General features: G+C 38.6%; 1 non-coding gene across 1 annotated transcript; it reads left to right on the forward strand.

The window, feature by feature from the left end:
• Positions 1-25070: 25070 nt before the first annotated feature.
• Positions 25071-25178, forward strand: LOC130953631 (small nucleolar RNA R71). Its single transcript, XR_009075793.1, has one exon. It is a non-coding gene; the product is annotated as a small nucleolar RNA R71 (small nucleolar RNA).
• The last annotated feature ends 46911 nt before the right edge of the window (positions 25179-72089 follow it).

The following is a 72089-nucleotide window of genomic DNA, read 5'->3' on the forward strand; positions in this document are numbered from 1 at the left end:
CGTCTCTAGTAGCCCATATTCAAGTGGGAAAGTAAAGGATAAGGATAGGAATTTTACCCACTTGAACGTTGTGTTGGACGGTAATGGTCTTGGGAGAGATATTTCTAATGAATTTGCAAGCTCCACTCCCTTGTGCTCTTCTCTGACAACTTCCACCTCTTTGCAAGCTTCTTCAATTTCATCCTCTTCCTTGATGAGCGGATAATTTGTACGCTTTTTGGCATTGTTTTTAGTATGTTTTTAGTATCTTTTAGTTAGTTTTTAGTATATTTTTATTAGTTTTTAGTTAAAATTCACTTTTCTGGACTTTACTATGAGTTTGTGTGTTTTTCTGTGATCTCAGGTATTTTCTGGCTGAAATTGAAGGTTCTGAGCAAAAATCTGATCCAGAGACTGAAAAGGACTGCAGTTGCTGTTGGATTCTGACCTCCCTGCACTCGAAGTGGATTTTCTGGAGCTACAGAAGCCCAATTGGCGCGCTCTCAACGGAATTGGAAAGTAGACATCCTGGGCTTTCCAGCAATATATGATAGTCCATACTTTGCCCAAGATTTGATGGCCCAAACCGGCGTAGCAATTCGGCCTCAGAAATTCCAGCGTTAAACGCCTGGCATAAAACTTGGAGTTAAACGCCCAAATTGGCATGAAAGCTGGCGTTTAACTCCAGAAAACGTCTACACATAAAAGCTTCAATGCTCAGCCCAAGCACCACCAAGTGGGCCCGGAAGTGGATTTTTCTGTCATTTACTCATTTCTATACACCTTAGGATACTAGCTTTTACTATTAATAGGATCTTTTGACATTGTATCAGTACCTTATGACCTCATGACATTTTTTACACGTTTCTTGTGTACTTTCCACAGCATGAGTCTCTAAACCCCATGGTTGGGGGTGAGGAGCTCTGCTGTGTCTTGATGGATTAATGCAATTACTACTGTTTCTTATTCAATCATGCTTCTTCCATTCTAAGATATCACTTGTTCTTAACCCGGATGAATGTGATGATCCGTGACACTCATCATCATTCTCAACTATGAACATGTGCCTGACAACCATCTCTGTTCTACCTTAGATTGAGTAGATGTCTCTTGGATTCCTTAACAAGAATCTTCGTGGTTAAGCTAGAACTGATGGCGGCATTCAAGAGAGTCCGGAAGGTCTAAACCTTGTCTGTGGTATTCTGAGTAGGACTCAATGATTGAATGACTGTGACGTGCTTCAAACTCCTGAGGGCGGGGCGTTAGTGACAAACGCCAAAAGAATCACTGGATTCTATTCCGGCTGATTGAGAACCGACAGATGATTAGCCTATGCTGTGACAGAGCATCAGGGACGTATTTTCACTGAGAGGATGGGAGGTAGCCACTGACAACGGTGAAACCCTACATACAGCTTGCCATGGAAGGAGCCTTGCGTGTTTGATGAAGATGACAGTAGGAAAGCAGAGATTCGGAAGATGGAGCATCTCCAAAGCCTCAGCCTATTCTCCATTACTGCAAAACAAGTACCTTTTTCATGTTCTTTTGCTTTTCACAATCAATCCTGATAATTTCTGATATCCTGACTAAGATTTACAAGATAACCATAGCTTGCTTCAAGCCGACAATCTCCGTGGGATCGACCCTTGCTCACGCAAGGTATTACTTGGACGACCCAGTGCACTTGCTGGTTAGTTGTGCGGGATTGCAAAAGTGTGATTGCAATTTCGTGCACCAAGTTTTTGGCGCCGTTGCCGGGGATTGTTCGAGTTTGGACAACTGAAGGCTTATCTTGTTGCTTAGATTAGGACTGTTTTATTTTTGTTGGTTTAGAGTCTTTTAGTTGAGTCTAGTTTCATATTTTAAGTTTGGTGTCAATTGCATGCTTTTGTTTTTCTTTTAATTTTCGATTTTGCATGTTCTTAGTCCCTTTTTGATTCATAAAAGTTCTAAGTTTGGTGTCCGCTTTGTGTTTTTCCTTTCAAAATTTTCGAAAAAAAAGTAGTATTTGATTTTCTAAAATTTTAAGTTTGGTGTCTTTTTGTGTTTTTCTCTTTCCTCTTTTCAAAAATCAAATCTTTTTCATAAAAATTTTTCAATCATATCTTTTTAATTGCTGTTTTCAAAATCTTTTTAATTAACTAATTGATTCAGTTCTCAATTTGCTTTGACCTTATTTTCTTCTTTGATTTTCGAATTTTTATTTTTTTTCCTTTTGTTTTATTTTATTTTTATTTTTATTTTTTTTTCGGATAATTCAAAAAAAAAAAACAAAAACAAAAACAAAATTTATCTCTTTGCAATCATTATCATTTCCCTTTTGTCCATTATGGACTCAAGTGGAATTAATCAGTCCAAGAGGACTCTGGGGTCATATGCTAACCCCATTACAGCTGCATATGGGAGTAGCATCTGTATACCTCCCATCAAAGCAAGCAGCTTTGAGCTAAATCCTCAACTCATTATCATAGTGCAGCAAAATTGCCAGTATTCCGGTCTTCCACAGGAAGAACCTACTGAGTTTCTGGCACAGTTCTTACAAATTGCTGACACAGTACATGATAAAGAGGTAGATCAGGATGTCTACAGACTATTACTATTTCCATTTGCTGTAAAAGATCAAGCTAAAAGGTGGTTAAATAACCAACCTACAGCAAGCATAAAGACATGGAAACAGTTATCAGAGAAATTCCTGAATCATTTTTACCCTCCAAAGAGGATGACACAGCTAAGGCTGGACATCCAAGGCTTTAAACAAGAGGATAATGAATCCCTTTATAATGCCTGGGAGAGGTATAGAGGTATGCTTAGAAAATGCCCCTCTGAAATGTTTTCAGAGTGGGTACAGTTAGACATCTTCTACTATGGGCTCACAGAAAAAGCTCAGATGTCTTTAGACCACTCAGCTGGTGGATCTATACACATGAGGAAGACAATTGAAGAAGCTCAAGAGCTTATAGACACTGTTGCTAGAAACCAATACTTATATTCTAGCAATGAGTTCGTTCCAAAGGAGGAGGTCATGGCCTTAGTCACTGATCCTAATCCTCAAGAACAGATGAATGAGCTTAACCAACAATTACTCCTGATGACTGAACAGTTAGCAGAATTTAAAGAAATGCTCCATGATACTAAAGTTGCTAACAAGAACATAGAACTGCAGTTGAATCAAGCAAAACAGCAAATGTCTAAACAGATAACAGAAGGATGTCAAGCAGTTCAACTAAGGAGTGGGAAAACACTGAACACCACTGCTCAAAGGAGCAAGAAGCCAAACAAAGAACAATTGACAGAGGATAACCAAACCACTGTTCAAAATCCCTCTGAGGACAATAAGAGCCCAGAGAGGAATATTATTGGCGTTCAAACGCCAGAAAGGGAAGGAAAGTTGGCGTTAAACGCCCATTCCTTGCCCAGTTCTGGCGTTCAAACGCCAGAAAAGGGAGAGAAGTTGGCGTTTAACGCCCAATCTTCACCCATTCCTGGCGTTCAAACGCCAAGGGAGGATCAGACACCTAAGAGTGCTGATCATAATCCCTCTAACAATGCTTCTTCAACCACTTCTGTAAGGAATAAACCTGCAGCATTTAAGGTTGAAGAATATCAAGCCAAGATGCCTTATCCTCAGAAACTCCGCAAGGCGGAACAGGATAAGCAATTTGCCCGCTTTGCAGACTATCTAAGAACTCTTGAAATAAAGATTCCTTTTGCAGAGGCACTTGAGCAAATACCTTCTTATGCTAAGTTCATGAAAGAGATCTTAAGTCATAAGAAGGATTGGAGAGAAACTGAAAAAGTGTTTCTCACTGAAGAATGCAGTGCAGTCATACTAAAAAGCTTACCAGAAAAGCTTCAAGATCCTGGAAGCTTTATGATACCCTGCACATTAGAAGGTGCCTGCACCAAGACAGCTCTATGTGATCTTGGAGCAAGCATCAATCTAATACCTGCATCCACTATCAGGAAGCTTGGGTTGGCTGGAGAAGTCAAACCAACCAGGATATGCCTCCAACTTGCTGATGGCTCCATTAAACACCCATCAGGCATAATAGAGGATATGATTGTCAAGGTTGGACCCTTTGCTTTCCTAACTGACTTTGTGGTGCTGGAAATGGAGGAGCACAAGAGTGCAACTCTTATTCTAGGAAGACCTTTCCTAGCAACTGGACGAACTCTCATTGATGTACAAAGAGGGGAAGTAACCCTCAGAGTCAATGAGGATGAGTTCAAGTTGAATGCTGTAAAAGCTATGCAGCATCCAGACACACCAGATGACTGCATGGGCGCTGACATTATTGACTCTCTGGTAGAAGAGATCAATATGGCTGAAAGCCTAGAATCAGAGCTTGAGGACATCTTCAGAGATGCTCAACCTGATCAAGAAGAACTAGAGGAAGTAAAGGAATTTTCGAAAATTCCTCAGGAAGAGGATAAACCTCCCAAACCTGAACTCAAACCTCTACCACCATCTCTGAAATATGCATTTCTAGGAGAGGGTGACACTTTTCCAGTGATTATAAGCTCTGCTTTAAATCCACAGGAAGAAGAGGCACTGATTCAAGTGCTAAGGACACACAAGACAGCTCTTGGGTGGTCCATAAGTGATCTTAAGGGCATTAGCCCAGCAAGATGCATGCACAAGATCCTGTTGGAGGATAATGCCAAACCAGTGGTCCAACCACAGAGGAGGCTAAATCCAGCCATGAAGGAAGTGGTGCAGAAAGAGGTCACTAAATTACTAGAGGCTGGGATTATTTATCCTATTTCTGATAGCCCCTGGGTGAGCCCTGTCCAAGTTGTTCCCAAAAAGGGAGGCATGACAGTGGTTCATAATGAAAAAAATGAACTGGTTCCTACAAGGACAGTCACAGGGTGGCGTATGTGTATTGACTACAGAAGGCTCAATACAGCCACCAGAAAGGATCATTTTCCTTTACCATTCATAGACCAAATGCTAGAAAGACTAGCTGGTCATGACTATTACTGTTTCTTGGATGGCTATTCAGGCTACAACCAAATTGCAGTAGATCCCCAGGACCAAGAGAAAACAGCATTTACCTGCCCTTCTGGCGTGTTTGCCTATAGGAGAATGCCTTTTGGTCTGTGCAATGCACCTGCAACCTTTCAGAGGTGCATGCTCTCTATCTTCTCAGACATGGTAGAGAAATTTCTGGAAGTCTTCATGGATGACTTTTCAGTATATGGAGACTCATTCAGCTCCTGTCTTAACCACCTATCACTTGTCCTGAAAAGATGCCAAGAGACTAACCTGGTTTTAAACTGGGAGAAATGTCACTTTATGGTGACTGAAGGAATTGTCCTTGGGCACAAAATTTCAAGCAGGGGAATAGAGGTGGATAAGGCAAAGGTAGAGGTAATTGAAAAATTACCACCTGCCAATGTTAAGGCAATCAGAAGCTTTCTTGGGCATGCAGGATTCTACAGAAGGTTTATAAAGGATTTTTCAAAAATTGCCAAACCTCTAAGTAATCTGCTAGCTGCTGACACTCCATTTATTTTTGATAATGAGTGCCTGCAGGCATTTGAGACCCTGAAAGCTAAGCTGGTCACAGCACCAGTTATCTCTGCACCAGATTGGACATTGCCATTTGAATTAATGTGTGATGCCAGTGATCATGCCATTGGTGCAGTGTTGGGACAGAGGCATAACAAGCTTTTGCACGTCATTTATTATGCCAGCCGTGTTCTAAATGACGCACAAAAGAACTACACAACCACAGAGAAAGAGTTACTTGCAGTGGTTTATGCCATTGACAAGTTTAGATCCTACCTAGTGGGATCAAAGGTGATTATGTACACTGACCATGCTGCTCTTAAGTACTTACTCACAAAGCAGGATTCAAAACCCAGGCTTATCAGATGGGTGTTGCTTCTGCAAGAGTTTGATATAGAAATAAGAGACAGAAAAGGGACAGAAAACCAAGTGGCTGATCATCTGTCCCGAATAGAACCAGTAGCTGGGGCGTCCCTCCCTTCTACTGAGATCTCTGAGACCTTCCCAGATGAGCAACTCTTTGCCATTCAGGAAGCTCCATGGTTTGCAGATATGGCAAACTATAAAGCTGTGAGGTTCATACCCAAGGAGTACAGCAATGTGCAAAGAAAGAAATTAATTTCAGATGCCAAGTACTACCTCTGGGATGAACCATATCTCTTTAAGAGATGTGCTGACGGAGTGATCCGCAGGTGTGTACCCAGAGAAGAAGCACAAAGGATCCTATGGCACTGCCATGGATCACAATATGGAGGACATTTTGGAAGTGAGCGAACAGCCACTAAAGTCCTCCAGTGTGGCTTCTACTGGCCTACTCTCTATAAAGATTCCTGAGAGTTTGTGCGCAACTGTGACAGTTGCCAAAGAGCTGGTAACCTGCCTCACGGATATGCCATGCCTCAACAAGGGATATTAGAGATAGAATTGTTTGATGTATGGGGAATTGACTTCATGGGGCCATTCCCACCATCATACTCAAACACTTACATTCTGGTGGCAGTGGACTATGTGTCTAAGTGGGTAGAAGCAATTGCTACACCCACTAATGATACCAAGACCGTGCTAAAATTCCTCCAGAAAAACATTTTCAGCAGATTTGGTGTTCCCAGAGTACTAATTAGTGATGGGGGCTCTCATTTCTGCAACAAACAGCTATACTCTGCTATGGTTAGATATGGAATCAGCCATAAAGTGGCAACTCCGTATCATCCACAGACAAATGGGCAAGCTGAAGTCTCTAACAGAGAGCTAAAAAGAATCCTAGAACGGACTGTGATAGCCCGAAGAAAGGATTGGGCAAAGAGCTTGGATGATGCTCTGTGGGCATACAGAACAGCATTCAAGACTCCTATAGGAACCTCTCCATACCAACTGGTGTATGGGAAGGCCTGTCATTTGCCTGTGGAACTGGAACATAAAGCCTACTGGGCAACCAGATTCCTAAACATGGATGCTCAATTAGCTGGTGAAAAGAGATTGCTCCAGTTAAATGAGCTGGAGGAGTTCAGACTCAATGCCTTTGAAAATGCAAAAATTTATAAGGAAAAGGCAAAGAAGTGGCATGACAAGAAATTGTCAACCAGAGTCTTTGAGCCAGGACAAAAAGTTCTGCTCTTCAACTCCAGGCTCAAATTGTTTCCAGGAAAACTCAAATTCCGGTGGAGGGGTCCGTATGTAATCACAGGAGTATCACCATATGGATATGTTGAGCTTCAAGATACTGATTCTGACAAAAAGTTCATTGTTAATGGACAGAGAATCAAGCATTATCTTGAAGGCAATTTTGAGCAGGAATGCTCAAGATTGAGACTTGAGTGATTCTTAGCAGAAGTCCAGCTAAAGACAGTAAAGAAGCGCTTGCTGGGAGGCAACCCAGTCATTAGGAAGGTATATGATTAGTTCTTACAGAGGCAAGTATCAAAAATGAAGGAATTCACAGAGTTACAGAAGGATTCAGCTCAAAAAGCAGAGAAAATGAGCTTACTGGCGAAAAAACGCCAGTAAGAGGCATTTTGGGCGTTAAACGCCAGAATGGGTACCATTCTGGGCGTTTAACGCCAGGAATGGTGCCATTTTGGGCGTTAAACGCCAGAATGGGCACCATTCTGGGCGTTTAACGCCAGGTGTGCAGCATCCTGGGCGTTCTGAAAAAAACGCCCAGTGACAAAGGATTTCTGGCGTTTAACGCCAGCCAGGGCACCTGGCTGGGCGTTAAACGCCCAAAAGGGGTAGCAAATGGGCGTTAAACGCCAGAATGGGTGCCATTCTGGGCGTTTAACGCCAGAAAGGTGGGGGGACCACATTTTTGTTTTCAACTCAAATTTTTTCAAACTTTCCTTTTCTCACCCATACTTTTCTACAAAATCACACTTCAATCATTCATCATTCACTTTCAAATCTTCAAAAATCAAAACCATTCTTCAAATTTATTTCAAATCAATTACAAATATTGTTCAAAAATTTCACCCTTTTCTCAATTTCTTTCCATATCTTCTCAAATCTCCTTTCAAATTTCTCTCTTCTTTTTCGAAAACTCCCCTCCCCACCTTATAAATACACGTTTGGCTCCCTCATTCCACCACACCATTCGAATTTCCTCTTCCTCCCCCTCTATTCTCTCTTTTCTTTTGCTTGAGGACAAGCAAACCTCTAAGTTTGGTGTGCTTTTCCGTGATCACTAAGCCAAGATTCATCAAGATCATGGCTCCTAAGGGAAAACAAACCAATTTAAGAGGAAAGAAAGAGACTAATCCAAAGAATCTTTGGAATCAAGAGAAGTTCTTAACCAAAGAACATGAAGACCATTATCACAAAATAATGGGTCTGAGGTCAGTGATCCCGGAAGTAAAATTTGATCTGAAAGAAGATGAATATCCGGGGATCCAAGAGCAAATTCGAAACAGAGGATGGGAAGTTCTAACCAATCCTGAGACAAAGGTTGGAAGGAACATGGTTCAGGAATTCTACTCAAATCTGTGGCTGACAGATAAGCAGAGAATGACTGGAACCGCTTACCATACCTATAGAACCATGGTCAGAGGGAAAGTTATGTACTTCCATCTGGACAAAATAAGAGAAATCTTCAAGTTGCCTCAACTGCAAGATGATCCTGACTCCTTCAATAGGAGGATGGTGAGAGTAGATAAAGGGTTGGATCAAGTTCTAGAGGACATATGCCTCCCTGGAACTAAGTGGATAACCAATTCTAAGGGTGTCCCAAACCAACTCAAGAGGGGAGACCTCAAACCAATTGCAAGAGGTTGGCTAGACTTTATTGGGCGTTCCATATTGCCCACTAGCAACCGTTCTGAGGTCACCATCAAGAGAGCAGTGATGATTCATTGCATTATGCTTGGAAAAGAAGTGGAGGTTCATCATATGATTGCCTGTGAGATCTACACAATTGCAAATAGGAATTCCACTGTAACCAAATTGGCTTACCCAAGCTTGATCTCCTTGCTCTGTAAAGAGGCTGGGGTGAAGATGGAAGCAGATGAATTCATACCCATTGAACATCCAATCACCAAGAAGTCAATGGAAGGAGCAAGAGAAGCAGGGGCATGAAATTCAAGAGATGAAACGCCAAAAGCTCTCCTCCCAAGCTGAGGGAGCATCTACTTCTCAAAATCAAGGTTGTTGAGTTCTAACTCTGTGAAAACCTCTATCATTAGGAGCCTATTGTTTTCGTTTTTTTTTTATTTTGTTTCATCTTATATTTATTTTCTGAGTCTTGTTCTTAATTCATAATTAATAAAATTAAAGTTTATGCCTTAAAGCTATGAATGTCCTATGAATCCATCACCTCTCTTAAAAGAAAAATGCTTTAATCACAAAAGAACAAGAAGTACAGGATTTCGAAATTAATCTCTGAACTTAGTTGAATTAGTTTGATGTGGTGACAATACTTTTTGTTTTCTGAATGAATGCTTGAACAGTGCACATGTCTTTTGAATTTGTTATTCATGAATGTTAAAGCTGTTGGCTCTTGAAAGAATGATGGAAAAAGAGACATGTTATTGAGGATCTGAAAAATCATAAAAATGATTCTTGAAGCAAGAAAAAGCAGTGAATACAAAAAAAAAAAGAAAAAATTTTCGAAAAAAAAAGAGAAGAAAGGAAAAAGAAAAAAAAAAGAAAGAAATAAAAGTTGTGATCCAAAGCAAAAAGAGTGTGCTTAAGAACCCTGGACACCTCTAGTTGGGGACTCTAGCAAAGCTGAGTCACAATCTGAAAAGGTTCACCCAATTATGTGTCTGTGGCATGTATGTATCCGGTGGTAATACTGGAAGACAGAGTGCTTTGGGCCACAGCCAAGACTCATAAAGTAGCTGTGTTCAAGAATCATCATACTTAACCAGGAGAATTAACAACACTATCTGGATTCTGAGTTCCTAAAGAAGCCAATCATTCTGAATTTCAGAGGATAGAGTGAGATGCCAAAACTGTTCGGAGGCAAAAAGCTACTAGTCCCGCTCATCTAATTGGAACTATGTTCCTTTGATATTTTGGAGTCTATAGTATATTCTCTTCTTTTTATCCTATTTTGATTTTCAGTTGCTTGGGGACAAGCAACAATTTAAGTTTGGTGTTGTGATGAGCGGATAATTTGTACGCTTTTTGGCATTGTTTTTAGTATGTTTTTAGTATCTTTTAGTTAGTTTTTAGTATATTTTTATTAGTTTTTAGTTAAAATTCACTTTTCTGGACTTTACTATGAGTTTGTGTGTTTTTCTGTGATCTCAGGTATTTTCTGGCTGAAATTGAAGGTTCTGAGCAAAAATCTGATCCAGAGACTGAAAAGGACTGCAGTTGCTGTTGGATTCTGACCTCCCTGCACTCGAAGTGGATTTTCTGGAGCTACAGAAGCCCAATTGGCGCGCTCTCAACGGAATTGGAAAGTAGACATCCTGGGCTTTCCAGCAATATATGATAGTCCATACTTTGCCCAAGATTTGATGGCCCAAACCGGCGTAGCAATTCGGCCTCAGAAATTCCAGCGTTAAACGCCGGAACTGGCATAAAACTTGGAGTTAAACGCCCAAACTGGCATGAAAGCTGGCGTTTAACTCCAGAAAACGTCTCTACACATAAAAGCTTCAATGCTCAGCCCAAGCACACACCAAGTGGGCCCAGAAGTGGATTTTTCTGTCATTTACTCATTTCTGTACACCTTAGGATACTAGCTTTTACTATTAATAGGATCTTTTGACATTGTATCAGTACCTTATGACCTCATGACATTTTTTACACGTTTCTTGTGTACTTTCCACAGCATGAGTCTCTAAACCCCATGGTTGGGGGTGAGGAGCTCTGCTGTGTCTTGATGGATTAATGCAATTACTACTGTTTCTTATTCAATCATGCTTGCTTCCATTCTAAGATATCACTTGTTCTTAACCCGGATGAATGTGATGATCCGTGACACTCATCATCATTCTCAACTATGAACATGTGCCTGACAACCATCTCTGTTCTACCTTAGATTGAGTAGATGTCTCTTGGATTCCTTAACAAGAATCTTCGTGGTATAAGCTAGAACTGATGGCGGCATTCAAGAGAGTCCGGAAGGTCTAAACCTTGTCTGTGGTATTCTGAGTAGGACTCAATGATTGAATGACTGTGACGTGCTTCAAACTCCTGAGGGCGGGGCGTTAGTGACAGACGCCAAAAGAATCACTGGATTCTATTCCGGTCTGATTGAGAACCGACAGATGATTAGCCTATGCTGTGACAGAGCATCAGGGACGTATTTTCACTGAGAGGATGGGAGGTAGCCACTGACAACGGTGAAACCCTACATACAGCTTGCCATGGAAGGAGCCTTGCGTGTTTGATGAAGATGACAGTAGGAAAGCAGAGATTCGGAAGATGGAGCATCTCCAAAGCCTCAGCCTATTCTCCATTACTGCAAAACAAGTACCTTTTTCATGTTCTTTTGCTTTTCACAATCAATCCTGATAATTTCTGATATCCTGACTAAGATTTACAAGATAACCATAGCTTGCTTCAAGCCGACAATCTCCGTGGGATCGACCCTTGCTCACGCAAGGTATTACTTGGACGACCCAGTGCACTTGCTGGTTAGTTGTGCGGGATTGCAAAAGTGTGATTGCAATTTCGTGCACCATTCCTCTTGGTAGCTTTCTTCTGTTTCAATTTCTTCTTCATTGTTCACCAAGGACATGGGAGGTTGTGCTTCTTCTTCTTTAATCTCCATCTCAAGTCCAATAGGATAGGATTCAAATGTAGATAAGAATTCATTAATGATTGAATCCATCTCTTGATCATCCCTTTCAAAGTCTTCAACCATGAGATTCCTTGGAGGTTGTACACCCTCCTCAACATCAACTTCAAACGTCTTTGAAGGAGGCTCTATAAATGGACTTTCCAATGGAGGTTCAGCATCTCCTAAGTCTTCAACCACTGCCTCCTCTTTTTCTTCAATAATTCTGGCTTCCTCCACTTGTTCCAATACCAAATCGTGCTGCTCACTATCCACCGGAGTGCCTAACTTCTCCTTCCTGCTACATTCTTCAGTAGATTCTCCACATGAAGCCATGGGGGTTCCTTGAATGTCTGAACATCGGAAAGGTAATCGATTTATTGCTTGATCCAGGTGTTTAAGTATGAAATCGTATTCATCCTTGATGATTTCCTGTTCGACTATTTCTTCACCTTCAAGTACAAAATCCTCCTTGTTGTCTTCTTTCACTAGTTCTTCAATCGCGCTGTCAACTTCAAGGGTCTCTACTACCTTCACTTTAGTGTCTCCTCTAGCTCCTTATGAAGTATGGATTTGCGAAGATGATCCTTTCTCTCTTGTTCCATGTCAATAGTATCGGTGGGATCATGTTGCTCTTGGATTGATGGATGTTGGTGCTCTTCCATGGATGGTGGTGATGGGATGGGTGGATCATTATGTGGTTGAGATGGAAGTGCATTGGGGCTCGAGGGTTGAATATTGGGGGTATTTGGTGGTCTAATTTGGGCGGCGAGAGCTTGTATAGCAAAGTTTAGATCGGCAAATGCTTTCTCCATGGAGGTTTGGGGTGGACAGGAGGGTTCATTTGTTGGGAGAAAAGGTTCATAACACGGAGGTGGTTCCTCTCGATAAGGATATGGAGATGGTGTATATTGAGGTGGTGGTTCTGGGTATGGTTCATATGGTGGTTGGTGTGGTGGACAAGGGTTGGGGTCATATGGAGGTGAATGGTGGAGAGGGGCTTGTGAGTGTGGTGGTTCAAAGCTATGTTGTGAGGATGGTCTCTGAGCAAATGGTGGGGCTTGTTGGTAGCTACTAGGTGGTCCACCATATCTATCAGCTTGGTATGCATTACAGAATGGTCTTTGTCTGTGATATCTAGGAGGGTGTTGTTGCCTAAAGGGTTGATCAGATCCTCTGGGCTCCGTCCATCTTTGATTGCTTTGACCTTGATGCATATTCCTGTTATAGCTTCCTCTTCCTGCAACATAGTTGTAACCAGACTCACAGCCAAAGGGGTGAGAGTTCATAGTAGTGAGAGAAGATAAAAACAAAAACGAATAAAAAGAAAATATTTTGAAAAAGATTTGATATTTTTTTTTGAAAAATATTTACAATAACCAATAATAAGGCACACGTTTGCAATTCCCCGGCAACGTCGCCATTTTGAAGAACTGAAGATTGATGGTTTAGAAGTTATAGTAAACTCTCGTTGTAAGTATAGTTACTAAACCAAGCAATCAACCTTTCTTACAAACGTTTTGGTTGTCACAAGTAACAAACCCCTTAAAAATTGATAACTGAAGTATTTAAACCTCGGGTCGTCTTCTCAAGAAATTGCAGGGAGGTATGTTCTTATTATTGGTTAGAAGTCTCGTAAATTGGGGGTTTTAAAAGTAAGGAAGAAGTATGTTGAATGATAAGAAAGAATAAAATAGCAATAATAAACTCTTGGCAAGGTATAAGAATTGGAAGTCCTATCCTAGTTATCCTTATCAATTGTGATGAGAATTGGATTTTTCTCCCACTTTGTTAACCTCTAACTATGAAGGTAAGTTAAGTGAATGAATTAATTCGAATCCTCAAGTCCCAGTCTTTCCTTGGGAAAAGTTAGAGTTATTGGATCTCGAATTAATTCTTGAAGAATCCCAATTTTCAGTCAACACCTCGAGTTTGATAACTCAAGCGTCACCAATTATTTAACCCAAGCCAAAAGGAAAAATTCTAAATTAAATTAAAAGCATTCATGTAAATAAAGCAATAATAAATCTGACACATATCAAATTACGTCTAAACATAAATTCAAGTCATAACATGGAAAGGTTCATAAGCCAATTGGGCAACATAATTCAAATACAAATAAAAGTATTAGAGTAAATAAAAGTAGAAATAAATATTGAAGGAACATAGAACCTGGAATGGAGATGAATTGAACTAAACTAATAGAAATCCTAAAATCCTAAATCCTAAGAGAGAGGAGAGAACCTCTCTCTCTAAAAACTACATCTAAAACCTAAAATTGAATTATGAAAAGCCTGTTGAGTCTCTGCATGTTCCCTGACTTTAATCTGTGTTTCTGGGCCAAAAACTGGGTTAAAATGCGGCCCAGAATCTCTGCCAGCGACTTTTGTAATTCTGCAGATCGCGCACGTCACGCGTCTGCGTCGTCTAAGCGATCGCGTCACTCAGCGTTTTTCGTACCACGCGTGCGCGTCGTCCACGCATTCGCGTCGTTCGTGCAGCTTCCAATCCGCGCGGTCGCGTCAGGCATGCGAACGCGTCACTCTGATTTCTTCCATTTCGCGCGGTCGCGTGAGCCATGCGACCGCGTGACTTCTTGCTGGTCATCTTCTCAATTCCTTGTGTTCCTTCCATTTTTGCACGCTTCCTCTTCATTCTCTAAGCCATTCCTGCCCTATGAAGCCTGAAACACTTAACACACAGATCAAAGCATCAAATGATAATAAGAGAGGATTAAGATTAGCTAAATTAAGACCAAAGAAGCATGTTTTCAATCATAGAACTAAACTAGGAAGGAATTGTAAAATCATGCAAATCCTATGAATAAATGGGTGAAAAGCTTGATAAAACCACTCAATTAAATACAATATAAACCATGAAATAGTGGTTTATCAATTCTGCCTCTATCGACTTTGTAAAATAATCAATACTGACTATGAGGTATTTCACATGTCCAGGTGCTTAAGACAATGGTTTGAGTAGATCTAGACCGCATTTTGCGATTGGCCATGGTGAGATGATGCTGATAAGCTCTTCTGGTGGTGCCACATAGAAATTGGCATATTTTTGGTAGCGCTGACATCTTTTAACAAAGTTGGCTGCTTCCTTTTGTAAGATCAGTCAGTAAAAGCCTACTCGCAAGACTTTCTTAGCTAGTGATCTAGCTCCCAAGTGATTTTTATAAATTATACTATGGACTTCTTCTAAGACTTCTTCTGTCAACAAGGTTGGAACACACTTTAGTAAGGGTGGAGACTCCTCTTCTATAGAGTACATTATGAACCAAAGTATAGTTTTGTGCGTCCCTTGTGAGTCTCCTCACCTTTTTTTCCTTTTCAAGGAGGACATCGAATTTAAGGTATTAGATAATAGGAGTCATCCAACCCAAATTCAGGTTTGTGACTGTCAACACGTCTGATCTGTCGACTTCTTTGATCATTGATGGGGTGGTGGAGGGTTTCCTAAATTAGACATTTATTGTTGCTACTTGGCTTGGTGTTGGCCAATTTAGAGAGAGCATCAACTTGACTATTTAATTTTTGAGTTATGAGCCAAACCACTGCTTCCTAGAATTAAGCTAATTGTTCTAGTGTTTCTTCTAAGTACTTCTTCATGTTGGGATATTTGGCTTGGTAAGTTCCCTTTATCTGAGAAGTTATTACCTGAGAGTTGCTAAACACTATGATTTTTGCTACCCTGGCATTTTTGGCTAGCCTCAAACCAACAAGCAAGACTTCATATTCTGCTTGGTTTGTTGGAAGCTAGAAACTCAAATTTTAGTGAGAGCTCTATCTGAGTTCTTTCTTCATTTTCAAGTATAATTCTTGCTCTACTTCTAGCTTTATTTGACGATCTATCTACATATAGATGCTAGGCTGTAGAGTCCCCTTGAACTCCTGTCTATTCGGTCAGAAAGTCTGCCAAATATTTTAATTTGATTGCTGTATGAGTTTCGTATTTGAGGTCGAACTCGGACAATTCTACAGCCCATTATAGCATTTGACCCGCGATATTCGTCTTTTGGAGGATATACTTCATGGGTTAGTTGGTTCGGATTTTTATGCTATGAGCTTGAAAATAAGTGATAAGTGAATATCTTATACACTTTTTCATTGCATTTTCTTAGCATTTGAATTATATTTTAGTTATATTTTTCTGCTAGCTTTATTTGTTCGGAGACGAAGAAAGGATAGCAGATGCTGTCAAATCCTGACCTCTGTGCATTCCAATGAGTATATCTTTAGCTACAGAGATCCAATTGATACAGTCTCAATGGCGTTGGAAAGCTAACTTCCAGAGATTTCCACCAATATATAATAGTCTATACTTATTTTCCAGAATAATTGCCAAAACTGGCATTGAAAGTCCACATATGGAGTTCAACGCCCAAGAAGGACCAGCTTCCAACGTTGAACGCCCAAGACTGGCGTTCAACGCCCAAAGAGGAGTAAGCATGATGAATGAGATTTGCTCGATGGTCTAGAATTCCTCTCATAGAAATAAGGACTTCGTTGTAAGCATAGTTCTAAACCAACAAACAATTCCCACATAAAAAATTTGAGTTGTCACAAGAACAAATCCCAAATAAGAATTAACTGAAGTATTTCAACTCCGGGTCGTCTCACAAGGAATTGCAATGAAATGCTCAATTATTGGCTATGAAGATGCAAGGGGGTTTGATTTTATAATTTTGACAAGAAAAGTAAATAACATGAAAGTAAATGAACAATGAACTAACAAAAGAAATAGAAAAGTACTCTTGGCTAGGAATAGGTAATTGAGATCACCATCCTTGTCTACAAATCAAATATTGATAATTATGAGGAACCAAGCTCATTAAGTCTACCTCCAAAAGCTTTAAGTATGTATAATCTACTCCTAGGCTTGAGGTACGTCAAATGGCTTGATCAACATCAACCCATAAGGTCTAACCTCACTACTAATTAACCTAGAAGTAGGCTAGTGTCATTGGCTATCAAGTTGATCACCAATGGTTCTCAAATCACCAATTCATTGAGACCCAATGACTCAAGGTCACTCAATTCCCTTAGCCTAGGCCAAGAGTATAGGAAACTACTCAACAACTAGTGAAAGCATTTTAACAAACACCTAGAGTGCAAGAAAAATAAACATCACAAAATGCAAGAATTAGTGAAACCCATGACTAACATAAACAAGAAATCAACAATAGAAATCAAGATGAACATGAAAAGGACATATAAACATAAAATTGCATTAAAGAAAATTAAGATTCAACAATGGTTCATCAACATAAAAGAGAGCAAAGTAAGAAATTAACAAGAGAAACTAAGAAGATTGAGACAATAGAACACTAAAATATAATGAGAACTAAAATCAAAACAAGAACTGAAAGAGAAATTTGAGTGTGATTAACCTAACTTTACCCTAATTGCTATCCTAAATCTAGAGAGAGGAGATAGCCTCTCTCTCTCTAGAATTCTACCTTAAAACATGATGAAAACTAAACTATGACTACTTGGTTCATTCCCCCTTCAATCCTTGGGTTCAATAGCATCAGAAATGAGTTGGATTGGTCCCAAAATGAGCTAGAAATTGCCCCCAACGAGTTGCCCAAAATGGACCCACGCTGCTCCATCGGCGCGCACACGTACAGTGCATGTGCGCATCTCTAGACGTCAAGAAACTATGACAAATTTTATATCATTTTGAAGCCCTAGATGTTAGCTTTCCAACGCAACTGAAACCGCCTAATTTGGACCTCTGTAGCTCAAGTTATGGTCGTTTGAGTGCCAGGAGGTCAGACTTGACAACTTTACGGTTCCTTCATTTCTTCATGAGTTCTCCCACTTTGCATGCTTTTCTCCTCACTTCTTCCATCCAATACTTGTCTTATGAACCTGAAATCACTCAAAAAATATATCAAGGCATTGAATGGAATTAAAGTGAGTTAAATTTAGCTATTTTAAGGCCTAAAAAGCATATTTTCACACTTAAGCACAAATCTAGGGAGAATTACAAAACCATGCTATTTCATTGAATAAATGTGAGAAAAGGTGATAAAATCTCCCAAAATAAGCACAAGATAAACCACAAAATTGGGGTTTATCAAATCTCCCCACACTTAAACCAAGCATGTCCTCATGCTAAGAATAAAGAAGGACAAGAAAATGGGTATGAATATTTATTCAATGCAAATAAACTATATGCACCTATCTATATAAATGCAACTAAATGCAAAATGATTCTACCTACTTGGTTAAATTAAATCAATCTCCAAGAACACATATGAACAAGTAGGGCTAAGAGCATATGATCATTCATGAATCCTACTAATTTGAATATCAAAATAAAGCACAAATAGACTTGCAAGAAGAAAAGCTCATGAAAGCCGGGAACAAGGAATTGAGCATCGAACCCTCACCGGAAGTGTATCCACTCTTGTGTATAGGGTCGATCACTCAATTCTCTTCTAATCATGCTTTCCAAGATTTGTTTTTCATCTAACCATCAATAATTATTCAATGCATGCATACATTCATCATGAGGACTTATTCATAGGTTGTAATGGGGCTAGGGTCAAGGTAGGATGCATATGGTCAAGTGAGCTTGAAATTTGAATCTTTAATTAACCTAAGCTCTCACCTAACACATATAACAACCTATACAATTCTAATACACAACCTAGCTACCCATGATTCCCACTTTTTCACATACTCATGTATTCTCTTTAATTCACATTCCATACGCATTGATTTTTATTGAACTTTACTTTGGGACATTTTTGTCCCCTTTTATTTCTTTTTCTGTTTTTTTCTTTTTCTATATATATATAATTTTTTTTCTTTATCAATTTTTTTTCACACATTTTTTTTGTTTTTTCAAAAGTATATACAAACATATCAATGCATATAGTCTTACATATAGTGCATGAATATGTACCAAATTCCCAATATTTTCAAAAAAAATATAAAAGTTACACTTTTACCTCAACCAATGTCCCAAGTTTCCCATACCCAAATGATACACACCCTCACTAGTCTAAGCTAATCAAAGATCCAAATTAAGGACATTTATTGTTTTTCACTTAGGGGTAGTGATGTGATACAATTAAGAACAAAAGGGATTAAATAGGCTCAAATTCGGCTAACAATGGTTGATGAAATGTAGGCTATTTGGGTAAGAGAGCTAAATGAAATGATGGCCTGAATCATATAAATGCATATATACATGGAATAATGGACATAAAGAATCAAACAATTCAAAGATTACAATCATAGAAAAGAGAATAATGCACACAAGAATGAAAATAAGTGGTTATATGATGTAACCACACAATTTGACTCAAAACTCACATGCTTGTGGTCTTAGCTCAAAAACCATGTTCCAAAATAAATTCTTCAAGAAAGTTCAAACAATTTTTTTTTCAAATTGGTAGGGTGCCCTAAAAACAATTTCTTGGAAAAGAAATCATCACCATAACCAAGTAGTCCTAACATAAAAAGAAATGATAGAATATATACAAATTATAACTAATATGCAACCTATCATGCAATGCAACAACTAACTAACAAAGACAAAAATTAAGAATTGGTGTTGAAAAAGGATGTTGTTACCCATGGAGGTCGGTCGGACGACCTCCCCACACTTAGAAATTTGCACCGTCCTCGGTGCATGCAAAGAAAAGCAATGTGATGGGTTGCTAAAATTGATGAGCTTCTTCAAAAGGTTGTGCGGGTGAACTTGTTTGTCGCCCTATTTAGAAGCCTTTCCAATCCTTTCCTTCTTGGTGGCTGGTGCACGAAATTGTGATCATCAACAATGGCGCCAAAAACTTGGTAGCGCTCTCAAACGTGAATTACACTTTGTCACAACTTCGCACACATAACCAACAAGTGCACTGGGTCGTCCAAGTAATACCTTACGTGAGTAAGGGTCGATCCCATGGAGATTGTTGGTATGAAGCAAGCTATGGTCATCTTGTAAATCTCAGTTAGGCAGATTATAATGGTTATAAATGGTTTTCGAAAATAATAATAAATAAAGCATAAAATAAAATAGAGATACTTATGTAATTCAATTGTGGGAATTTCAGATAAGTGCATAGAGATGCTAGTTCCTGTTGAATCTCTGCTTTTCTACTGCTTTCATCCAATCCTTCATACTCCTTTCCATGGCAAGCTGTATGTAGGGCATCACCGTTGTCAATGGCTAATTCCCATCCTCTCAGTGAAAAAGGTCCAAATGGTCTTGTCACAGCATGGCTAATCATCTATCGGTTCTCGATCATGTCGGAATAGAATCCATTGATTCTTTTGCGTCTGTCACTACGCCCAACAATCGCGAGTTTGAAGCTCGTCACAGTCATTCAATCCCTGAATCATACTCAGAATACCACAGACAATGTTTAGACTTTCCGGATTCTAAAGAATGGCCGCCAAAGGGTTCTAGCTTATACCACGAAGATTCTGATTAAGGAATCCAAGAGATACTCGCTCGTTTTAAGGTAGAATAGAAGTGGTTGTCAGTCACGCGTTCAAAAGTGAGAATGATGATGAGTGTCACGAATCATCACATCTATCAGGTTGAAGTACAACGAATATCTTAGAACAAGAATAAGCTGAATTGAATAGAAAATAGTAATAATTGCATTAAAACTCGAGGTACAGCAGAGCTCCACACCCTTAATCTATGGCGTGTAGAAACTCCACCGTTGAAAATACATAAGTAATGGTCCAGGCATGGCCGAATGGCCAGCCTCCACAAAAGATATATGAATTCGAAAATAGGGAAAAGGACCCCTTAGTACAATAGTAAAAGATTCTATTTATACTAAACTAGCTACTAGGGTTTACAGAAATAAGTCTAAATGTAGAAATCCACTTTCGAGACCCACTTTGGTGTGTGCTTGGACTGAGCTTGAGCTTTACACGTGCAGAGGCATCTCTTGGAGTTAAACGCCAAGTTGTAACGTGTTTTTGGCGTTTAACTCTGGTTTGTGACGTGTTTCAGGCATTTTACTCTAGAATGCAGCATGGAACTGGCGTTGAACGTCAGTTTGCGTCGTTTAATCTCGAATAAAGTATGAACTATTATATATTTCTGAAAAGCTCTGGATGTCTACTTTCCAACTCCATTGAGAGCGCACCATTTGGAGATCTGTAGCTCCAGAAAATCCATTTCAAGTTTAGGGAGGTCATAATCCAACAACATCAGCAATCCTTTGCCAGCCTGAATTAGATTTTTGCTCAGGTCCCTCAATTTCAGCCATAAAATACCTGAAATCACAGAAAAATTCACAAACTCATAGTAAAGTCCAAAAATGTGAATTTTAGCATAAAAACTAATGAAAATATCCCTAAAAGTAGCTAGATCATACTAAAAACTACCTAAAAACAATGCCAAAAAGCGTATAAATTATCCGCTCATCACAACACCAAACTTAAATTGTTGCTTGTCCCGAAGCAACTGAAAATCAAATAGGATAAAAAGAAGAAAATATACTATAAATCTCAAAATATCAATGAATATTAGTTCTAATTAGATGTGCGGGACTTGTAGCTTTTTGCTTCTGAACAGTTTTAGCATCTCACTTTATCCTTTGAAGTTTAGAATGATTGGCATCTATAGGAACTCAGAGTTTAGATAGTGTTTATTGATTCTCCTAGTTAAGTATGTTGATTCTTGAACACAGCTACTTTTATGAGTCTTGGCTGTGGCCCTAAGCACTTTGTTTTCTAGTATTACCACCGGATACATAAATGCCACAGACACATGACTGGGTGAACCTTTTCAGATTGTGACTCAGCTTTGCTAAAGTCTCCAGTTAGAGGTATCCAGAGCTCTTAAACACACTCTTTTTGCTTTGGGTCACGACTTTAACCACTCAGTCTCAAGCTTTTCACTTAGACATGCATGCCACAAGAACATGGTTAGGGACAATTTGATTTAGCCGCTTAGGCCTGGATTTTATTTCCTTGGGCCTTCCCATTCATTGATGCTCAAAGCCTTGGATCCATTTTACCCTTGCCTTTTGGTTTTAAGGGCTATTGGCTTTTTCTGCTTGCTTTTTCTTTTTCTTTTATTATTTTTTTCGCCTCTTTCTCTCTCTATTTTTCGCAAGCTTTGTTCTTCACTGCTTTTTCTTGCTTCAAGAATCAATTTTATGATTTTTCAGATTATCAATAACAGTTCTCTTGTTCATCATTCTTTCAAGGGCCAAAAATTTTAACATTCATAAACAACAAGATAAAAAAATATGTACTGTTCAAGCATTCATTCAGAAAACAAAAAGTATTATCACCACATCAATATAATTAAACTAAATTCAAGGATGAATTCGAAACTCATGTACTTCTTGTTCTTTTGTATTAGAAATATTTTTCATTTAAGAAGGGTGAAGGATTCATGGAATTATTCATAGCCTTAAGACATAGTTACTAAATACTAATGATCATGTAGTAGAGACTCAAAACATAGACAAACATAGAGCATAAAAACCGAAAAATAGAGAGATAAAAATAAGGAAGTTAAGGAATGAGTCCACCTTAGTGATGGTGGCGCCTTTTTCTTGAAGAACCAATGGTTCTCTTTGAGCTCGTCTATGTCTCTTCCTTGCCTTTGTTGCTTCATCCCTAGTGACTTTGGTGCTCCTATCCTTAGTTGCTCCCAATAATTGTGTGGAGGAAAATGTATCCCCTGAGGTATCTCTGGGATTTCTTGATGAGGGAATTCCTCATGCTCTTGTTGAGGTCCATGAGTGGGCTCTCTTGATGTACAGTCAAATGCTCTATTACTGAGCTATGGACCCTTGAGATGAATCTCTCCATCTCCCATGACTCGGAGGTGGAAGCTTTTGACTTCCCTTTCCTCTTTCTAGAGGTTTCACCGGCCTTAGGTGCCATAAATAATTATGGAAAAACAAAAAAGCTATGCTTTTACCACACCAAACTTAGAATGTTGCTCGTCCTCAAGCAAAAGAAGAAAGAATAGAAGAAGAAGAAGAAGATATGGGGAAGAGGGAGAGAGGTTTATGGTTCGGTCATGTGGGGTGGGTTTGGGTGGGAAAGATATTTTGGATGTGAGTGGTGAAGAGGTGATGGAAAAAAGAGATTGAGGTGATTGTGTGGAGAAGAGAGAAGGTGAGTTGAGGTAGGTAAGGATCCTGTGGGGTCCATAGATCCTGAGGTGTCAAGGATGAATCATCCCTGCACCAATTAGGCGTGTAAAATGCCCTCTGCATGCAATCCTGGCATTTAACGCCAGATTGATGCTTGTTTCTGGCGTTAAACGCTAGTTCTATGCTTGTTTCGGGCGTTCAACGCCAGTCTGCAGCATGTTTCTGGTGTTGAACGCCAGTTCTTCCCAGGATGTAATCCTGGCGTTTAAACGCCAGACTGCTGCTTGTTTCTGGCATTCAATGCCAGATTCATGCTCTGTTCTGGCGTTGAACGCCAGCCAGATGCTCCTTACTGACGTTTAAATGCCAGTAAGCTCTTCCTCCAAGGTGTGCTGTTTCTTCTGCTGTTTTTGATTCTGTTTTTAATTTTAGTATTTGTTTTGTGACTCCACGTGATCATGAACCTAATAAAACATAAAAGAACAATAAAAATAAAAATTGGGTTGCCTCCCAATAAGCGTTTCTTTAATGTCAATAGCTTGACAGTGAGCTCTCGTGGAGCCTCACAAATCATCAAAGCATTGTTGGGACCTCCCAACACCAAACTTAGAGTTTGAATGTGGGGGTTCAACACCAAACTTAGAGTTTGGTTGTGGCCTCCCAACACCAAACTTAGAGTTTGATTGTGGGGGCTCTGTTTGACTCTGTATTGAGAGAAGCTTTTCATGCTTCCTCTCCATGGTTGCAGAGGAAGATCCTTGAGCTTTAAACACCAAGTAGTCCCCATTCAATTGAAGGACTAGCTCTCCTTTGTCAATATCAATCACAGCTCCTGCTGTGGCTAGGAAGGGTCTTCCAAGGATGATGCATTCATCCTCTTCCTTCCTAGTGTCTAATATTATGAAATAAGCAGGGATGTAAAGGCCTTTAACCTTTACTAACACGTCCTTTACCAATCCATGAGCTTGTCTTACTGACTTGTCTGCCATCTCTAATGAGATTCTTGCAGCTTGTACCTCAAAGATCCCCAGCTTCTCTATTACAGAGAGTGGCATAAGATTTATACCTGACCCCAGGTCACACAGAGCCTTCTTAAAGGTCATGGTGCCTATGGTACAGGATATCAAGAATTTACCAGGATCTTGTTTCTTTTGAGGTAGAGTTTGCTGAACCCATGTATCTAGTTCACTAATGAGCAAGAGAGGTTCACCTTCCCAAGTCTTATTACCAAACAACTTGGCATTCAGCTTCATGATGGCTCCTAGATATTGAGCAACTTGCTCTTCAGTTACATCTTCATCCTCTTCAGAGGAAGAATAGTTTTCAGAGCTCATGAATGGTAAAAGGAGGTTCAATGGAATCTCTATGGTCTCTAGGTGAGCCTCAGATTCCTTAGGTTCCTCAGTTTGAAACTCCTTTTTGTTCAGAGGACATCCCAGGAGGTCTTCCTCACTGGGATTCACGTCCTTCTCCTCCTCTTTGGATTCGGCCATTGTGATTATGTCAATGGCCTTGCACTCTCTTTTTGGATTCTCTTCTGTATTGCTTGGGAGAGTACTAGGAGGATCTTTAGTGATTTTCTTACTCAGCTGGCCCACTTGTGCCTCCAAATTTCTAATGGAGGACCTTGTTTCACTCATGAAACTTAAAGTAGCCTTAGATAGATCAGAGACTATGTTTGCTAAGCTAGAGGGGCTCTGCTCAAAATTCTCTGTCTGTTGCTGAGAAGATGATGGAAAAGGCTTGCTATTGCTAAGCCTGTTTCTTCCACCATTATTAAAGCCTTGTTGAGGCCTTTGTTGATCCTTCCATGAGAAATTTGGATGATTTCTCCATGAGGAATTATAGGTGTTTCCATAGGATTCACCCATGTAATTCACCTCTGCCATTGTAGGGTTCTCAGGATCATAAGCTTCTTCTTAAGAAGATGCCTCTTCAGTACTATTGGATGTATTTTGCCATCCATTCAGACTTTGAGAAATCATGTTGACTTGCTGAGTCAACATTTTGTTCTGAGCCAATATGGCATTCAGAGCATCAATTTCAAGAACTCCCTTCCTCTGAGGCGTACCATTACTCACAGAATTCCTTTGAGAAGTGTACATAAATTGGTTATTTGCAACCATGTCAATGAGTTCTTGAGCTTCTGCAGGCGTTTTCTTTAGGTGAATGGATCCACCTGCAGAATGGTCCAGTGACATCTTAGAGAACTCAGATAGACCATAATAGAATATATCCAAAATGGTCCACTCTGAAAGCATGTTAGAAGGACACTTTTTAGTCATCTGCTTGTATCTTTCCCAAGCTTCATAGAGGGATTCACCATTTTTTTGTTTGAAGATCTGAACATCTACTCTAAGCTTGTTCAGCTTTTGAGGAGGAAAGAACTTAGCCAAGAAGGCCGTGACCAGCTTATCTCAGGAGTCCAGGCTATCCTTAGGTTGTGAGTCCAACCATGTTCTAGCTCTGTCTCTTACAGCATAAGGGAAAAGCATGAGCCTGTAGACTTCAGGATCTACTCCATTAGTCTTAACAGTCTCACAGATCTGCAAGATTTCAGTTAAAAACTAGTAGGGATCTTCTGATGGAAGTCCATGAAACTTACAGTTCTGTTGCACCAGAGCAACTAGTTGAGGCTTCAGCTCAAAATTATTTGCTCCAATGGAAGGGATTGAGATGCTTCTTCCGTCAAATTTGGAAGTAGGTGTAGTATAATCACCAAGCATCATCCTTGCATTATTATTTTTGGCTGCCATCTCCTCTTTCTTTTTGAAAATTTTTGTAAGCTTGTCTCTGGATTGTTGTAATTTAGCTTCTCTTAGTTTCCTCTTCAGAGTCCTTTCAGGTTCAGGATCTGCTTCAACAAGAATATTCTTATCCTTGCTCCTGCTCATATGAAAAAGAAGGAAACAGAAAATAATAATAGGGATCCTCTTTACTACAGTAAAAAGATTCCTTTATGTTAGTGGAAAAAGAAAAGAATAGAAGAAGTGAAAAGGTAAGAATCTAAACACAAGGGGGAAGAGTGGGTTCGAATTCTTGAATGGAAGAGAAGTGTTAGTAGATAAAAAAAAATAGAAGGAGATGAGAGAGACAAAATTTTTGAAATTAATTTTGAAAAAGGGTTAGTGATTTTTGAAAATTAGGAGAAGAAATAAAATTAAAAATTAAAATTTGAAACAATTAGTTAATTTAAAAGAATTTTTAAAAGAGGGGGATGATTTTTGAAAATTAGAGAGAGAATAGTAGTTAGGTGGTTTTGAAAAAGATAAGAATTAGTAAAACAAACAAAAAGTCAATTAGTTAGTTGAAAAAGATTTAAAAATCAATTTTGAAAAGATAAGAAGTTAGAAAAGATATTTTGAAATCAAATTTTTGAAAAAGATATGATTTAAAAAAAAGATATTTTGAAAAGATATGATTGAAAAAGATATTTTGGAAAAGATTTGATTTTTAAAATTAAAATTGATTACTTGACTAACAAGAAACTAAAAGATATGATTCTAGAATTTAAAGATTGAACCTTTCTTAACAAGAAAGTAACAAACTTCAAATTTTTGAATCAATCACATTAATTGTTAGTAAAATTTTCAAAATTTTGAAATAAAGATAAGAAAAATATTTTGAAAATTTTAAAAATTTTGTAAAAAAATGAAAAAGATTTGATTTTTGAAAAAGATTTTGGAAAGATAAGATTTTTAAAATTAAAAATTTGACTTGACTTATAAGAAATAGCTAAGTTTTAAAATTTTTTGACTAAGTCAACTCAAATTTTCGAAAATTATGAGAGAAAAAGGAGAAGATAGTTTTTATTTTTGAATTTTTAATGATGAGAGAGAAAAACACAAATATGACCCAAAATATAAAAATTTTGGATCAAAACACATGATGCATGCAAGAACACTATGAATGTCAAGATGAACACCAAGAACACTTTGAAGATCAAGATGAACATCAAGATTTATTTTTGAAAAATTTTCAAGAAAAGAAAAATATGCAAGACACCAAACTTAGAAATCTTCAATGCTTAGACACTATGAATGCAAAAATCCATATGAAAAACAACAAATAACAAAAAACAAGAAAATATGAAGATCAAACAAGAAGACTTATCAAGAACAACTTGAAGATCATGAAGAACACCATGCATGAGTTTTCGAAAAATGCACAAATTTTTAAAGACATGCAATTGACACCAAACTTAAAAATTGACTGTAGACTCAAACAAGAAACACAAAATATTTTTTATTTTTATGATTTTATTAATTTTTTTTGGTTTTTTTTGAAAATAATTTTTGAAGAAACGAAAACAAAGAAAAATTTTTTGAAAGATTTTTGAAAACTTTTTGAAAAGAAAATTACCTAATCTGAGCAACAGGATGAACCGTCAGTTGTCCAAACTCGAACAATCCTCGGCAACGGCGCCAAAAACTTGGTGCACGAAATTGTGATCATCAACAATGGCGCCAAAAACTTGGTAGCACTCTCAAACGTGAATCACACTTTGTCACAACTTCGCACAACTAACCAGCAAGTGCACTGGGTCGTCCAAGTAATACCTTACGTGAGTAAGGGTCGATCCCACGGAGATTGTTGGTATGAAGCAAGCTATGGTCATCTTGTAAATCTTAGTTAGACAGATTATAATGGATATAAATGGTTTCCGAAATTAATAATAAATAAAGCATAAAATAAAATAGAGATACTTATGTAATTCAATGGTGAAAATTTCAGATAAGTGCATAGAGATGCTAGTTCCTGTTGAATCTCTGCTTTCCTACTTCTTTCATCCAATCCATCATACTCCTTTCCATGGCAAGCTATATGTAGGGCATCACCGTTGTCAATGGCTACTTCCCATCCTCTCAGTGAAAAAGGTGCAAATGCTCTTGTCACAGCACGGCTAATCATCTGCCGGTTCTCGATCACGTCGGAATAGAATACATTGATTCTTCTGCGTCTGTCACTACGCCCAACAATCGCGAGTTTGAAGCTCGTCACAATCATTCAATCCCTAAATCCTACTCAGAATACCACAGACAAGGTTTAGACTTTCCGAATTCTCAAGAATGGCCGCCAAAGGGTTCTAGCTTATACCATGAAGATTCTGATTAAGGAATCCAAGAGATACTCGCTCATTCTAAGGTAGAACGGAAGTGGTTGTCAGTCACGCGTTCATAAGTAAGAATGATGATGAGTTTCACGAATCATCACATCCATCAGGTTGAAGTGCAACGAATATCTTAGAACAAGAATAAGCTGAATTGAATAGAAAATAGTAGTAATTGCCTTAAAACTCGAGGTACAGCAGAGCTCCACACCCTTAATCTATGGTGTGTAGAAACTCCACCGTTGAAAATACATAAGTGATGGTCCAGGCATGGCCGAATGGCCAGCCTCCACAAAAGATATAAGAATTCAAAAGTAGGGAAAAGGACCCCTTAGTACAATAGTAAAAGGTTCTATTTATACTAAACTAGCTACTAGAGTTTACAGAAATAAGTCTAAATGCAGAAATCCACTTCCGGGGCCCACTTTGGTGTGTGCTTGGGCTGAGCTTGAGCTTTACACGTGCAGAGGCTTCTCTTGGAGTTAAACTCCAAGTTGTAACGTGTTTTTGGCGTTTAACTCTGGTTTGTGACGTGTTTCTGGCGTTTTACTCTAGAATATAGCATGGAACTAGCGTTGAACGCCAGTTTGCGTCGTCTAATCTCGCATAAAGTATGAACTATTATATATTGCTGGAAAGCTCTGGATGTCTACTATCTAACGCTGTTGAGATCGCGCCATTTGGAGTTCGTTATCTCCAGAAAATCCATTTCAAGTGCAGGGAGGTCAGAATCCAACAGAATTAGCAGTCCTTTGTCAGCTTGAATCAGATTTTTTCTCAGGTCCCTCAATTTCAGCCTGAAAATACCTGAAATCACAAAAAAACACACAAACTCATAGTAAAGTCCAGAAATGTGAATTTTATCATAAAAACTAATGAAAACATCCCTAAAAGTAGCTAGATCATACTAAAAACTACCTAAAAGCAATGCAAAAAAGCATATAAATTATTCGCTCATCAGTGTCCAACCTAAAAGGAGAGAAAGAAGGATAATTAAGCCTATAACAAAGATATAAAGCAAATATAACATAGGCAGGGGCTACTGCCAAATAAGAGTAAGGTTCTCAACTATATGGTAGCTACAACATATAAGTGAGAAGGCAATATAAGCTAAGGCATATTAACTAACACTTGATGCAAGAGTAAAGTCAAAGCATGAAGAGCACTCAAAAGCATCAAATTCGACTAGAAAGAGTGGGTCATGAAAGACATGCAAGTTCATATCAATGCACAAAGAGTATAAAGTCATACGAGATTAAGCATTGATTTAAAAGTTTCATCACCCAACAATATCAAACAAGTCAAGAAGCACCAAGATTAACCAAGAAATTCTCAACAATTGAGTGAGAAAATTCAACACCATTATTCAAATAAGAGGCTCAAAAAAGAAAGTAAAAAGAAGCTATAAAAACAAAATAAAAATGCAAAGAATAAAAGTATACAAATGCGATAAACAAAAGAAAATGGAAAATGAGAAAAAAAACTCTTTTTTTACCAGCGTGAACGCTTCATACACACTTACGTGCCGATGTGTAGTTTGGCAAAAGAACATGTACGCGCCAGGTGCGTGCACGCGCGGGCTAGGTTGTGCGTGGGGCACAGTGTCGGCCCAAGGTTGGCCCAACTCTCTGGAACATGTACCAGGAGGGCAGGTAGCGCTATCGACGTGTGCGCGCACAGTGTGCGAGCGCATGCATTACACAATTAGCATCAAGGACGCGTACGCGCCAGGTGCGTGTTTGCGCGGGTTGACTTGTGCCTCAGGCATGGTGCTGGCGCAATGTAGGCATAACTCTCGGGTCAACGTATGGAGGGATAAAATTTTTCAATCCACGCGTACGCGTACATGGCACGTTCACATAGGTGATCGAAAATGCTTGAGGCGCGCATACGTGCCAGGTGCGCGCACGCACGGGTTGGTGCTCTGTTTTTCAAAATTTTTCTATGTTCTTGCACCAAACCAAGCCTTCTGAACCTCCGAACAGCTACCAAAACACCATAAAACCTTATTTAACCTACTAAACTGCCAATTATACTCGACCAACTCAACAAAACATAAAATTAAACTAATTACCAATATGTACAAAAGGGAAAAATGAAAAGAATTTATCCTGGTGGGGTGTCTCCCACCTAGCACTTTTGTTTATTATCCTTAAGTTGGACTTATGGGAAGCTCCTTGTCATGGTGGCTTATGCTTGTATTCATCCTTGAATCTCCAAGGATGCTTGCTCTTCAATTGGTTGTCAGAATTTCCAACCATCCTCACCAAGCTTGGGGGAAGTTCTTCCCAAGATATGAGCTCCCAAAATTGGTCTTCATGTTGTGATCCGGCATCCCATATCTTATTTTCACACCCATTTTCTAGTTGACCATCATGATTTCACTTAGGTGGCATGTGATTCGAATTCTCAAGTAAACACCAAAGCATCTTCCTAGACCCTTTCAATTGAGAACTATAACAACCATTGCACTTAGACTTTGAGTTTCTAACCATAAAGAACCTTGATTGGCATTTCCATCCATTAATCAATTTCCTTTTGCTCCTAACCCCACAAAGAGCTCTAAGTTGTACATCCATCTCAATCAAACCATATTCAAGTGGGAAAGTGAATATTAGAGATAAGAACTTTACCCACTTGAATGTTATGTTGAATGGTAACTTAGGAAGGGACGTCTCCAATGGTCTTATAAGTTCCATTCCCTTGTGCTCTTCTTGGACTACCTCCACCTCTTGGTAAGCTTCTTCAATGTTCACCTCTTGACAAGGCTCTTCATATTCAATTACTTCATCACCAACCTCTTCTAGCTCTTCTCCATTTTTCATATAACAACTTAGAGGTAATGTGGAACTTATCTCAACACCCACCTCAATTTCAAGATGAGGAGATTTTTCAAATACCAAAGGATCATGTGTTGGTGTGGGATCATCTTCAAGAGGGAGATTTGTTGCTTGCTCATCTTCTTCCAATCCTTCATCATTAATTATATGCTTAGGAGGTTGCGCACCCTCCTTAACATCGCCTTCAAGCTCAATGGAAGAAGGTTCAACAACTTTCACAAAATCATTAACTATATTGCTTGGTGTGGAAGTGTCATCCAACTTGAAATCCACCTCTTGTTCAACTTCGCCTAGGTCTTCAACCACTTCTTCTTCATTAACAATCTTTTCACTCTCCACTTATTGCAAGACATATCCCATCTCCTTGTCCTCATGTTGAGATTCTAAAATCTCTTTCATGCTCCTTTCTTCTGTTGATTTCTCACATTCATCTGTGGAGATGCTTTGCTTGTTGCATGAGTCCCGTGAGTCCAAGATAGCGGTAATGTTAGCAAACTGAGCCATGATTTTTTCAAATATGGGAGGTGATTCATCTTGTGGTTGAGAGTTCTCATACATTGGAGGTGGTTCATCTTGGTAATAGTATGGAGGTGGTGGTTCTTGATGGTATTGGGGGTTGAATTGGGGTGGTTCTTCATGTGGTTCATATGGTTCAAAAGGTGGTTGGTATATGGGTTGGGGTCATATGGAGGTGTTTGGTAAAAAGGGGGCTTGTGAGTAAGGTGGTTCAAAATTATGTTGAGGAGGTGGTTCATAGGCATATGGTGGTGGTGATTGTGATTGATAACTACAATAAGGATCATCACACACACTAGATTGATATGCATTAGGATGAGAGTTATACCCATAAGAATCCAGAGGTTGTTGTTGCCAAGAAGGTTGATCAATCCCTTGAGGCTCCTCCCATCTTTGATTGTTCCATCCTTGATGCATGTTACCATTGTAGTTCCCATTTTCTACAATATAATTTGAGCCAAACTCATAGCCAAAGTGATGATGAGAATTCATAATAACAAATAGAAACAAAAACTAGTAAAAATGAGAACAAAGTCCTAAACCTAACAAAAACTAACAAACAAACAAAAGGCAAACATATTCACATATTCACAATAGCCAATAATATAACACCATTGCAACTCCCCGGCAACGGCGCCATTTTGATTATTGAGAATTGCTCGGTGGTCTAGAATTCCTCTCATAGAAATAAGGACTTCGTTGTAAGCATAGTTCTAAACCAACAAACAATTTCCACATCAAAAATTTGAGTTGTCACAAGTACAAACCCCAAATGAAAATTAACCGAAGTATTTAGACTTCGGGTTATCTCACAAGGAATTGCAATGAAATGCTCAATTATTGGCTATGAAGAACAAGGGGTTTGATTTTTATTTTTTTTTTTGAGAAGAAAAGTAAATAACAAGAAAGTAAATGAACAATGAACTAACAAAAGAAATAGAAAAGTACTCTTGGCTAGGCATAGGTAATTGAGATCACCATCCTTGTCTATAAATCAAATATTGATAATTAAGAGAAACCAAACTCATTAAGTCTACCTCCAAAAGCTTTAAGTATGTATAATCTACTCCTAGGCTTGAGGTACGTCAAATGGCTTGATCAACATCAACCCACAAAGTCTAACCTCACTACTAATTAACCTAGTAGTAGGCTAGTGTCAATGGCTATCAAGTTGATCACCAAGGGTTCTCAAATCACCAATTCATTGAGACCGAATGACTCAAGGTCACTCAATTCCCTTAGCCTAGGCCAAGAGTAAAGGAAACTACTCAAAAACTAGTGAAAGCATTTTAACAAACACCTAGAGTGCAAGAAAAATAAACATCACAAAATGCAAGAATTAGTGAAACCTATGACTAACATAAACAAGAAATCAACAATAGAAATCAAGATGAACATAAAAAGGACATGGAAACATAAAATTGCATTAAAGAAAATTAAGATTCAACAATGGTTCATCAACATAAAAGAGAGCAAAGCAAGAAATTAACAAGAGAAACTAAGAAGATTGAGATAAAAAAACACTAAAATATAATGAAAACTAAAATCAAAACAAGAATTGAAAGAGAAATTTGAGTGTGATTAACCTAACTTTACCCTAATTGCTATCCTAAATCTAGAGAGAGGAGAGAGCCTCTCTCTCTAGAATTCTACTCTAAAACATGATGAAAACTAAACTATGACTACTTAGTTCATTCCCCTTTCAATCCTTGGGTTCAATAGCATCAGAAATGAGTTGGATTGGGCCTAAAATGAGCTAGAAATCGCCCCCAATAAGTTGCCCAAAATGGACCCACGCTACTCCATCGGTGCGCACATATACAGTGCACATGCGCATCTCTAGACGTTAGGCAAATATGGCAAATTTTATATCATTTGAAGCCCCGGATGTTATCTTTCCAACGCAACTAGAACCGCCTAATTTGGACCTCTGTAGCTCAAGTTATGGTCGTTTGAGTGCCAAGAGGTCAGACTTGAAAGCTTTACGGTTCCTTCATTTCTTCATGAGTTCTCCCACTTTGCATGCTTTTCTCCTCACTTCTTCCAGCCAATACTTGCCTTATGAACCTGAAATCACTCAACAAACATATCAAGGCATCGAATGGATTTAAAGTGAGTTAAATTTAGCTATTTTAACACCTAAAAAGCATGTTTTCACACTTAAGTACAAATCTAGGGAGAATTACAAAACCATGCTATTTCATTGAATAAATGTGAGAAAAGGTGATAAAATTCGCTAAAATAAGCACAAGATAAACCACAAAATTGGAGTTTATCAAAGCCCAGCATTGAACACCCAAAGCTGTCGTTTAACACCACCTAGGGAGCAAGGAAACAGCATGCTCACCCTCCCTAATGGGCGTTCAACACCAAGAAGCCCAAGTTGAATGCCAGGCATACGAAGTAATCACCAAAGTGGGCCCAAAGTGGATTTCAACACTTTTTAGCTTATATAGTCTTCTCTTTGTAACTTTTAATTTAAAATTAACATTTCTAGGGTTAGTATTTGGCTATTTAAAGAGGAGATCACTTAGGATTAGGGAGACGCACCATTAGACAGATCTTCTCTATTTTTTCTGTAAATTATGAGCAACTAAACCTCCTAGGTTAAGGTTAGGAGCTCTGCTTGTCCTATGGATTAATATTATTACTTTTATACTTTAATATATATTTGATTCTTTTCTATGATGTATTGTCGTTTTTTAGCTTAATGAATCTGTTGTGGAACAAGAGTTTGACCCTTTATTCTACATGAGTTCTTGCGAATCTTGACCCAGATAGTATTGAGCTAAAGTTTGAGAATACATCACCTAAAACCAATAACTTATCTGGGCTAATTGGGATATGTGACATAAAATCTCGTTAGTTATGGGTAATAAGGTTTCTGTGGCACTAAGGCTAAAATATTGAGCTTCATTCTTCGATCTGAAATATCTGACCTTGTCTGTGGCACTTTAAGTAGGATAAAGGGAGAGTAATGAATTGTGTCTTCTCATCTGCTCCACTCTGCAGCCTCTAATTTGGAATTTCAGGCTTGAAATTGGGTCAAAAAGGGGCCCAGAAATCGCCCCCAGCATATTCTGATATGCAACACGTGACGGCCTTCCACGCGTACGTGTCATCCAAACGTGCGCGTCGATGTGCATTCCTCTAATCATGCGTACGCGTGCTATACGTGTGCACGTCGCTGCTTTTTTTCCTAACCAGGCGTGCGCGTGCTTCGCGCGTGCGCGTGCGCGTCGTTGCTCGCTCATGAAATTTTTAATTCCTTGTTTTCCTTCCTCTTTTTCATGCTTCTTTTCCATCCTCTATGCTATTCCTGCCCTGTAATCTCAGAAAACACTGAACATACATATCACGGCATCGAATAGGAATAAGAGAGGATTAAAAATAGTGAATTTAAGGCCAAGGAAGCTGGTGGACGAAATTGTGTTCATATGTTCTTTAATTTGATTCATTGTAATTGGATTTTAGAAATTGGCACTGAGTGAAAGCACAACTCCGTTCAACTAACCAGCAAGTGTACTGGGTCGTCCAAGTAATAACCTTACGTGAGTAAGGGTCGAATCCACAGAGATTGTTGGTATGAAGCAAGCTATGGTCACCTTGCAAATCTCAGTCAGGCAGATTAAAATTGGATTTATTGGAATGGATAATGAATAAAAAGGAGTAATAAAAAGGGATAGAAAACTTATGCAGATTCATTGGTAGGAATTTCAGATAAGCGGAATGGAGATGCTGTAGAGCTCTTGGACGCCTGCTCTCCCACTGCTTCTACTCAATCCTTCTTACTCCTTTCCATGGCAAGCTTTATGTAGGGCATCACCGTTGTCAGTGGCTACATCCCATCCTCGCAGTGAAAGCTAATGCTCACGCACTCTGTCACAGTACGGCCAATCACCGGTTGGTTCCCTCCCCTACTGGAATAGAATCCCTCTTTTGCGTCTGTCACTAACGCCCAGCAGGTTACAGGTTTGAAGCTCGTCACAGTCACTCAATCACAAAATCCTACTCGGAATACCATAGACAAGGTTTAGACTTTCCGGATCCTCATGAATGTCGCCATCTATCTAGCTTATACCACGAAGATTCTGTTGGGGAATCTAAGAGATACACATTCAAGCCTTGTTGCATGTAGAACGGTAGTGGTTGTCAATCACGCGCATTCATAAGTGAGAATGATGATGAGAGTTATTAGCTCATCACATTCATCATGTTCTTGGGTACGAATGAATATCTTGGAATAAGAATAAGATAGAGATTTGAATAAAAGAAAATAGAACTTCATTAATCTTTGAGGTACAGCAGAGCTCCACACCCTTAATCTATGGTGTGCAGAAACTCCACCGTTGAAAATACATAAGTGAAAGAGGTCCAGGCATGGCCGAATGGCCAGCCCCCTAAAACGTGATCACTAGATCAAAAATACAATCCAGGATGCCTAATACAATAGATAGATGTCCTATATATACTAGACTAGCTACTAGGGTTTACATGAGTAAGTAATTGATGCATAAATCCACTTCCGGGGCCCACTTGGTGTGTGCTTGGGCTGAGCTTGATCAATCCACGAGCTAAGGCTTCTCTTGGAGTTGAATTTCGAGTTATGATGTGTTTTGGGCGTTCAACTCCGGATCATGACGTTTTTCTGGCGTTTAACTCCAGAAAGGAGCGTGTACTTGGCGTTCAACGCCAAGTTGCGTCGTCATTCTTCGAACAAAGTATGGACTATTATATATTGCTGGAAAGCCCTGGATGTCTACTTTCCAACGCCGTTGAGAGCGCGCCATTTGGAGATCTGTAGCTCCAGAAAATCCATTTTGAGTGCAGGGAGGTCAGAATCCAACAGCATCAGCAGTCCTTTTGTCAGCCTTTTTCAGAGTTTTGCTCAAATCCCTCAATTTCAGTCAGAATTTACCTGAAATCATAGAAAAACACACAAACTCATAGTAAAGTCCAGAAATGTGAATTTAACATAAAAACTAATGAAAACATCCCTAAAAGTAGCTCAAACTTACTAAAAACTATATAAAAACAATGCCAAAAAGCGTATAAATTATCCGCTCATCACAACACCAAACTTAAATTGTTGCTTGTCCCCAAGCAACTGAAAATCAAATAGGATAAAAAGAAGATAATATACTATAAGGTCCAAAATATCAATGAATATTAATCTATTTACATGAGCGGGACTTGTAGCTTTTTGCCTCTGAACAGTTTTGGCATCTCACTTTTTCCTTTGAAGTTTAGAGGTATTGGCGTCTCTGGGGGAACTTAGAATTTCAGATAGTGTTATTGACTTTCCTAGTTAAGCATGTTGATTCTTGAACACAGCTACTTATGAGTCTTGGCTGTGGCCCTAAGCACTTTGTCTTCCAGTATTACCACCGGATACACAAATGCCACAGACACATAACTGGGTGAACCTTTTCAGATTGTGACTCAGCTTTGCTAGAGTCCCCAGTTAGTGGTGTCCAGAGCTCTTAAGCACACTCTTTAGCTTTAGATCACGACTTTAACCATTCAGTCTCAAGCTTTTCACTTGGACCTTCATGACACAAGCACATGGTTAGGGACAGCTTGATTTAGCCGCTTAGGCCTGGATTTATTTTCCTTGGGCCCTCCTATCCAGTGATGCTCAAAGCCTTGGATCCTTGCTTTTTAAAATTTTCGCCTCTTTTTTTTTTCTCTCTTTTTTTTTGATGCTTTTTCTTGCTTCAAGAATCAATTTCATGATGTTTTTCAGATCATCAATAACATTTCTCTTTGTTCATCATTCTTTCAAGAACCAACAATTTTAAACACTCATAAACAACAAGATCAAAAGACATATGCACTGTTCATTCATTCATTCAGAAAACAAAAGCATTGTCACCACATCAATATAATTAAACTAAATTCAGTAATAATTTCGAAAATTATGTACTTCTTGTTCTTTTGAATTAAAACATTTTTCTTTTAAGAAAGGTGAAGGACTAATGGATTTTATTCATAGCTTTAAGGCATGGTTACATACTAATGATCATGAGATAAAGACACAAAACATAGATAAACACAATAATTAAAAACCGAAACAGAAAGAAATAAAGGACAAGGAATGAATCCACCTCTAGTGGCGTCTTCTTCTTGAAGGACCAATGATGTTCTTCAACTCTTCTATGTCCCTTCCTTGCCTTTGTTGCTCCTCCCTCATTGCTCTTTGATCTTCTCTTATTTCTTGGAGAGTGAGGGCGTGTTCATGGTGTTCCACCCTTAGTTGTTCCACATTATGGCTCAAATCCTCTAAAGAGGTACTGAGTTGCTCCCAATAGTTGTTGGGGGGAAAGTGCATTCCATGAGGCATTTGTTGATGATGAACTTCCTCATGTTCTCCTTGGGGGCCGTGAGGAACTTCCCTTGTTTGCTCCATCCTTTTCTTGGTGATGGGCTTATCTTTTTCAATGGAGACATCTCCATCTATGATAACTCCGGCTGAATAACATAGATGGCATATGAGGTGGGGGAAGGCTAGCCGTGCCATGTATGAAGGCTTGTCAGCTATTTTGTAGAGTTCATTAGATATGACTTCATGAACCTCTACTTCCTCTCCAATCATGATGCTATGAATCATGATGGCCCGATCCACAGTAACTTCAGATCGGTTGCTTGTAGGGATGATGGATCTTTGGATGAACTCCAACCATCCTCTAGCTACAGGCTTGAGGTCCAGTCTTCTTAGTTGGACTGGCTTGCCTTTGGAGTCTATTCTCCATTGGGCGCCTTCCACACAAATGTCCATTAGGACTTGGTCCAACCTTTGATCAAAGTTGACCCTTCTAGTGTAGGGGTGTTCATCACCTTGCATCATGGGTAAATGAAACGCCAACCTCACATTTTCCGGACTGAAATCCAAGTATTTCCCCCTAACCATTGTGAGATAATTCTTTGGGCTTGGGTTCATACTTTGATCATGGTTCCTAGTGATCCATGCATTGGCATAGAACTCTTGAACCATCAATATTCCGACTTGTTGCATGGGGTTGGTTATAACTTCCCAACCTCTTCTTTGAACTTCATGTCGGATTTCCGGATACTCATTCTTCTTGAGTTTGAAAGGGACCTCAGGGATCACCTTCTTCTTTGCCACAACATCATAGAAGTGGTCTTGGTGGCTCTTGGAGATGAATCTCTCCTTCTTCCATGACTCGGAAGTGGAAGCTTTTGCCTTCCCTTTTCCTTTTCTTGAGGAAACTCCGGTCTTGGGTGCCATTGATGGTGAATGAAAAATAAAAAGCTTAGGCTTTTTACCACACCAAACTTAAAATTTGCTCGTCCTCGAGCAAGAAAGAAAAGAAGAGTAGAAGAAGAAGAAGAGAATATGGTAGAGAGGGAGAAGAGTGTGTTCGGTTATATGAGAGAAGAAGGGGTTGGTGTTGTGTGAAAATGAAGAAGAAAGGAAAGGTATTTATAGGGAGAGGGGGGGTTGGGTTTCGGCCATTTAGGGTGGGAAAGGGTGGGAAATTGAATTTGAATGTAATGGAGGTAGGTGGGGTGTATGGGGAAGAGGAATTGAGGTGATTGGTGAAGGGTGTTGGGAAGTGTGACATTGAGAATGAGATTTGGATTAGGAGAGTGTGAGGATTAAAAGGTATGTGGTAGGTGGGGATCCTGTGGAGTCCACAGATCCTGGGGTGAGGATCCTGTGGGGTCCACAGATCCTGAGGTGAAAACAAATACCATTCCTTCACCATATAGGCATGTAACATGCCTTCATGCATCATTCTGGCGTTCAAACGCCCATTGATGCTCGTTCTGGGCGTTAAACGCCCATGTTATGCATGTTTCTGGCGTTGAACGCCAGTTTCATGCTTGTTTCTGGCGTTCAGCGCCAGATTGTCCTCTGTGTGCGCATCCTGGCGTTTAACGCCAGGTTGTTGCTTGTTTTGGGCGTTCAACGCCAGAAAGATGCTCTGTTCTGGCGTTGAACGCCAGAAAGATGCTCCTTCTGGGCGTTGAACGCCAGCCCGTGCGTCCTCCATGGTGAAAAATTTTTTCTTCTGTTTTTGACTCTGTTTTTAATTTTTTTGATTTTTTTTGTGACTCCTCATGATCATGTACCTAATAAAACACAAAAATAACAAAGAAACAAAATAAAATAAAATTAGATAAATAAAATTGGGTTGCCTCCCAACAAGCGCTTCTTTAATGTCAATAGCTTGACAGTGGCTCTCATGGAGCCACAAGATGATCAGGTCAATTTAAGTGTGGTATTCCCAACACCAAACTTAGAGTTTGGATATGGGGTTTGAACACCAAACTTAGAGTTTGGTTGTGGCCTCACAACACCAAACTTAGAAGTTGACTGTGTGGGCTCTTCTTGACTCTGAACTGAGAGAAGCTCTTTATGCTTACTCTCTTTTGTCACAGAGGGATGGCCATGTGCCTTAAACACAAGGTAGTCCCCATTCAATTGAAGGACTAACTCACCTCTGTTGACATCTATCACAGCTCCTGCTGTGGCTAGGAAAGGTCTTCCTAGGATGATGCATTCATCATCTTCCTTCCTAGTGTCTAGGATTATGAAATCAGTAGGGATGTAAAGGCCTTCAACCTTTACTAACACGTCCTCTACTATACCATATGCTTGCCTCACTGACTTATCTGTCAATTGTAATGAGAACAAAGCAGGTTGTACCTCAATGATCCCCAGCTTCTCCATTACAGAGAGTGGCATAAGGTTTATCCCTGACCCCAAATCACATAGAGCTTTTCCAAAGCTCATGGTGCCTATGGTGCAAGGTATTAGAAACTTGCCAGGATCTTGTTTCTTTTGAGGTAAAGTTCTCTGAATCCAAGTATCTAGTTCACTAATGAGCAAGGGAGGTGCATTCTCCCAAGTCTCATTACCAAACAGCTTGGCATTCAGCTTCATGATAGCTCCTAAATATAGAGCAGCTTGCTCTCCAGTCACATCTTCATCCTCTTCAGAGGAAGAATAGTCTTCAGAGCTCATGAATGGCAGAAGGAGATTTAAAGGAATCTCTATGGTCTCTAGATGAGCCTCAGATTCCTCAGGATCGTTAATAGGAAACTCCTTCTTGCTTGAGGAACGTCCCAGGAGGTCTTCCTCACTAGGATTTTCGTCCTCCTCCTCCCTTGTGCATTCGGCCACTTTGATTAAATCAATGGCCTTGCACTCTCCTTTTGGATTCTCTTCTGTATTGCTTGGGAGAATACTGGGAGGAGTTTCAATGACTTTCTTACTCAGCTGACCCACTTGTGCTTCCAGATTTCTAATGGAAGATCTGGTTTCATTCATGAAACTGAAAGTGGCCTTTGACAGATCAGAGACTATATTGGCTAAATTAGAAGTATTTTGTTCAGAATTCTCTGTCTGTTGCTGAGAAGATTATGGATATGGCTTACTATTGTTCAGCCTTGTACGTCCACCATTATTAAGGCCTTGTTGAGGCTTTTGTTGATCCTTCCAGGAGAAATTTGGATGATTTCTCCATGATGAGTTATAGGTGTTTCCATAAGGTTCACCTAAGTAATTAACCTCTGCCATGGCAGGGTTCTCAGGATCATAAGCTTCTTCAGAAGCTACCTCTCTAACACTGTTGGATGCATGTTGCAATCCATTCAGATTTTGAGAGATCATGTTGACCTGTTGAGTCAACACTTTGTTCTGAGCCAATATGGCATTCAGAGCATCAATTTCAAGAACTCCTTTTTTTTGAGGTACCCCATTGTTCACGGAATTCCTTTCAGAAGTGTACATAAACTGGTTGTTTGCAACCATGTCAATGAGTTCTTGAGCCTCTTCAGGCATTTTCTTCAGGTGAATAGATCCACCTGCAGAATGGTCCAATGACATTTTCGAAAATTCAGAGAGACCATAATAGAATATATCTAATATGGTCCATTCTGAAAACATGTCAGATGGACATCTCTTAGTCAGCTGCTTATATCTTTCCCAAGCTTCATAGAGGGATTCACCATCTTTTTGTTTGAAGGTTTGAACATCCACTCTCAGCTTGCTCAGCTTTTGAGGAGGAAAGAATTTATCCAAGAAGGCAGTGACAAGCTTATCCCATGAGTCCAGGCTATCCTTGGGTTGTGAATCCAACCATACTCTAGCTCTGTCTCTTACAGCAAAAGGGAAAAGCATGAGTCTGTAGACTTCAGGATCAATTCCATTAGTCTTTACAGTCTCACAGATCTGCAAGAATTCAGTTAAAAACTGATAAGGATCTTCAGATGGAAGTCCATAAAACTTGCAGTTTTGTTGCATTAAAGCAACTAGTTGAGGCTTAAGCTCAAAGTTATTGGCTCCAATGGCAGGAATGGAGATGCTTCTCCCATCAAACTTGGACGTTGGTTTTGTGAAGTCACCAAGCATTCTCCTTGCATTATTATTATTATTTTCTTCTGCCATGTCCTTCTCCTGTTCGAAAATTTCTGAAAGGTTGTTTCTCTTAAAGATGTTTTTGGATTGTTGTAATTTAGCTTCTCTTAATCTTCTCTTCAGAGTCCTTTCAGGTTCTGGATCAATTTCAACAAGAGTGCCTTTATCCCTGTTCCTGCTCATATGAAAGAGAAGAAAACAAGAAAAGAAAGAGGAATCTTCTATGTCACAGTATAGAGATTCCTTTATGTTAGTAGAAAAAGAAAGGTGGTAGAAGAATGAAGAAGGGGGTTCGGTTTTTGGATGAAGAGAGGTGAAGAGAAGTGTTAGTAATTAAATAATTAAATAAAAGAAGAAAAGAGGAGGGATAATTCGAAAATAGTTTTGAAAAAGAGTTAGTGATTTTCGAAAATTGGAAATAAATTATAATTAAAATTTAAACATGAAACAATTAATTAATTAAAAAGAATTTTTGAAAAAGGGATGAGATATTTTCGAAAATAGAAGAGAGAAAAGTAGTTAGGTGGTTTTGAAAAAGATAAGAAACAAACAAGAAGTTAGTTAGTTGATTGAAAAAGATTTGAAATCAAAATTGAAAAAGATAAGAAGATAAGAGGTTAGATAAGATATTTTTGAAATCAAATTTTGAAAAAGATAAAATTTTTGAAAAAGATCAAATAAAAGATAAAAAGATTTTTAAGAAAAAGATCTTTTGAAAAAAGATTTAATTTTTAAAATTACTTAGTTAACAAGAAACTACAAGATAAGATTCTAGAACTTTAAAGATTGAACCTTTCTTAACAAGAAAGTAACAAACTTCAAATTTTTGAACCAATCACATTAATTGTTAGCTTAATTTTCGAAAATTTGATAAAAAGATAAGAAAAAGATTTTGAAAATAATTTGAAAAAGATTTTTGGAATTTTCGAAAAATAGAAAAAATTGAAAAAGATATGATTTTTAAAAAAAGATTTTGAAAAGATAAGATTTTTTTTTTTTAAAATTGAAATTTTGACTTGACTTGTAAGAAACAACTAATTTTGAAAATTTTTGACCAAGTCAACCCAAAATTTCGAAAATTGGAGGAAAATAAGGAAAAGATATTTTTTGATTTTTGAATTTTTAAAGAAAAACACAAAAATGACCCAAAACATGAAAATTTTGGATCAAGACACAAGATGCATGCAAGAATGCTATGAATGTCAAGATGAACACCAAGAACACTTTGAAGATCATGATGAACATCAAGAACATAATTTTGAAAAAAATTTTTGATGCAAAGAAAGTATGCAAGACACTAAACTTAGAAATCTTTAATGCATGGAAAATATGAATGCAAAAATGCACATGAAAAACAAGAAACAACACAAAACAAGAAATCATCAAGATCAAACAAGAGGACTTTATCAAGAACAACTTGAAGATCATGAAGAACACTATGAATGCATGAGATTTTCGAAAAAATGCAAGAAAAATTTTAAAAGCATGCAATTGACACCAAACTTAAAAATTAACTCAAGACTCAAACAAGAACAAAAAATATTTTTTTATTTTTATGATTTTCTAATTTTTTTGTATTTTTATTAATTATTTTCGAAAATAAATTCTTGAAAAACGAGAAATAAAAAGAAAAATTTTGAAAAAGATTTTTGAAAAGAAAATTACCTAATCTGAGCAACAAGATGAACCGTCAGTTGTCCATACTCGAACAATCCCCGGCAACGGCGCCAAAAACTTGGTGGACGAAATTGTGTTCATATGTTCTTTAATTTGATTCATTGTAATTGGATTTTAGAAATTGGCACTGAGTGAAAGCACAACTCCGTTCAACTAACCAGCAAGTGTACTGGGTCGTCCAAGTAATAACCTTACGTGAGTAAGGGTCGAATCCACAGAGATTGTTGGTATGAAGCAAGCTATGGTCACCTTGCAAATCTCAGTCAGGCAGATTAAAATTGGATTTATTGGAATGGATAATGAATAAAAAGGGATAGAAAACTTATGCAGATTCATTGGTAGGAATTTCAGATAAGCGGAATGGAGATGCTGTAGAGCTCTTGGACGCCTGCTCTCCCACTGCTTCTACTCAATCCTTCTTACTCCTTTCCATGGCAAGCTTTATGTAGGGCATCACCGTTGTCAGTGGCTACATCCCATCCTCGCAGTGAAAGCTAATGCTCACGCACTCTGTCACAGTACGGCCAATCACCGGTTGGTTCCCTCCCCTACTGGAATAGAATCCCTCTTTTGCGTCTGTCACTAACGCCCAGCAGGTTACAGGTTTGAAGCTCGTCACAGTCACTCAATCACAGAATCCTACTCGGAATACCATAGACAAGGTTTAGACTTTCCGGATCCTCATGAATGCCGCCATCTATCTAGCTTATACCACGAAGATTCTGTTGGGGAATCTAAGAGATACACATTCAAGCCTTGTTGCATGTAGAACAGTAGTGGTTGTCAATCACGCGCATTCATAAGTGAGAATGATGATGAGAGTTATTAGCTCATCACATTCATCATGTTCTTGGGTACGAATGAATATCTTGGAATAAGAATAAGATAGAGATTTGAATAAAAGAAAATAGAACTTCATTAATCTTTGAGGTACAGCAGAGCTCCACACCCTTAATCTATGGTGTGCAGAAACTCCACCGTTGAAAATACATAAGTGAAAGAGGTCCAGGCATGGCCGAATGGCCAGCCCCCTAAAACGTGATCACTAGATCAAAAATATAATCCAGGATGCCTAATACAATAGATAGATGTCCTATATATACTAGACTAGCTACTAGGGTTTACATGAGTAAGTAATTGATGCATAAATCCACTTCCGGGGCCCACTTGGTGTGTGCTTGGGCTGAGCTTGATCAATCCACGAGCTAAGGCTTCTCTTGGAGTTGAATTTCGAGTTATGATGTGTTTTGGGCGTTCAACTCCGGATCATGACGTTTTTCTGGCGTTTAACTCCAGAAAGGAGCGTGTACTTGGCGTTCAACGCCAAGTTGCGTCGTCATTCTTCGAACAAAGTATGGACTATTATATATTGCTGGAAAGCCCTGGATGTCTACTTTCCAACGCCGTTGAGAGCGCGCCATTTGGAGGTCTGTAGCTCCAGAAAATCCATTTCGAGTGCAGGGAGGTCAGAATCCAACAGCATCAGCAGTCCTTTTGTCAGCCTTTTTCAGAGTTTTGCTCAAATCCCTCAATTTCAGTCAGAATTTACCTGAAATCACAGAAAAACACACAAACTCATAGTAAAGTCCAGAAATGTGAATTTAACATAAAAACTAATGAAAACATCCCTAAAAGTAGCTCAAACTTACTAAAAACTATATAAAAACAATGCCAAAAAGCGTATAAATTATCCGCTCATCAGAAGCATGTTATCAATCATAGCATCAATTTGGGAAGAAAAATGTAAAACCATGCATTTCATATGAATAAGTGTATGAAAGATTGATAAAATCTACTCTATTTAGCTCAAGATAAACCATAAAATAGTGGTTTATCAGAGAGTGAATTACGTGTGCTTCATCCTCATTCATATTAAAAAACCATTGACAATGGCGTTTGATATGAATTAGAGGAGATTAATTGACCACGACCAATGGCGTTAATCACTTACAGCTTTGCCATAGAATGAATCATTCATTGTTAAAGTAGTCGGTAAGAAGTATTAATCCAGAAAGATAAAACATCTTCAAAGCCTTAACTGATTTCTCATTATTATTTCTGCATCAGTTCTTTATTGCTTTCTTTACTATTTTGTTTTATGTGCTCACAACAACAACCACTATCTTTCTCTTCGCCTGACTAAGATCTGCAGAATAACCATTGCTTGCTCATTCCAACAGTCCTCGTGGGATCGACCCTCACTCACCTGAGGTATTAGTTGAACAACCTGGTGTACTTGCCGGTGAAGTTGTGTGAGTTTAATTTCGCGCACCAATAAGGTCGGAGTCTTCTAGAGGCAAGGACGAGGGCATAGGCAAACTTTTCTACTTTTAGAAAGTTTAGTTCTACCCTTTGTAAGGCTTTTCTGGTAAAGTAGATAGGTCATTGTGCATTCATGTCTTCTCAGACAAGGGCCGAGGCTATGGCCTTGCTTACTACTGCTAAGTATAGTATGAGTTCCTCTCCTTTTTCAAATCAGGTAAAAATTGGTGGCTGACTCAAGAAATTTTTAATTTCTTAAAAAGCTTGCTCACATTCATGATTCCACTCAAATTAGCATCCCTTCTTAAGTATTAAAATCAGAGGTAAAGATTTTAGAGCCGATCTTGCTAGCCATCTGGATAGAGCTTCCAACTTGCCATTTAGTTGCTGAACTTTCTATAGACAGATTGGGTTTTTCATCTCAAGTATTACTTTGCATTTATCTGGGTTGGCTTCAATGCCTCTTTGGGTGAGCATAAATCACAAGAATTTCCCGACTTCTACTGCGAAGGTGCACTTTGAGGGATTTAGTCTCATCTTGTGCTACCTTATTGTGTTAAACACATATGCTAAGTTGGACAATAGATCAGTTTTTTCTTTTGTCTTGATAAGCATGTCATCCACGTAGACTTCCGATAACTTCCCTAGTTGTGATGAAAACACCTTGTTCATTAATCGTTGATACGTGGCTCCAGCATTCTTTAATCCAAAAGGCATTACCACATAACAATAATTTGCTTTAGGAATAATAAAATAAGTCTTTTCTTGATCTGGCTTATACATTGGGGTTTGATTGTATCCTGAATATGCGTCCATGAATGATAAGTACTTGTAGCCTGAAGCCGAATCTACCAGAGCGTCTATGTTGGGAAGAGGGTAAGGATCCCTGGGACAAACTTTATTGAGGTGAGTGTAGTTGACACACTGAAGAACTGAAGATTGATGGTTCAGAAGTTATAATAAATTCTCGTTGCAAGTATAGTTTCTAAACCAAGCAATCAACCTTTCTTACAAAAGTTTTGGTTGTCACAATTAACAAACCCCTTTGGAATTGATAACCGAAGTATTTAAACCTCGGGTCGTCTTCTCAAGGAATTGTAGGGAGGTGTGTTTTATTATTGGTTATGCAAAGGTATATTTTTGGGTTTTCAAAAGGGTTGAACAAGTAATGTAAAATAACAAGTCGTCAAAATAATAACTAGTAAAGCTCTTGTCAAGGTATGAGAACTGGAAGTCCTATTCCAGTTATCCTTATCAATTGTGATGAGAATTGAATTTTTCTCCCACTAAGTCAACCTCTAACTATGAAGGTAAGTTAAGTGGATGAATTAATTTTTTATTCCTCAAGTCCTTGTCTTTCCTTGGGAAAGGCTAGAGTTAGTGGAACTCGAATTAATTCTTGAAGAATTCCAATTTTCAGTCAACAATGAGTTTGATAACTCAAGAGTCACCAATTAATCAACCAGAGCCAAAAGGTAGAAAAATCTAAATTATTTATATCATAAATAAAAGAAACAAATCATAGATCTGAAAATACCTCAAATTATATTAAATAAAAAAAATTCTAACATGAATGGTTCATAAGCCAAATAGGCAACATAACTAATACAAGCATTAAATTTTCTGAAAGTAAAAGAGGAATATAAAGTAAAAAGGAATATTCAACCTGATGAAGAGTTGAAATCCTAAATCCTTTAAGAGGAATCCTAATCCTAAATCCTAAGAGAGAGGAGAGAACCTCTCACTCTAAAAGCTACATCTAAATTGTAAAAAATGTATTATGAAAGTATGATAATGAATTAATGGATTCCCTCACTTTATAGCCTCTAATCGGTATTTTCTGGGCCGAAAACTGGGTCAGAAATAGCCCAAAAATCGCTGTTTACTAATTTAGCTACGCTGGTTTTTCGTCACTGCGACGTGTCCGTGTGGATCACGCGTTCGCATCGCCTAGCGATATGGCCACTATGGCAAATTATATATCAAATCAAAGCCTCAGACGTTATCTTTCCAACGCAACTAAAACCACATCATTTGGACCTCTGTAGCTCAAGTTATGTCCGTTTGAGTGCAAAGAGGTCAGGCTGACAGTTTAGCAGTTTCTTCAACTTCTTGTATTCCTTCCACTTTTGCATGCTTCCTTTCCATCCTCTAAGCCATTCATGTCCTATAATTCCTGAAATCACTTAACACACATATCAAAGCATCGAATGGTAATAAAGGATAATTAAATTTAATATTTCTAAAGCATAGAAAACATGTTTTCACATATATCATATCATGAGGAAGGAATTGTAAAACCATGTAAATAGTATGAATAAGTGTGCAAAGGCTTGATAAAAACCACTCAATTGAGCACAAGATAAACCATAAAATAGTGATTTATCCATCTCTCCACACTTAAATATTAGCATGTCCTCATGCTAAGCTCAAGAGAAGCTATAAAGGAATGAAGAGGAATGATAAAATGTATGAAATGCAACCTATCTATATGAATGCAAAAATGTTTCTATCTACTTGGTTAAAAGTAAGCAAGTTCTTCAAGACAAATATGAATTAATTCCACTAATTCAAATTATACAATGAAAGACAAGTAAACTTGTAATAAGATAGCTCATGAAAGCAAGGAACATAGAATCAAGCATTGAACCCTCACTGGTAGTGTATATCACTCTAGTCTCTCTAGTGTATAGGGTAATCACTCTACTCTTTCCTTATCATGCTTTCTAAACTTTGTTCTTTATCTAACCAATCAACAAGTATTTAATGTACCAATGCAAACATCATGAGGTCTTTTCAAGGTTGTAATGGAGCCAAGGCAAGGGTGAGGATATATGTATGGCTAAGTGAGCTATAAATTGAATCCTTGACTAACATAAGCTCTCACATAGACACACACACACTCTATATAACTTCTTAAGTCACGCCTAGCTACCCATAATTTTCACTTTTATATCACATACTCATATACCAAACTTTTGATATTTCTTTACTTTTATCACATGTGCATTGATCTTTCTATTAAAGCTTAACATTGGGGTAATTTTGTCCCCTTATTTATTGAATTTTTTTTTGAATCATAAAAATAAACATAACATTGTCAATGCACATGGATTTTTTTTTCTATTTTGGTTTTTCATGAGTAGGTTCCCAAATTCCCAATATTAGAAACATGATACATTCCCTTATTAACCCATGTTCCCACAGTTTCCCCACACTTAGTTGATACACAATCTTTATCTTAAGCTAACCAAAGATTCAATTGGGATATTTAATTTGTTTTTCTGCTTAAGGCTAGTGATGTGGTTATAAAACAGAAGGGGATTAAAAAGTTCAAAGTGGCTAACAAAGGTAATTTAAAGGGTAGGCTTATTTGGGATAAGTGAGCTAAAACAAATAATGGCCTCAATCATATGCAAGCATGTAAATACACTAAATAATGGACATATAGAATGAAACAAAGTAAAGATTGCAATCATAGAGAAGAAAACACACAAGAATAAAATATTTATGGTTAAACAATGTAACCATGTAAATAAGCTCAAAGTCTCACAGGTTGTGTGTTCTAGCTTTTAACTATGTTCCAAATACAACTTCCAAACAAGTTTAACACAAATTTTTCAATTTAAATTAGTGAAATACTATAAAAATTTCTTGAAAAAAAAAATATTACTTCAACCAAGTAGCAACTAAATGCATAAAATTAAACAAACATGCAAATGCAACAATGAACAAACAAAGAGAATAGAGTATTGGTGTTGAAAAGGAGGTAACTAACCACTGGAAGTCGGTGTCGACCTCCCCACACTTAAAGATTGTACCGTCCTCGGTGCATGCTAAGATGTGCAAGTGGATGGGGGTTGTGGTTCCGCACCTGGTGCTCTTTTTGTTCCTTTCCTTGCTGATGGTTTGGGAGTAGCTTTCTCTTTACCCTTCTTGGTGGCCATCCTGAAAAAGAAAAAAAAGTAATTTTTAAAGCTAAGGGTTAGAGCAAGAAAGAGAATGGGAAAGGTGGTAATCAGTGCACAGTAAAGAAGAATGATGTTAACACATGGTCATGACTACATGTGAAAAGTCATCAATGGAAATATATCAAGTGCATGTAATGACAATTAAATGCAAGATATTTATTGGCATGCTGGCAAAGGCATGAGTAGCATAGATCAAGCATTCAATGTCCAAGTTAGATTACCAAGCCTTTCAAACTAATAACATGTTTGTATGGACAATTATAAATAATTAATAAAATATAAAAAGTTTTTGTGAAAAAAACAGGCATGAAAGTAGGATAACAGAAAAGTAGTGCGTGATGCCATACGGGTTTTTTCACAAACACTTAGCATGCATGGTAAATAAGTTATTGAAAGTATTAAATTGAACATGCAAGCAACCCTATAAAAAGTAATATATAATTGTCAAACAATTCCTTAATAATCCACAAACAAAATAATGAACCAAATAAATTTCCAATACCAATTAAAAGAAAAAGAAAGAAAAACAAAGAAAAAGAAAAAGAAGGGAAAGAAAAGATTTAGATATAGGGAAGAAAAGATAAGATATTTGGCTGATCTGGAAAGTGGTGCGGCGCATGTGATGCGGACGCGTGGGGCACGCGTTCGCGCGGGTAGCACGTAAGTGAGGTGACGCGAGAGCGTCGGTCACGCAGACGCGTGACATGGTTTGTGCTAGTAGCGCGAGGGCAGCCTCGCGCTCGCACAACTCTCTGTTCGAAAATCATATTGCCACTTTTGAGTGTGACGCGGTCGCGTGGTTGACGCGATTGCGTGGATGGCTAAATTATGAAAATGGCGCGGACGCGTTGGGCACGCGTACGTGGGGTAGGGCTTGTGTGTCTAGCACGAGTCCTGCCCCATTCCAGCCCAACTTTCGGCCTTACGCCCTTTTTACGTCGATTTACAGGGCCACGCGGTCGTGTGGGTGACGCAAACGCGTGGGGAGGCTATTGCGGGCATGACGCGGACGCGTCTTCGATGCAGTCGCGTGGATCAATTTGTGCCAAAGGCACGCCTCCAGCCACGCTCTCGTGTGACTCTCTGTTCACTTTTCTTTTCTTTCCGATGCACTGGTGACGCGGACGCGTCAGCGATGCTGCCGCATCGCGTGTGTGCTTTTTTTTTTTATGCAGTATGCAGAATGCAATGCTTAATGTGAATGTTATACATGATTCCAGGTTCAATAAAATAAAATAAAATAAAACTCAAAAACAAACAAAACTAAATAAAATTAAAATTGAAAAAGGAACGATCATACCATGGTGGGTTGTCTCCCACCTAGCACTTTTAGTTAAAGTCCTTAAGTTGGACATTTGAGGAGCTTCCTGTTATGGCGGCTTGTGCTTGAACTCATCCAGAAATCTCCACCAATGTTTGGAGTTCTAGTAGCCTCCGGGGTCCCAAACTTGGCACAGAAAACCTTCAAGTAAGTTAAAGCAAGTGACAAGGCCCCAAGAGTGTTGATTGCCACAATAAATTCCGGGGTCCCAAACCTTGCTTTTGCACCCGTCTTCTTGTTGATCCTTAGTGTTTCAACCGGGTGGCAGGCAATCAAAATTCTCACTGAAGTGGCTAAATAACTTCCTAGACCCATTCAATTGAGCTTTACACCAACCTTTGCGTTTAAATTTTGAGCATACAACCATGTTGAACCTTGCAGGACAACTCTTACCACTAACCATCTTCCTCTTACTCTTGATGCCACAAAGAACTCTAAGTTGACCATCCGTCTCCAGTAGCCCATATTCAAGTGGAATTAGAAAGCTAAGGGATATAAATTTTACCCACTTGAATGTTGTGAAGGATGATGGCAACTTAGGGGGAGGGGTTTCTAATGAGCTTGCAAGCTCTACTCCTTTGTGTTTTTCTTTGACAACTACCACCTCTTTGCAAGCTTCTTCAATTTCAACCTCTTCCTCTTGGTAGCTTTCTTCCACTTTAATCTTTTCTTCATTGCTTACCAAGAGCATGGGAGGTTGTGCTTTTTCTTCTTGAATCTCCATCTCTTGATAAACCTCTTCCAAGTCTTCAACCATGATATGCCTTGGAGGTTGTACACCCTCCTCAACATCAATTTCAAACGTCTTGGAAGGAGGTTCTATAATTTGAGTTTCCCATGGAGGTTTTGCATCTCCTAAGTCTTCAACCACTTCTTCTTCTGCAACTATTATGGCTTCCTCCACTTGTTCCAATGCAAAGTCATGCTCCTTATTGTCCATTGGAGTCTCTAGTGTCTCCTTCATGCTACGTTCTTCATTAGATTCTCCACATGAAGCCATAGGGGTTCCTTGAGTGTCCGAACGTCTGGAAGGTAATTGTTTTATTGCTTGCTCCAATTGATGAAGGGTTGCATGAAATTGATCTACTGTTTCCTGGAAATAATCCATTGACTCTTGTTCCTCCTTGATGATTACCTTTCCATGACAACTCCCTTCAATTACTCCTTCACCTTCAAGGGTCTCTTCTACCTTCACCTTTAGTGCCTACTCTAGCTCCTTATGAAGTATGGATTCGCGAAGACGATCCTCTCTCTCTTGTTCCATATCAATAGCATAATTGGGATCATCTTGCTCTTGGATTGGTGGATGTGGGTGTTCTTCCATGGATGGTGGTGATGGGATGGATGGATCATTATGTGGTTGAGATGGAAGTGTATTGAAGCTTGAGGGTTGAATATTGAAGGTATTTGGTGGTCCGATTTGGGCGGCGAGAGCTTGTATAGTAGAGTTTAGATCGGCAAATGCTTTCTCCATGGAGGTTTGGGGTGGATAGGAGGGTTCATTTGTTGGGAGAAAGGGTTCATGGTAGGAAGGTGGTTCATCTTGATAATGATAAGGAGATGGTGTATATTGAGGTGGTGGTTCTGTGTATGGTTCATTTGGCTCATAAGGTGGTTGGTATGGTGGATACGGGTTAGGGTCATATGGAGGTGAATGGTGAAAAGGGGCTTGTGAGTATGGTGGTTCAAAATTATATTGAGGAGGAGGGGGTTCATGGGCATATGGTGGGTCTTGTTGGTAACTACAAGGGGGTACACCATATCTATCATCTTGGTATGCATTGTAGAATGGTCTTTGTCCATGATATCTTGGAGGGTGTTTTCGCCTAAAGGGTTTATCAGATCCTCTTGGCTCCGTCCATCTTTGATTGCTTTGATCTTGATGCATATTCCTGTTATAGCTTTCTCTTCCTGCAACATAGTTGTAACCAGACTCATAGCCAAAGGGGTGAGAGTTCATAGTAGTAGGAGAAAATAAAAACAAAAACTAACGAAAAAGAAAATATTTTGAAAAAGATTTGATTTTTTGAAAAATGATAAGATAAGATTTTGAAAAAGATATGATTTTTATTTTTTTTGAAAAAGATTTGAAATTTGAAATTTGATTTTGAAATAAGATAAGATAAGATAAAAAAATTTTAAAATCTGAAATTTTTTTTTTTGAAAAATATTTACAATAACTAATAATAAGGCACACGTTTGCAATTCCCCGGCAACGGCGCCATTTTGAAGAACTGAAGATTGATGGTTCAGAAGTTATAATAAATTCTCGTTGTAAGTATAGTTTCTAAACCAAGCAATCAACCTTTCTTTCAAAAGTTTTGGTTGTCACAATTAACAAACCCCTTTGGAATTGATAACTGAAGTATTTAAATCTCGGGTCGTCTTCTCAAGGAATTACAGGGAGGTGTGTTTTATTATTGGTTATGCAAAGGTATATTTTGGGGTTTTCAAAAGGGTTGAACAAGCAATGTAAAATAACAAGTCGTCAAAATAATAACTAGTAAAGCTCTTGGCAAGGTATGAGAACTGGAAGTCCTATTCCAGTTATCCTTATCAATTGTGATGAGAATTGGATTTTTCTCCCACTAAGCCACCTCTAACTATGAAGGTAAGTTAAGTGGATGAATTAATTTTTTATTCCTCAAGTCCTAGTCTTTCCTTAGGAAAGGCTAGAGTTAGTGGAAACTCGAATTAATTCTTGAAGAATTTCAATTTTCAGTCAACAATGAGTTTGATAACTCAAGAGTCACCAATTAATCAACCAGAGCCAAAAGGTAGAAAATCTAAATTATTTATATCATAAATAAAAGAAACAAATCATAGATCTGAAAATACCTCAAATTATATTAAATAAAGAAAATCCTAACATGAATGGTTCATAAGCCAAATAGGCAACATAACTAATACAAGCATTAAAGTATCTGAAAGTAAAAGAGGAATATAAAGTAAAAAGGAATATTGAACCTGATGAAGAGTTGAAATCCTAAATCCTTTAAGAGGAATCCTGATCCTAAATCCTAAGAGAGAGGAGAGAACCTCTCACTCTAAAAGCTACATCTAAATTGTAAAAAATATATTATGAAAGCATGATAATGAATTAATGGATTCTCCCACTTTATAACCTCTAATCTGTGTTTTCTGGGCCGAAAACTGGGTCAGAAATAGCCCAAAAATCGCTGTTTACGAATTTAGCTACGCTGGTTTTTTGTCACTGCAACACGTCCGCGTAGATCACGCGTTTGCATCACCTAGCGGTATGGCCACTATGACAAATTATATATCAAATCGAAGCCCCAGACTTTAGCTTTCCAACGCAACTAGAACCGCATCATTTGGACCTCTGTAGCTCAAGTTATGTCCGTTTGAGTGCAAAGAGGTCAGGCTAACAGTTTAGCAGTTTCTTCAACTTCTTGTATTCCTTCCACTTTTGCATGCTTCCTTTCCATCCTCTAAGCCATTCCTGCCCTATAATCCCTGAAATCACTTAACACATATATCAAGGCATCGAATGGTAATAAAGGATAATTAAATTTAATATTTCTAAAGCATAGAAAACATGTTTTCACATATATCATATCATGAGAAAGAAATTGTAAAACCATGCAAATAGTATGAATAAGTGTGCAAAGGCTTGAGAAAAACCACTCAATTGAGCACAAGATAAACCATAAAATAGTGGTTTATCACACACATTCTACACTTCCCATTTAGTTTCTTCACGAGCACTATATTGGCTAGCCAAAATGGGTATTTCACTTCCCTTATGAACTCGGCTTCTAATAATGCTTGGACTTGTTCTTCAACGACTTGTGCCCTTTTGGGTCAGAGCTTTCGTCGTTTTTGTTGGACAGCTTATGACTTATGAGGTCGGGATGTATTTTGAGCATATTAGAGACCTTGCGCGAAGAGGTCGGAATTTTTTCGTAAAAGCTTGACGAGATATGCTTTTAACTCTTTATCCAAGTTAGCTCCTACATTTGTTATTTTTCCGACTTGATCTCTGATCTGAACCTCCTCAGTCTTTTCATCGGGTGGTGGTCTCAACTCTTCTCGGATTCGGACACCGTCGAGTTCAATGGTATTGATCTCTTTCCCCTTTGTGCAGCCTTGTAGGTTCAGGTTTTCATTGTAGCATATTTTTGCCAATTTCTGATCTCCTCTCACTATGGCTATTCCCTCGGTGGTCAAGAATTTCAAGCAAAGGTGAGGAGTAGAGACTACTGTAGCAAGGCAGTTTAGCGTTGTCTGACTTATTAGAGCATTCTATGCAGATACTACATCGACCACTATGTAATCTATACTCAAGTTTCTTGAATTTGTACCTTTACCGAAAGTGGTGTATAGTGGAAAGAAGCCAAGAGATTGGATTGAGGTATTTCCTAACCAAAAAAAAGTGTCTGGATATGCCCTTAGTTCCTTTTCTTCTAACCCCAGTTTGTCGAAAGTAGTTTAAATAGGATTTCAGCCGAACTTTCTTGATCCACCAGAGTTCTATGGAGGTTTGCATTAGCAAGTATCATTGTGATCATAACGAGGTCATCGTGCCCCAGGGTTACCCCTTGAGCATCTTCTTTTGTAAAGGAAATAGTAGGAAAGTTCGGGGCTTCAACTTCCTCCCCAACTTGATAGACATTTTTCAAATGCCATTTGCGAGAGGATTTAGTTATTCCTCCTCCTACGGATCCTTTGGCTATCAAGTGAATGTATCTATTAGGAATTCATGGTGGCCGATCTCGTCGACTCCTGTCTTCTTCCTTTCTTTTTCTTTTTCCTTGATCATCCAATCTTTCTGCCAAGTATCTTTCCAATTGGCCTTCCTTGGCCAATTTTTCTATCACATTTTTTAAATCATAGGAATCATTGGTGGAATGTCTGTATATCTTGTGGTATTCACAATATTCTATCCGGCTTCCACCTTTTTTTATTTTTGATGGGCCGAGTAGGTAGAAGCTTCTCGGTATGGTAGATCTCCCTCTAAATGTCAATAAGGAAAACTTGTAGTGGGGTGTAGTTGTAATACCTTCGAGGCTTATCTAAGTTGTATTCATCTTTTTTCTTTACTTCTTTCTCTTTATCTCGAGCCCAGTAGTGAAAGTTTTTCCTCGAGGCAGGTTCTCTTAGTTGGGCATTCTCTTCCATGTTGATGTACATTTCGTCTTGCTCTTGCACCTTGTATAAGAAGGTCAGGTGCCTTTTCAATATAGACTGGGAGAATGGGTCTTCTTTGAGGCCATTAACTTCCCATTATGACCGCGCTGTAGGCAAGTTTTGAATTTTCAAGTAGGCTTTATTGAATATTTTTATGTAAGCTCAGAAAGTTTTTCCAACCTCTTACTTGACCTCGAGGAGGCTTGGAGCGTATTTGACCTTGTCTTTCTGGTGGAGAATCAAGTAAGAAAACTCCTTGCAAGGTCGTCAAAACAAGTTATAGACCTGGGTGGTCGACTGTCAAACCACTTCATTGCCGCCTTGGTTAGTGTTGTCGGAAAAGTTTTGCACCGAGTTGCATCCAATGCGTCGGCCAAGTACATTCGACTTTTAAAGTTACTTAGATGGTGTCTCAGGTTGGTCGTTCCATCTCATAGAGGTCCATGTTTGGGATTTTAGAGTTTTTGAAAATTCTATCTCTCATGATATCTTCTATGAATGGATCTTCACCTCCAAAGGGGATTTCTTCCCTCCGCATGGGTTTTTCAACCTCGAAGATCATTCTCTAATTTCTCGAGTTTTTCTTTCAGATCCTTTCATCATCATACCTTTCTTTTTAGAGCTTGTTCAGATTCTTGTTGTCACTTTAATTCCATCTCGAGCTGCTCCAATCGAAAAATGGTGTCCATGTACCAATTCCATAAGTTCTGCCAGATTTTGGTTCACCATGTCCTCAGATGGATGAATTTCTGAGTTCGCCCTTCTGTGTTGAGGGTTTCGTGAAGTTCCCTCCCCATTAGAACCATCTGCTCTATCTTGTTGTGGAGGTATCACTATTACACGATTGTCATTGTGATGTTTTGGCTCGGACTCGGATGCCATATGTCCATCTTCGAGACGATCATATGCCATGATTGGGTGTAGTCTTTCAGGTCCCCTGCAACGGCGCTAATGTTTTGAGAGATACCTAAAACTGGATTGATTTGGGCTTGAACATGAGGTCCAAATGCCTTTGGGTGATTTGTCCGGCATATTCTCCGGCGAGGATGAATCCGTCCGAGTTGCTTGTGAGTAGAGGTACGGAATGGTACCTGCAAGGGACTCCGGTGCTTAGCAAGGGTTTAAGCAAATTTTTAGTAGATTGGGTTCAAAATATACCTGAGGGTGTTAAGGTATTTATAACTATAGATGTAAAGTCAATAACCACGTTTTGAGTAGTCCCACCTTTGGTGGTGGGTTGGTTACTCCCTTTTGGTAGGGAGTTTGTTGAGATCTCCTTTCTAGATGAATAGAAGACGTTGTAGGAGTTAATTACTAATTCGGACAAGTAGGGCTAGGATAATGTCGTTGCGTCTGACCTTGACAAGGTTGGGTAGGTGTCGGAGAAGCCCTTATATGTTGATTGGACTTCACTTACTTTGGGCTTGACTTAAGTAGTAAGCCAAGGTATGAACACTATCCATTGCTCTCAACATCCCCTCTCTCTATGACTCTATGTATATCTGTTGTCCATTTAATGTCTAAGTATTAGAGATTTTAAGAATTTCATATAAATATTATTTTGGTCTATGTGAACTTCAATAGAAGTGTATCTAAGACATTTGCTCCACTGTATAATATCTCAAATTTGTCTTTAACACAATGAGGCAAGTATATATGTTAAATACATTTCGACATTTAAGTTAGTGTATATTCAAATAGTATCAGAAAATTACTTTTTTAAATGTTTAAATTGATAGAAGAAAGTAACATAAATAGTTATATCTCTAACACTTTTTCTTAAACAAGAGCTTCTTTTGCGTTTAATTTGCTTAATTTTTGCATAGATTTCTTTTTTTCATTTATCTTATACTATTTTTTTCATTTTTTAGGTTCAACAGGATCGAATTCCAGATTTTTCAGATATAGAGTTCTGATATTATGTCATGATATAACTTTTTTTAAAGTTTAAACTGATAAGAGAAAATAACATGAATAGTTATATCTGTAAAATTTCCTTTCAAATAAGAACCTCTTTTAAATTTGTTTAATTTTTATATAAATATTTTTTTTATTTGAAAAAAATATTAAAAATATATTATTTTTTTTATCAATTTAAACTTTTAAAAAAAATAGTATCATGACAAATAGTATTTTGAGTTTTTGTTTAAATTATCATACTTTATGTAATCTTATAATTATTTCGATCATATGTCGGTTTTAACTATATAATTATTATGTCAATAATATTTAGTAGATAATAAAAAAAATTAGTCTAAACAGTTTAAAGTTATTTTATTTAATATTTGTTAATTATTGTTAAAATAATTATATGAATTTAAATGTAATAAATTTATAATTATAAATATTATATTAAATAAGATAGCTTTAGTTATGGTCTCTGTTGTCGTCTGTAGCATTACCTAAGTTTGAATTACGCATAAGGAAATAAAACTATTAAAATTTGAGTATTGGAACTCAAAAACTAACTTAAAAACGAGACAATACTTTTAGCGTGTGTACTCGAGTTGCGGGTTAAGTTTGCAAACACGTCTTTAAATATTATATTATCATGACTGTATTATTAACCGGTAACATTAGAAAGATAAAAAAAAAAAGTCAAAATTTATTTTATTTAAAATTTATTAATTATTATAATAATTAATGAATATTAAATAAAATAAATTATAATTATTTTTAGTTAATTTTTTATTAAATATTTTTTATTATTAAATAATATAGGGCATGTAATATTATAGTTAATTTGTCTTGTGTTTTCGGTTAGATGTATGCAGCTAACCATCATTATATAAATTATTATATTATATTAATCAGAAAAATTTTATATCTATGTAATTTTTTCATTCAAGTTATTTAAGTAATTTTAATTAGACGTGTCTTCTCAATTTTCTTATGTATTTGTTATATACGCACCTCATATTACGTAAATATTTTGCTGTGTGATAAACTTTTCTCAACGTAAACTTTGTTCTCTTCTTGCATTTTTGTTCTTCTTTTTCTTCAACCTAATAAAATTTGTCATTCTCCTTTATTCGTGTTTTTTTTTTCATTATCAATCTGCATTAAATTCAACGTAATAAGCTCCATCGTTCTTCTTCTTCTTCGTTTTCTTCTTCGATCTACACTTTTGAATAGAAACAATGAATGATTCAACTTCAAATCAGTTGAATGAGAATGATTTGGTTTATTCTTTTGAAACAAATCATGCTGATGAGGTTTGGATTGTTCAATTTTGAATCGAATTGAATGGAATGCGATTGTTAATTTTATTTGAATTGAATTTAATGGACATAGGTGTTTTTGACTCTGAACTGAATTGAATTGAATTGATAGTATCTAAATTATAGACAGAGTTGTTTCGAATTCGGTTTTGTATAATGGATTATGTTTCGTTCACTAAGTACTATACAATTTTTTCACTATGAGTAACTGTTCGGTAAGCAGAAAGCAGTTTAAATTTATTTTCATACACTGGATTATGTTTCATTCACTCAGTATTATAGAGTTGTTTCACCATGAGCATGTGTTCAGTTCGGTATGCAGAAAGGAGTTTGTAAAAAAAATTAGAGGAATATATATAATGGTTCGGTTCACTGAGTACTATATAATTATTTCACCGTAATGACACTCTCGGTTCACCATGCAGACCAGCTGTGTTGTGGATGAAAAATTTATCCTAAAGGTGGGGATGATTTTCAAGATACTAGAAGAAACTAGCAAGTTCTACAAATATTATTCCAAACTTGCCGTTTTTTTTACCAAAATAAGGAAGACGACTCGAGACGGAGACAAGATTAAGAATCAACTAATCGTATGCACCAGAGAGGGGAGGGAAAAATCTAAGATATCTCTAACTTTGAAGACACTTCAGTCGGGTTAAACTGTCCAGTCAGGATTTATGTGCACATAATGAAGGACGTCGGTCTTTGGACAATTTGTAAAGTTGTTCTGAATCACTCACATCCTTACTGTCCAGACCGGGCAGAGATGCTCAAACAACATTGGGAGCTTAGCATGTTTGTGCGTCGTACCATCGAAACCCACGAGGAAGTCGAAATCAAACCGAGCAAAACTTACCAATCATTTGTGGCAGCAGCTGGCAGCCACCGTGAGCTAAGTTTTATAGAAAAAGACGTGAGGAATTACATCACAAGGGAAGTACGGAATATTTTCGAAGAAGACGATACCAAAGAATTTGGGAAGTACCTACTAAGAATATAAGAGAATAACCAAAATTTCTTCTTTGAGTTCAACTTTCAAATGGATCACTGTATTAAACATGCATTCTGGCCCGATGCAAGAAGCAGGCCGCATTTGAGTATTTCGAAGATGTGGTTTCATTCGACACCACCAATAACACAAACAGATATTCTGTTCAGTCACATATAGTTTCATGTTCAGTGCATGTACATCTTTTGGTTCACCACGGTCTGGGTGCGCTTATTTATGCAGGTATAATTTGGTTTTAGGTTCTTTTGTGGGCGTGAATCATCACGGCCAGTCAACACTTCTTGGATGTGCGCAAATGAAAAATGAGGACATCCAATCATTCAAATGGCTACTTGAGTGTTGGCTACGTTGCATGAAAGGGAAGGCAGCAAAAGGTATTTTTACCGATCAATGCGCATCAATTCAAAGGGCAATTGATCTGTGCATGCCAATAACAATTCACTGGTGGTGCATCTGGCACATCATGAAGAAGATCCCAAAAAAATTAAACGGCTACAAGGGACACGACGGAATTGAACAAGAGATGAGTCATATTGTTTGGAACTCGTACACAAAAGACGCATTCGATAGAAACTGGAATGATTTCCTCACAAAGTACGGCCTCGGAGGAAAAAAGTGGCTTTCAGGTAATTGAGGTCTCAATTCGAATTATTTTCATGCCCATACCTTTTTTTTCAAAACATGCACTGTTTTCAGTTCAGCACACCTTATGGGTTCACTTGATATTCGGTTTGGTGAGCTTGTGATGAGCGGATAATTTGTATGCTTTTTGGCATTGTTTTTATTATGTTTTTAGTATCTTTTAGTTAGTTTTTAGTATATTTCTATTAGTTTTTAATTAAAATTCACTTTTCTGGACTTTACTATGAGTTTGTGTGTTTTTCTGTGATTTCAGGTATTTTCTGGCTGAAATTGAGGGTCCTGAGCAAAAATCTGATCCATAGACTGAAAAGGACTGCAGATGCTGTTGGATTCTGACCTCCCTGCACTCGAAGTGGATTTTCTGGAGCTACAGAAGCCCAATTGGCGCGCTCTCAACGGCATTGGAAAGTAGACATCCTGGGCTTTCCAGCAATATATAATAGTCCATACTTTGTCCAAGATTTGATGGCCTAAACCCGCGTAGCAATCCGGCCTCAGAAATTCCAGCGTTAAACGCCGGAACTGGAATAAAAGTTGGAGTTAAACGCCCAAACTGGCATGAGAACTGGCGTTTAACTCCAGAAAAGGTCTCTACACGAATTTCCTTCATTGCTCAGCCCAAGCACACACCAAGTGGGCCAGGAAGTGGATTTTTCTGTCATTTACTCATTTCTGTAAACCTTAGGATACTAGTTTACTACTTATAGGACCTTTTTACATTGTAATCAGAACCGGATGTGATCTTATGACATTGTACACATTTTCTTCCACAGCATGAGTTTCTAAACCCCATGGTTGGGGGTGAGGAGCTCTGCTGTATCTTGATGGATTAATGCAATTACTACTGTTTCTTATTCAATCATGCTTGCTTCCATTCTAAGATAACACTTGTTCTTAATCCGGATGAATGTGATGATCCGTGACAATCATCATCATTCTCAACCATGAACACGTGCCTGACAACCACCGCTGTTCTATCTTAGATTGAGTAGTTATCTCTTGGGTTCTTTAATCGGAATCTTCGTGGTATAGGCAGGACCTGATGGCAGCATTCAAGAGAATCCGGAAGGTCTAAACCTTGTCTGTGGTATTCTGAGTAGGATTCAATGATTGAATGACTGTGACGTGCTTCAAACCTGTAACCTACTGGGCGTTAGTGACAGACGCAAAAGAGTGATTCTATTCCGGTAGGGGAGGGAACCAAACCGGTGATTGGCAGCACTGTGACAGAGTGTGTGCATTAGCTTTCACTGCGCGGATGGGAGGTAGCTGCTGACAACAGTGAGACCCTACACGAGCTTGCCATGGAAGGAGACATGCGTGTTTGATGAAGAAGACAGTAGGAAAACAGAGATTCGGAAGATGGAGCATCTCCAAACCTCAACCCATTCTCCATTACTGCAATACAAGTAACCATTACATGTTCTTTTACTTTCTTTTACAATCAATCCTGATAATTTCTGATATCCTGACTAAGATTTACAAGATAACCATAGCTTGCTTCAAGCCGACAATCTCCGTGGGATCGACCCTTGCTCACGCAAGGTATTACTTGGACGACCCAGTGCACTTGCTGGTTAGTTGTGCGGGATTGCAAAAGTGTTATTGCAATTTCGTGCACCAAGTTTTTGGCGCCGTTGCCGGGGATTGTTCGAGTTTGGACAACTGACGGCTTATTTTGTTGCTTAGATTAGGACTGTTTTATTTTTGTTGGTTTAGAGTCTTTTAGTTGAGTCTAGTTTCATATTCTAAGTTTGGTGGCAATTGCATGCTGTTGTTTTTCTTTTGATTTTCGAATTTTTCTTATTCTTAGTCCCTTTTTGATTCACAAAAGTTCTAAGTTTGGTGTCCTCTTTGTGTTTTTCCTTTAAAATTTTCGAAAAAATTAGTGTTTGATTTTCTAAAATTTTAAGTTTGGTGTCTTTTTGTGTTTTTCTCTTTCCTCTTTTTAAGAATCAAATCTTTTTCATAAAAATTTTTCAATCATATCTTCTTAATTGCTGTTTTCAAAATCTTTTTTTTCACTAATTGATTCAGTTCTCAATTTGCTTTGATCTTATTTTATTTTTAATTTTCGAATTTTATTTTATTTTCCTTTTATTTTGTTTTATTATATTTTAATTTTTCGGTTATTTCAAAAAAAAAATAAAAATAAACAAAATTTATCTCTTTGCAATCATTCTCATTTCCCTTTTGTCCATTATGGACTTAAGTGGAATTAATCAGTCCAAGAGGACTCTGGGGTCGTATGCTAACCCCATTACAGCTACATATGGGAGTAGCATCTGTATACCTCCCATCAAAGCAAGCAACTTTGAGCTAAATCCTCAACTCATTATCATAGTGCAGCAAAATTGCCAGTATTCCGGTCTTCCACAGGAAGAACCTACTGAGTTTCTGGCACAGTTCTTACAAATTGCTGACACAGTACATGATAAAGAGGTGGATCAGGATGTCTACAGACTATTACTGTTTCCATTTGCTGTAAAAGATCAAGCTAAAAGGTGGTTAAATAACCAACCTACAGCAAGCATAAAGACATGGAAACAGTTATCAGACAAATTCCTGAATCATTTTTACCCTCCAAAGAGGATGACACAGCTAAGGCTGGACATCCAAGGCTTTAAACAAGAGGATAATGAATCCCTTTATAATGCCTGGGAGAGGTATAGAGGTATGCTAAGAAAATGTCCCTCTGAAATGTTTTCAGAGTGGGTACAGTTAGACATTTTCTACTATGGGCTTACAGAAAAAGCTCAGATGTCTTTAGACCACTCAGCTGGTGGATCTATACACATGAGGAAGACAATTGAAGAAGCTCAAGAGCTTATAGACACTGTTGCTAGAAACCAATATCTGTACTCTAGCAATGAGTTCTCTCCAGAAGAGGAAGTCATGACTGTAGTCACTGACTCTAATCCTCAAGAACAGGTAATGGAGCTTAATCAACAACTACTCCTGATGACAGAACAGTTAGCAGAATTTAAAGAGATGCTCAATGAAACTAAAGTTGCTAATAAAAGCATAGAACTACAGTTGAGTCAAGCAAAACAGCAAATATCTAAACAGATAACAGAAGAGTGTCAAGCAGTTCAATTGAGGAGTGGAAAGACCTTGAATAACACTGTTCAAAAGAGCAAAAAGCCAACTAAGGAACAAATGACAGAGGACAACCAAACCACTGTTCAAAATCCTTCTGAGGACAGTAAGAGCCCAGAGAGGAATATTGGCGTTCAAACGCCAGAAAGGGAAGGAAAGTTGGCGTTAAACGCCCATTCCTTGCCCAGTTCTGGCGTTCAAACGCCAGAAAGGGAAGGAAAGCTGGCGTTAAACGCCCATTCCTTGCCCAGTTCTGGCGTTCAAACGCCAGAAAAGGAAGGGAAGTTGGCGTTTAACGCCCAAACTTCACCCATTCCTGGCGTTCAAACGCCAAGGGAGGATCAGACACCTGAGAGTGCTGACAGTAATCCCTCTAACAAGGCTTCTTCAACCACTTCTGTAAGGAATAAACCTGCAGCATCTAAGGTTGAAGAATATCAAGCCAAGATGCCTTATCCTCAGAAACTCCGCAAAGCGGAACAGGATAAACAATTTGCCCGCTTTGCAGACTATTTAAGGACTCTTGAAATAAAGATTCCTTTTGCAGAGGCACTTGAGCAAATACCTTCTTATGCTAAGTTCATGAAAGAGATCTTAAGTCATAAGAAGGATTGGAGAGAAACTGAAAAAGTGTATCTCACTGAAGAATGCAGTGCAGTCATTCTAAAAAGCTTACCAGAAAAGCTTCAAGATCCTGGAAGCTTTCTGATACCATGCACATTGGAAGGCACTTACACCAAGGTAGCCTTATGTGATCTTGGAGCAAGTATTAATTTAATACCTGCATCCACTATCAGAAAGCTTGGGTTGATTGGAGAAGTCAAACCAACCAGGATATGCCTCCAACTTGCTGATGGCTCCATTAAACACCCATCAGGCATAATAGAGGACATGATTGTCAAGGTTGGGCCGTTTGCCTTTCCAACTGACTTTGTGGTGCTGGAAATGGAGGAGCATAAAAATGCAACTCTCATTCTAGGAAGACCTTTCCTAGCAACTGGACGAACTCTCATTGATGTACAAAAGGGGGAAGTAACCTTGAGAGTCAATGAGGATGAGTTCAAGTTGAATGCTGTAAAAGCTATGCAGCATCCAGACACACCAGAGGACTGCATGGACGCTGACATTATTGACTCTCTGGTAGAAGAGATCAATATGGCTGAAAGCCTAGAATCAGAGCTTGAGGACATCTTCAAAGATGCTCAAACTGATCAGGAAGAGCCAGAGGAGGCAAAGGAATTTTCGAAAATTCCTCAGGAGGAGGATAAGCCTCCTAAGCCTGAACTCAAACCACTACCATCATCCCTGAAATATGCATTTCTGGGAGAGGGTGACACTTTTCCAGTGATTATAAGCTCTGCTTTAAATCCACAGGAAGAGGAAGCACTGATTAAAGTGCTAAGGACACACAAGACAGCTCTTGGGTGGTCCATAAGTGATCTCAAGGGTATTAGCCCAGCTAGATGCATGCACAAGATCCTGTTGGAGGATAATGCCAAACCAGTGGTCCAACCACAGAGGAGGCTAAATCCTGCCATGAAGGAGGTGGTGCAGAAAGAGGTCACTAAATTACTGGAGGCTGGGATTATTTATCCTATTTCTGATAGCCCCTGGGTGAGCCCTGTCCAAGTTGTTCCCAAAAAGGGAGGCATGACAGTGGTTCATAATGAAAAAAATGAACTGGTCCCTACAAGAACAGTCACAGGGTGGCGCATGTGTATTGACTACAGAAGACTCAATACAGCCACCAGAAAGGATCATTTTCCTTTACCATTCATAGACCAAATGCTAGAAAGACTAGCTGGCCATGATTACTACTGCTTTTTGGATGGCTATTCAGGCTATAACCAAATTGCAGTAGATCCCCAGGACCAAGAAAAAACAGCATTCACCTGCCCATCTGGCGTGTTTGCCTACAGGAGAATGCCTTTTGGTCTGTGCAATGCACCTGCAACCTTTCAGATGTGCATGCTCTCTATCTTCTCAGATATGGTAGAGAAATTTCTGGAAGTCTTCATGGATGACTTTTCAGTATATGGAGACTCATTCAGCTCCTGTCTTAACCACCTATCACTTGTCCTGAAAAGATGCCAAGAGACCAACCTGGTTTTAAACTGGGAGAAATGTCACTTTATGGTGACTGAAGGAATTGTCCTTGGGCACAAAATTTCAAGCAGGGGAATAGAGGTGGATAAGGCAAAGGTAGAGGTAATTGAAAAATTACCACCACCTGCCAATGTTAAGGCAATCAGAAGCTTTCTGGGGCATGCAGGATTCTACAGAAGGTTTATCAAGGATTTTTCGAAAATTGCTAAACCTCTGAGTAACCTGTTAGCTGCTGACACACCATTTGTGTTTGACACACAGTGTTTGCAGGCATTTGAGACCCTGAAAGCTAAACTGGTCACAGCACCAGTCATCTCTGCACCAGATTGGGCATTACCATTTGAATTGATGTGTGATGCCAGTGATCATGCCATTGGTGCAGTGTTGGGACAGAGGCATAACAAACTTCTGCATGTCATTTATTATGCTAGCCGTGTTCTAAATGATGCACAGAAGAATTACACAACCACAGAAAAAGAATTACTTGCAGTGGTCTATGCCATTGACAAGTTTAGATCCTACTTAGTGGGATCAAAGGTGATTGTGTACACTGACCATGCTGCTCTTAAATACTTACTCACAAAGCAGGATTCCAAACCCAGGCTTATCAGATGGGTGTTGCTTCTGCAAGAGTTTGATATAGAAATAAGAGACAGAAAAGGGACAGAGAATCAAGTAGCTGATCATCTGTCCAGAATAGAACCAGTAGCTGGGGCGTCCCTCCCTTCTACTGAGATCTCTGAGACCTTCCCAGATGAGCAACTCTTTGCCATTCAGGAAGCTCCATGGTTTGCAGATATTGCAAACTATAAAGCTGTGAGGTTCATACCCAAAGAGTACAGTTATATGCAGAGAAAGAAACTAATTTCAGATGCCAAGTACTACCTTTGGGATGAACCATATCTCTTTAAGAGATGTGCTGACGGAGTGATCCGCAGGTGTGTACCCAGAGAAGAAGCACAAAAGATCTTATGGCACTGCCATGGATCACATTATGGAGGACATTTTGGAAGTGAGCGAACAGCCACTAAAGTTCTCCAGTGTGGATTCTACTGGCCTACTCTCTATAAAGACTCCCGAGAGTTTGTGCGTAACTGTGACAGTTGCCAAAGATCTGGTAATCTGCCTCACGGATATGCCATGCCTCAACAAGGGATATTAGAGATAGAATTGTTTGATGTATGGGGAATTGACTTCATGGGGCCATTCCCACCATCATACTCAAACACTTACATTCTGGTGGCAGTGGACTATGTATCTAAGTGGGTAGAAGCAATTGCTACACCCACTAATGATACCAAGACCGTGCTGAAATTCCTCCAGAAAAATATTTTCAGCAGGTTTGGCGTCCCCAGAGTGCTAATCAGTGATGGGGGCACTCATTTCTGCAATAAACAGCTATACTCTGCTATGGTTAGATATGGAATCAGCCATAAAGTGGCAACTCCGTATCATCCACAGACAAATGGGCAAGCTGAAGTCTCTAACAGAGAGCTAAAAAGAATCCTGGAACGGACTGTAATGGCCCGAAGAAAGGATTGGGCAAAGAGCTTGGATGATGCTCTGTGGGCATACAGAACAGCATTCAAGACTCCTATAGGCACCTCTCCATACCAACTGGTGTATGGGAAGGCCTGTCATTTGCCTGTGGAACTGGAACACAAAGCCTACTGGGCAACCAGATTCCTAAACATGGATGCACAGTTAGCTGGTGAGAAAAGACTGCTCCAGCTAAATGAGCTAGAGGAGTTCAGACTCAATGCCTTTGAAAATGCAAAAATTTATAAGGAAAAGGCAAAGAAGTGGCATGACAAGAGATTGTCAACCAGAGTCTTTGAGCCAGGACAGAAAGTTCTGCTCTTCATCTCCAGGCTCAAACTGTTTCCAGGAAAACTCAAGTCCCGGTGGAGGGGTCCGTATGTGATTACAGGAGTATCACCATATGGATATGTTGAGCTTCAGGATATTAATTCTGACAAGAAGTTCATTGTTAATGGACAGAGGATCAAACACTATCTTGAAGGAAATTTTGAGCAGGAATGCTCAAAACTGAGACTTGAGTGATTCTCAGTGAAAGTCCAGCTAAAGACAGTAAAGAAGCGCTTGCTGGGAGGCAACCCAGTCATTAGGAAGTTGTATGATTAGTTCTTACAGAGGCAAGTATCAAAAATGAAGGAATTCACAGAGTTACAGAAGGATTCAGCTCAAAAAGCAGAGAAAATGAGCTTACTGGCGAAAAAACGCCAGTAAGGGGCATTTTGGGCGTTAAACGCCAGAATGGGTACCATTCTGGGCGTTTAACGCCAGGAATGGTGCCATTTTGGGCGTTAAACGCCAGAATGGGCACCATTCTGGGCGTTTAACGCCAGGTGTGCAGCATCCTGGGCGTTTTAGAAAAACGCCCAGTGAGGAAGAATTTCTGGCGTTTAACGCCAGCCAGGGTACCTGGCTGGGCGTTAAACGCCCAAGTGGGGCAACAGATGGGCGTTAAACGCCAGAATGGGTGCCATTCTGGGCGTTTAACGCCAGCTTGGTGGGGGGACCACAATTTTGTTTTCAAATCAGATTTTTTCAAACTTTCCTTTTCTCACCCATACTTTTCTACAAAATCACACTTCAATCATTCATCATTCACTTTCAAATCTTCAAAAATCAAAACCATTCTTCAAATCTATTTCAAAATAATCTCAAATCTTCTTCAAAAACTCACCATTTTCTCAAATATTTTTCATATCTTTTCAAATTTCCTTTCAAATCTCTGTTTTGTTTTCGAAATTCTCCTCCCCCCACTCTATAAATGAACGTTCCTCACCCCTCCTTCCTCACACCATTCGAATTTTCTCCCCCTCTCTCTCTCTTATCTTCTTTCTTTTCTTTTTGCTTGAGGACAAGCAAAACCTCTAAGTTTGGTGTGCTTTTCCGTGATCACTAAGCCAAGATTCATCAATATCATGGCTCCCAAGGGAAAACAAACCAACTCAAGAGGAAAGAAAGAGACTAATCCAAAGAATCTTTGGAATGAAGAGAAGTTCTTAACCAAAGAACATGAAGACCATTATCACAAAATAATGGGTCTGAGGTCAGTGATCCCGGAAGTTAAATTTGATCTGAAAGAAGATGAATATCTGGAGATCCAAGAGCAAATTCGAAACAGAGGTTGGGAAGTTCTGACCAATCCTGAGACAAAGGTTGGAAGGAACATGGTTCAGGAATTCTACTCAAATCTGTGGCTAACAGATAAGCAGAGAATGACTGGAACTGCTTACCATACCCATTGAACACCCAATCACCAAGAAGTCAATGGAAGGACAAGTGCAAGACAACTCCATCAAGAGGAGGGCGCAGGAGTTCCTCCCTGAATTCCCAAGAGTTGACTATTGGTCCAACCTAGAAGCATCTATTAACAAGTTGCAAGAGACTATGGAGCAACTGAAGGAAGAACAGCAGAATCAGAACTGCATGCTCTGCAAATTGCTGAAGGAACAAGAGAAGCAGGGGCGTGAAATTCAAGAGATGAAACGCCAAAAGCTCTCCTCTCAAGCTGAGGGAGCATCCACTTCTCAAAATCAAGGTTGTTGAGTTCTAACTCTGTGAAAACCTCTATCATTAGGAGCCTATTATTTTTCGTTTTTTTTATTTATTATTTTTAGTCTCATTTTATATCTATATTTGAGTCTTGTTCTTAATTAATAAAATTAATAAAGTTTATGCCTTAAAGCTATGAATGTCCTATGAATCCATCACCTCTCTTAAAAGAAAAATGCTTTAATCACAAAAGAACAAGAAGTACAGGGTTTCGAAATTTATCTCTGAAACTAGTTGAATTAGTTTGATGTGGTGACAATACTTTTTGTGATCTGAATGAATGCTTGAACAGTGCATATGTCTTTTGAATTTGTTGTTTTAAGAATGTTAAAATTGTTGGCTCTTGAAAGAATGAGGAGAAAGAGAACTGTTATTGAGGATCTGAAAAATCATCAAATTGATTCTTGAAGCAAGAAAAGCAGTGAAAAAAAAAATTTTCGAAAAAAAGAAAGAAAAAGGGAAAAAAAAAAAAAAGAGAAGGAATAAAGTTGTGATCCAAGGCAAAAGAGTGTGCTTAAGAACCCTGGACACCTCTAATTGGGGACTTTAGCAAAGCTGAGTCACAATCTAAGAAGGTTCACCCAATTATGTGTCTGTGGCATGTATGTATCCGGTGGTAATACTGGAAGACAGAGTGCTTTGGGCCACAGCCAAGACTCATACACTGGCTATGTTCAAGAATCAATATACTTAACTAGGAGAATCAATAACACTATCTGAGTTCTGAGTTCTTATAGATGCCAATCATTCTGAACTTCAAAGGATAGGGTGAGATGCCAAAACTGTTCGGAGGCAAAAAGCAACTAGTCCCGCTCATCTAATTGGAGCTATGTTTCTTTGATATTTTGGAGTCTATAGTATATTCTCTTTTTTTTATCCTATTTTGATTTTCAGTTGCTTGGGGACAAGCAACAATTTAAGTTTGGTGTTGTGATGAGCGGATAATTTGTATGCTTTTTGGCATTGTTTTTATTATGTTTTTAGTATCTTTTAGTTAGTTTTTAGTATATTTCTATTAGTTTTTAATTAAAATTTACTTTTCTGGACTTTACTATGAGTTTGTGTATTTTTCTGTGATTTCAGGTATTTTCTGGCTGAAATTGAGGGTCCTGAGCAAAAATCTGATCCAGAGACTGAAAAGGACTGCAGATGCTGTTGGATTCTGACCTCCCTGCACTCGAAGTGGATTTTCTGGAGCTACAGAAGCCCAATTGGCGCGCTCTCAACGGCATTGGAAAGTAGACATCCTGGGCTTTCCAGCAATATATAATAGTCCATACTTTGTCCAAGATTTGATGGCCTAAACCCGCGTAGCAATCCGGCCTCAGAAATTCCAGCGTTAAACGCCGGAACTGGAATAAAAGTTGGAGTTAAACGCCCAAACTGGCATGAGAACTGGCGTTTAACTCCAGAAAAGGTCTCTACACGAATTTCCTTCATTGCTCAGCCCAAGCACACACCAAGTGGGCCAGGAAGTGGATTTTTCTGTCATTTACTCATTTCTGTAAACCTTAGGATACTAGTTTACTACTTATAGGACCTTTTTACATTGTAATCAGAACCGGATGTGATCTTATGACATTGTACACATTTTCTTCCACAGCATGAGTTTCTAAACCCCATGGTTGGGGGTGAGGAGCTCTGCTGTGTCTTGATGGATTAATGCAATTACTACTGTTTCTTATTCAATCATGCTTGCTTCCATTCTAAGATAACACTTGTTCTTAATCCGGATGAATGTGATGATCCGTGACAATCATCATCATTCTCAACCATGAACACGTGCCTGACAACCACCGCTGTTCTATCTTAGATTGAGTAGTTATCTCTTGGGTTCTTTAATCGGAATCTTCGTGGTATAGGCAGGACCTGATGGCAGCATTCAAGAGAATCCGGAAGGTCTAAACCTTGTCTGTGGTATTCTGAGTAGGATTCAATGATTGAATGACTGTGACGTGCTTCAAACCTGTAACCTACTGGGCGTTAGTGACAGACGCAAAAGAGTGATTCTATTCCGGTAGGGGAGGGAACCAAACCGGTGATTGGCAGCACTGTGACAGAGTGTGTGCATTAGCTTTCACTGCGCGGATGGGAGGTAGCTGCTGACAACAGTGAGACCCTACACGAGCTTGCCATGGAAGGAGACATGCGTGTTTGATGAAGAAGACAGTAGGAAAGCAGAGATTCGGAAGATGGAGCATCTCCAAACCTCAACCCATTCTCCATTACTGCAATACAAGTAACCATTACATGTTCTTTTACTTTCTTTTACAATCAATCCTGATAATTTCTGATATCCTGACTAAGATTTACAAGATAACCATAGCTTGCTTCAAGCCGACAATCTCCGTGGGATCGACCCTTGCTCACGCAAGGT

The sequence above is a fragment of the Arachis stenosperma genome, chromosome 9, assembly GCF_014773155.1.
Source record: "Arachis stenosperma cultivar V10309 chromosome 9, arast.V10309.gnm1.PFL2, whole genome shotgun sequence".
Lineage (NCBI taxonomy): Eukaryota > Viridiplantae > Streptophyta > Magnoliopsida > Fabales > Fabaceae > Arachis > Arachis stenosperma.